Source organism: Aotus nancymaae, unplaced genomic scaffold, assembly GCF_030222135.1.
Source record: "Aotus nancymaae isolate 86718 unplaced genomic scaffold, 86718_ANA_hifiasm-v0.15.2.pri h1tg000064l_1, whole genome shotgun sequence".
In the NCBI taxonomy this organism is placed as follows: domain Eukaryota; kingdom Metazoa; phylum Chordata; class Mammalia; order Primates; family Aotidae; genus Aotus; species Aotus nancymaae.
This window is the reverse complement of record NW_026988479.1, coordinates 7271333-7327271: the sequence shown is the minus strand read 5'-3', so window position 1 is coordinate 7327271 and position 55939 is coordinate 7271333. Positions and strand designations below refer to the sequence as shown.

At 50.2% G+C, this 55939-nt stretch overlaps 2 protein-coding genes and 1 long non-coding RNA gene across 4 annotated transcripts; 1 reads left to right on the top strand and 2 right to left on the bottom strand.

Annotated features, from left to right (window-relative positions):
- Positions 1-13169: 13169 nt before the first annotated feature.
- Positions 13170-28335, bottom strand: PDLIM4 (PDZ and LIM domain 4). Of its 2 annotated transcripts, XM_012445846.3 has the most exons (7): positions 28243-28335; positions 22928-23079; positions 18906-18987; positions 14399-14577; positions 14026-14189; positions 13594-13711; positions 13170-13477 (listed from the first exon to the last, which is right to left on the bottom strand). In XM_012445846.3, exons 1-7 carry the CDS (start codon positions 28333-28335, stop codon positions 13273-13275), a joined length of 993 nt encoding a protein of 330 aa, XP_012301269.2. In that variant the 3' UTR covers positions 13170-13272. The 2 variants fall into 2 exon arrangements, with proteins under 2 accessions (XP_012301269.2, XP_064222371.1); XM_064366301.1 differs by lacking the exon at positions 13594-13711 and having other exon boundaries at positions 13307-13477.
- A 5588-nt stretch (positions 28336-33923) lies between these two features.
- Positions 33924-34753, bottom strand: LOC105712741 (small ribosomal subunit protein eS6). The gene has a single exon (XM_012445957.3). It carries the CDS (start codon positions 34710-34712, stop codon positions 33963-33965), a length of 750 nt encoding a protein of 249 aa, XP_012301380.2. The 5' UTR covers positions 34713-34753; the 3' UTR covers positions 33924-33962.
- Positions 34754-40061: 5308 nt separating this feature from the next.
- On the top strand, positions 40062-42014 carry LOC135270598 (uncharacterized). The gene is made up of 2 exons (XR_010338745.1): positions 40062-40636; positions 41128-42014. It is a non-coding gene; the product is annotated as an uncharacterized LOC135270598 (long non-coding RNA).
- Positions 42015-55939: the final 13925 nt, after the last annotated feature.

The following is a 55939-nucleotide window of genomic DNA, read 5'->3' as shown; positions in this document are numbered from 1 at the left end:
CATGTGTTTGACCTTAAGGCTCTTACTTATATGAACACCTGATATTCACAAGCTGTGAAAACAGTTAACAGGGAAATAACTTGAGACGATGATTAGCTTTGTTGAATGTCTTGGTTCTCACAAGTAATCTAGATAAACTGCTAAAAATGAATAAACTGACTAAATGTAAATGTGATAAATGTTTGTAAGTTAAACTTCTGTACAGTTTAAAATCTTAAAATTATTTTAGGTACTCATTGAATGTCTAGGTCATTTGTGATTTAAAAAGGGTTATGATATGAGGGAGGTATTGGTGAACCTTAATGAACTGGATAAAAACAAGGACCAAATCCAGAAAATAATCAAAGAACAAAAAGTAGTTGGGCCAACTGGATGCTTGTACACTTGCCCTGGTGTAGGCAGGTAATTAACATGAAACAATACCACCTGCCGGAGGATGCTTTGATCCACATGGTTCGGGGGGATGCTTTGAAATCACCCGAGCAATTCAACAATTACATAGGCACAAATAGGCCAGAGCACCTATAACAGCCCTATGTGGCCTGCCAAGAAGCCAGATGACACCTAGAAAATGACAGTATACTACCATGAGCTAAACAGAGTGACGCCCCCTGTACCTGCAGCTGTACGCAGTATTGCTCAACTGCTGGAGCAAATGGTCCTTAAGCTGGGAAATGTCCATGCTGTGACTGATTTGGCTAATGACTTTTAAAGTATTTCTTTAGCCGAAGAGTCACAGGAGCAGTTTCCCTTCACTTGGGAGGGTGAACAATGTATCTTCCAGATACAAGAGTATCTGTGCAACCCCACCAACTGTCATGATATGATTGCACAGGACCTGTCTAGACTCTTTTGCCTACCTCAGTCTTCCTGTTTCACTATACTGATAATATCATGTTAACCTCAGAATCTCTTAAAAATCTGGAGACTGCCCTGCACCCCATCTTAGACAGCCTAAAAGAAAGGGGATGGGAAGTAAATCCCCAAAAGATACAAGGGCCCAGCATAGCCATCAAATTCCTAGGAATTACCTGGCTGGGTAAGACATGAAACATACCAAGAGCTGTTATTGAAAAGATAGCACAACAGTCTATTATTTCAGGCAATAAGGAAACTTCATGTTTTCCTAGATTTATTAGGCTACTCAAAAATATTCATCCCTCGTTTGACACAAACCCTCCAGCCTTATATGCCCTAATAAAAAGGGATAAAAAAAAATGGGACTGGACACATATAGAGCAAGAGGCATTTGACAAAGCAAAACTGTTGGTAAAACAAGCCCAAGCATTAGGTGCTCCCCACAGCCACAGCTCCCTTTTGTATTAGAAGTCACTAGAGTTGCCACAGGAATGAAATGGTGTTTGCGGCAAAAGCAACCAACAGTAATGGTACTTGTAAGGTTTGGTCTTAATTATGGGACGGGGAAGAATCCCACTATATAGTCCTGGAGCAACAACTCTGGCTGTATACAGGACATTGCAATAAATGGAGGCCATTACCAGAAAGCAAACCATCACAATAAAAACTGCCTTTCCTATAAAAGGGTAGATGGAATGCCTTCTAGCCAAGCCCACCTCTGGGATAATATCATCACACACTCTGCTGAAGTGGCATTCCTATCTACAACAGAGGGGTGTCTTGTCCATGAGTTCTTTAAGTCAGGCACCACAGAACATGCTGAGACCACTTGTCCCAAGTGGAAAGGGCTAACATGGCAATGAATCTACCTACTAGGCCAACCACCATATATGAAGGGATCCCACTGATACCTACTGGGGCCTAATCCACTGATGGGTCTAGCAAAGGCACCCAACACCAATGGTTGGCAATTATGCTGAAAATGGATACTGACAACCTATGGATAGAATGGAAATTAGGACAAAGCAGTCAATGGGCCATGCTACAGGCAGTTTGGATTCTCATCACCCACGGTCCCTGGCCATTAGTCGTTTGCACAGATATTTAGGCTACATACAGAGGCCTTACTCTATGGATCAATTAGTGGGCCACAGACAACTGGCAAGTTTGGTGCAGGATCCTCTGGGGAATGTCCATGTGGCAAGAGATCCACATCAGATTACAGGAAAAGGATGCCCATCTTGTGATGAACCATATGGATGCACATAGTCCCAAACCACCTCCTGGAGATCAAAAGGTGAATGCCCTTACTCACGCGCGGCAATTTGCCCAAACCCATCCCAGGAAACTGCCGTATGTGTACATCATAAGAACCGCCACGAGGGGCAATCACAGAATGGCCTGTAGCAAAGGCAGCAGGTGTCCCCATCCAATATGCAAATGTTTTGGCAGCTGTTCAGAACACTGAGATCTACTTGCACCTGTGACTTAGAAAGGTTCCCTCCACACCAGGTTACATATATCGAGCTGTACAAACTATGTGAGACTGGCAAGTCAATTATATTGGCCTCTTGCCCCAGAATAGAAAGAAGAGTTATGACTTAACTTGCATGGATGCAACGGGGCTGCTACAGCCCTTCCCAATAAAATGTGCCACTCAACTGGAGATCATCAAATGTCTCACTGCTTTTTTTTTTTGAGACAGAGTCTTGCTCTGTACCCCAGGCTGGGGGTGCAGTGGTGCAATCTCAGCCCACCACAAACTCCACCTTTCAAGTAGCTGGGATTACAGGTGCCTGCCACCACACCTGGCTAATTTTTGTATTTTTAGTGGAGATGGGTTTTCATCATGTTGGCCAGGTTGGTCTTGAACTCCTGACCTCAAGTGATCCACCCACCTCGGCCTCCCAAAGTGCTGGGATTACAAGTGTGATCCTGGCCATCACTGCTCTTAATTTCATGTATGGCATACTAAAAAGGATAGATAATAATCAAGGCCCCCATTCACAGGCCATATTATCAAACACTGGGCATCAGGACAAAACATAGACTGAAAGTTTCACATACCATATAACCCAACAGGGGCAGGCCTTATATGGGGGGAAAAGAAAAAGAATGGTCTATTAAAGGCCCAATTACATGCATTGTCTTAGGACTGGACTAAGAATATCCCTGAAGCGATATAAATTTTAAATGTCACCCACTACCATGCATGGCATCACTTCCTGTGAATGGTCAGCAAGGTCTATAAAACAGCCTCCACAAACTCTTGGGGTTACCTCTGAGACTCAGAACTATTATCCTGAAACAAATGGCCAGACTATGCTCCTGAGCACATCAGTGGATCTGCCAAGTGGCAATGGCTACATGGACCCAAAGTTGAGCTGGAAAGTGCCCCCATGCTGGATTGATTTTATAGCCCTGGAGGACACCATGAAGACTGACAGAGGGAAAAAGGTCCCAGCTGTGCTCCTTGATGGAGATCCGAGAGACTGATGTTATCAACATGCGGCAACACTGACACCTACTAGATGCATTAGAATGCGGATGGTGCAGGCAAGGCCAGAAACTTACCAGTTGGCCTTATGCCCACCCCTGTGGAGGGAAACCCTACGTAGAACTGCAAGCCAGGCTCGAGGCCCAGGGCAGCTGCCCTAATAGGGCCAATGGGAAAAATAATTATGTTAGCAATAATTATGTTACAAGGAATGGATATACCTATGAGGGTTCCTACTAAATGCCTGTGTTTATGTCCAAAGGCTATGGCTTCTGCTACCAATGGAAGCTAGTAAAGTCTTCCTGGACTGGGCTGTGGCTGCAGCAACCGTCAACAGCCAGCCCAGTTACTGGGTATAGGAATACCTGCCCCTGTCAAATGATAATGGTATGCCTTGGAACATTCTGCCTTTCTCCCAGCAGAACTGGAATGACTGGTTCAAAAGCATCAATAAGGCAATCAGGCTCACTGGGAATTGCCTCTACCTGGAGGCCAAATTGCCAACATGCAGAGACCCAACAACGTGTGTCCTTATAGGCACTACCTGTTGTGTCTCTGATAAAGAGAATAATGTCACAGATGCTTTAAATCATTTGTCAACTCAGATCCATGATATAGCTCAATTAGGTTACTTTGACTCATTCTTAAATTAGTTATACACCTTACCTACTTACCTACTTGCTGGAATTATGTTTTGCTAATAGGCATCATAATTATAGTTAGCTTCTACTTTTTATGCTCTTATATATACCATGGATGTGACCCGTATGCACAAGCTGTGGCTATACGGTATAGACCGCTATAGCTCTTCCCCCCGTTCCCTGCTCGGGGACTCTCCAGCAAGACTGGTGGAAAGAATGTAAGAGTTAGGAATGGGATAAATTGAAGTATGACAGGTTCCCTGACCAGGTTACTTAAAGGTGTATGTCCGCTGCCTGAACTCTGAGTTGGGTGATAAGCCAAGGCCATGGTACCCAGCCAAGGAATGAATGACCCTGAGAACCCAAATGTCCCAGAGAATAGCTGAGAACCTACCAAGGGAAACAGTCCCATCACATACACAGAGGAGGCAAAGAGCCAGAAAATTAGCTTAAAAGCAGCTTAGGGATGGGAGGCAACACAGATCTCTAAAGGTGTCCCGCTGACATCCAGGAGTGCCTCGTGTGTAAGTCCTAATAAACTCATTTGCTTACCAAGCTGCACTTGTCCGAGGCACTTTTTGGTCTCTTGGCTCCCTGTCAGTTTGAGGGACGTATTTCTGTTTTGTTTTTTTTTTTAAATACAATTCTGGGTTTTTCTTGTTACGTTACCTTTATATTTTCGACATCCTTATCTCTTTCCAAATCTTCCCTTCAGCAGCTTGGGAGGTTCTAAGACTGGAATTATGTTGCTAGATTGTGAACATGACCTTTAATGACCCTTATTCTTTGAGAGTTTGACTACTTTTTCTCAGAAGAAAAATGGGTGAGTTTTGTATAGCTGATCAGATGCAAATAACGCTGATTTCACATTTTAGTAAAGGTGCTTGTTAACCATTTGGTAGTAAATTGTGTGGTTTCAAAGTAATTAAAATTAATATTTAGAAGCCTAAAAAGAAGAAGAAGAATGTAGCAGCAGGTGGTTTACAGATGTAAGAAATTGGGGGATGGGTCTCAGCAATGTCAATCTTTAAGGTTTTGTAAGTAGGGAATATTTAGATCTGGGCTGGAGATACCTATTTGGGAGTGGTCATAACTGCAGAGTTCCTGAGGCTCTTGCTGTGAAGCAGAGCATGCTCACATAATTGATGGGAAATCTGACATCCTGCTGAGATAAGCAGAAATCTGCTGTCGGAGATGGTATCTGCCTGGGAAGGAGACAGACCAGAGTGGAGCCCTAACAGGGCAGCCTGCTTAAGGCTGAGCCTGTAGGGGAGGAGCTGCTCCTTGACTGGGTCAGGATGGCCTCTGATCACTGTCCTCCCAGAACAAGTACAGTGGGGTTGGGGTGAGGGCACAAAAGTAGGGTAGGGACAGTTTAGAAGGGATGTGGTTACTAGACAGCACAAACAGCACAAACCACCCTAGAGAATGAGCATCTGGGGAGGAATGGAGGAGCTAGGATAGGGCCTTGAGGAGGCTGGTGCCTCAGGGGCAGGCAGGAGAGTGGACAGGAACACTGGCTGGGAAAGCACCTGGTGGCAGGACTGAGGAGTAAGAGACTGCTCCTGCCTAGAAATCTCTTTCTGGATGATGTGATAGTTTCCAGCAATTGGAGAGAGAGCCCTGGGGCCTGGGAAGGGGCCAGTCCAGGCTGTCTCTCAGCAACCTCCTGGAACCACAGAGGGTCGGTGAGTAGTGGGGATGACCCATTTAGCCAGGATCATGACCGGAGGAGTGAGTCAAGCAGGCGTGGCGGTGGATTGGTGCATAGCAGAGTTGGCGATCAGGTGCTGTGCCACCAGACTTGTCCACACTCAGATCCAAAGCTTCAGGGGTCACCTTTACTCTGCCCAGCTTCTGCCATTCCATGCCCCATGCAAGAAGTTGGTAAGTCTGAGCCTGCACTCTGGGCTGTTCTGGGGACCTTGCCAAGCAGAAACAGGTCAGCACCCTTCAGAAATGGCTTTGTCAGAGTCACTAGACCATTGGTAGGGCAGGCAACACTCTCCAGGGAAGACTGGTATGTGCCGTTGCTTTGGTTGCCCTTGCCATGGAGATTTGCTAGGGTGCGTGTGAACTTGGCAAGCCTCTTAACCTTTCTGAGCTCATCCATAAAATGGGGATAATAACCATACTTCCCTTCTGGTTGGTATGAGGACTAAAAACAATCATATCGGTTCACTAAGGGCTTAGAGATGAAGGCCTGGGAATTAGCTCCCATAGTAGTTATTATCCAACTCCTTTCTCTTCTTCTGAGACTGGCTGTGCTCCAGCTTCCCATGAAAATGCAACTGCAGACCAAGAACACCCTGGACAGCAGCTGAGGGTTCTTGCACTGCAGCCATTGTCAGTGAAGAAGCTGTGTGTGTGTGTGTGTGCGCATGCATGCGTGTTGGGTGTTACGGGCGGTGCATCAGCTTCTGAGCTTAGCTCACTGGGCCTGACAGACCCACTTAAGGGGTGGTTAATGGGGTTTCTGACACCACATGGCTGAGACCCACCCCAGACCCTGCAGGACCCAGTGAGGTCTCTAGCAGCCTCTCCTGTGATTTCTAGTCTCTACATTCCAGCCACAAATGGGTCCATGTTAGACCCTAGCAAAGACGAGGTTTGGTTTCTGTGGGGACCCAAATAGTTTCCCACTTGTGGTAGAAGGGACACAGGAGGACAGAGTGCTTGCTTATTACAGAGACCTCTTCATACCCTCAAACCTTTCTAGAGGTTTCACCTCCATTCAGAGGTGCTAAGGGAATCTTGTTAGAAAAACAGATGATTCTGTGAGAAAATGATAAACCAGGAAGTTACATGAAGAGTCAGGGGTCAGCCTGGGGTGCAAGACAAGAAGTTGGGTAGGAATGAGTTGTCCAGGATAGCACTGGGGTGGACATAGCTGGGCAGGGGCACCCAGAGGTAGAGGGGAGGTGGGGCACTCCCCAGCTGGGGCAGAGGGACTCAGGCCCACAGGCCAGGCTTCTGGGCATCATGGTGCCGTGCAGGTCGCAACACTCCCCCCACCCATCCAACTCAGCTGTTCAAGGGCTGTGAGCCCAGGGCCAGGCTAGCATACTCCCTAGAGGGGCTGGATCCTTGGCCACGAAGGGAGGGCTGGCTTGAAGCTGCATCCAGGCTCCGCCTACTCTCACCTCTTTCTTTGGTTCTCTGGGGGTAGGTAGCAAATAACAAAGCTTGTCACTCAAGAGAATCAGAAAGGACTCTATTTGTGTTTCAACCTCCTTGGAGGGTCAAGGAAGCCCGCAAGAATCTTGAGGAGAGCTTGATGAGGCTGGACTTACAGATCAGCACCACGAGAATTATGGGGCACGAGTCGTCAGCAGAAGCCAGCAGGGGTTGTGTACCTCATGCAGCCCTGTGAGCTGGGATTTGGAATTTAGACTCTGTCCTAAGAGCAGTGAGGAGCCATGGAAACTATAATAGACAAGATTGACAGGGAATTGCACTTGAAAAACCTCCTTTAGCTGTTATGTGGAGAAAGGATTGAGGGAGGGGCCAGGCAGGAGACAGGGAGGCCAGGCAGAGGCCATTACACTGTTCAGCATGAGATGGTGGTGTCTGGACTGGGGAGAGTGGGCTAGTTAGGAATTAATTAGGGATGAATGCAGTCATGCTTGCCAACTGGTCTCACTGTGTCAACCTTTGCCCCTTAGGGTCTATTATCCATACAGCAGACAATGTGATCCTAGTTAAAACATAATTCCAGGTCATGCCAATCTTCTGGCTTCCCATCTCAGGGTAAAAGTCAAAGTCCTTACTATGGCTGTAGGAGAACAGCTTGTTGCGTGCCAAGAATTATGCTTTTTTTTTTCTTTTGAGACAGGGTCTCACTCTGTTGCCTAGGCTCGAGTGCAGTGGCAAGACCATAGCTTCCTGCAGCCTCAAACTCCTGGGCTCAAGAGATCCTCCCACCTCAGCCTTCTGAGTAGTTTGGACTATAAGTGCATGCCACCACATCTGGCTTATTTATTTATTTTTTTTATTTTTTGTAGAGAGGGGTCTCGCTATGCTGTCCAGGCTAGTCTCGAACTCCTGGTCTCAAAAGATCCTCCTGCTTTGGCCTCCCAATGTGCTGGGATTACAGGTATGGGCCACTGTTCCAGGCCACGACACCATGTTGAAGCAAAATCACCCTGATGAACCCATACATGCCAAGATATTCATCAGCGAGGTCTTTAAACAATGCCTGTAGCATAGAAAACTTCATAAAATGCTTATGTAGCCTCCCCAGAGGTCACGAGTCTTGGCAAGAAAGTGTGAAGATGTGACCAGCTGCACATGTTTTACCTAAAAGTTTGCTATATAAAGGATACTTTCTGGATGGCTGGTGTGAGGAGGATCCAGTCTTGCAGCCACCTGAGACAGCACTTCTGTTCGTAAGTCCCTATCATATTATTTCTCTCTGAGAAACTGGATTTGTCAACCTCTTTGGCTTCTTAGCTCCCTCAACCTTTGGGTTTGCATAGCCCTGCTAGCCATGGAACAATGGCTTACAAGGGCCAACACAGGTAGCCTTCTCCCTCTCACATCTCTCTGATGACCTCATCTTCTACTACCAGCCACCTCGCTTACACCACCTCAGTCACTCCTTGCCCAGGGCCTTTGCATTTGCTGGGCTGTCTGCCAGATACCTGCACAGACGCTGTCTTACCACCTCAGTTCTCTGCCCCAATGCTACCGTATCTGTGAAGCCTTTCCAGATTCCATACATGAAGAGACTCCCTTATGCTCTACTGTAATGCCTTCTTTCTTTCCTTAATAGCACTGCTTATAGTCTGTGCTTATTTTATATGTTAGTTCAAAATGTTTTCCTAGTGTGCAACACAATGCCTGGCACATAGGAGGTTAATAGATATTTCTATTTTTTGAGACAGAGTCTTGCTCTGTCACCCCAGGCTGGAGTGAAGTGGTGTGATCTTGGCTCACTGCAACCTTCACTTTCTGGGTTCAAGCAATTCTCCTGCCTCAGCCTCCTAAGCAGCTGGGACTCCAGGTGAGTACCATCACACCGGGATAAGTTTTGTATTTTTAGCAGTGATGGGCTTTTGCCATGATGTTGAGGCTGGTATTGAACTCTTGGCCTGAAGTGATCCTCCCATCTTGGCCTCCCAAAGTGCTGGGATTATAGGTGTGAGCCACTGTGAGTGACCTTTTAATAAATATTTAGTTGACTGAGTGAGTTGAGGTTAAGGATGCAGGAGGGAGCAGCTGCCCTCCAAGACAGCAGTCCCCAACCTTTTTGGCCCCAGGGACTCGTTTTGTAGAAGACAATTTTTCCATGGATGGAGGGCGGGGATGGTTTCAGGATGATTCAAGTGCATTACACTTATTGTGCACTTTATTCCTATTATTACATTGTAATATATAATGAAATAATTATACAACTCACCATAATGTAGAATCAGTGGGAGCCCTGAGCTTGTTTTTCTGCAACTAGATGATCCCATCTGGGGGTGATGGGAGACAGTGACAGATCATCAGACATTAGATTCTCATAAGGAATGTACAGCCTAGATCCCTTGCTTACACAGCTCACAATAGGGTTTGTACTCCTAGGAGAAGCTAATGCTGCCGCTAATCTGACAGGAGGTGGAGCTTAGGCAGTAATGCAAGCAATGGTGAGTGGCTATAAATACAGATGAAGCTTTGCTGGCTTGGCCACCACTCACCTCCCGCTGTGCAACCTGATTCCTAACAGGCCATGGTCCATGGGCCCGGGATTGAGGACCCCTGCTCCAGGACTTACTTCCCCCGAGAGCTTAGGCAGAATGCCTGCAGAAACCTGATGTGGAAGGTGAAGTGGAAGGTGGTGGGAGGAAGGGAAGCCCAGTGTATATGTGAGTGTGTGTGTGTCCTCGTGTGCCTGAGGCTGGGTGCTTCTCCAGGACCCCTGTACCTCCCAGTTCCTGGCCTGGATGGAGCCTGGGCAGGACAGAGGTAAGTCTGAGACAGGGTCTAACCAAAGAGGTAAGAAGTTGTGCCGGAGGCACCAGGCAAAACTGGAAGGGATGGGACAGAGGGCATGTAAATGGGAACTATTAACTCTGCCTGGGGATGGGAGGGCCAAGGCTTTGCTCTAGAGAAGCAGGGGCAGTAGAGTTGGGCCTTGAAGAGTGAGTAGGAGTTTGCTGAGCTATGATAAAAGAAGAAAAGCATTTTGAGCTCGAGAGGTCTGAGGGCTATGAAAAGGTGGACTGGCTCAAAGGATGCTGAACTGTCAGCTGCAACAGAGGAGGTGAGACAAAGTCGTCAGCAGCCCAAGGTCAGAGAGGTTTTAAAGGCTAAGTGGAGGACCAGGAACTCCATCCTGAGGGCCCTGGGGCCATGGAAGAGTTGACTCAAGGGAATGAGAGATTCCTTCAACTGCCCTGAAATGGGTCTAAAAATGCTTGGGAGGCAAAATCCTAGGCACGGTGCTGGGTAGGATGTGATGGCTGGGGTAAGGGTGTAGACGATGATATCCATGTCTCTGGTTTGAAAGCCCCTGAGGTAAGGAACTGGGCCCTGGGGTTGGAGGGATATAGCAGGTTTGGGGACAATGATGAGAGTTGGTTCTGGCCAGGTAGGCTGGAGCCTGGAGCACTCTGAATTGGGGATCCTGGATCTGGCTCCCCATCCTGGAGAGAGACTCTGATGTCCCCTGTCTCAGTACTGGGACTGTGGGCCATACAGCCCTTGTCCCACGAGGACCCTGTCCCAAGCTTTTCATGGTCTACTACTCTCAGGGTCCCTGGGCAGAAGAGGTGGGCTGGGAGACCGGGTAGAGGCTGGGCCTTGAAGCCAGGGAAAGGACAAATCAGGCTGGCAGCTTTGAACACCACTCCCCTTAGCTGCCCTTCGAGCCACCCCCAACCAGGATGCCCAGGTAGGGGCTGCTGTAGTTGCTGCAATCTTGCAGAAGTGGAGCTGTGGATCTTGGGGTAGCCTACAGTGACAGGGAGGCTCTTGGGTGGGTAGTTCCTTTGGGGAGAAGGGGTTATTGCGTGTCCTGGGATTAAGGTGAGTACCAGTGGCTAGCGGATCTGTGGTGGCCAGTGGGAATGGAGAGTCAAGTTTCTGCAGGTGAGTGGGGACGAGAAGTGAGGGCTGGGGCCCATGGCTCCTGGTATTTTTCCACCCACTCCTGTGCCTAATAACGCTTCCCTGGCTGCCAGTCATCCTCTCCTCTACCACCTATGACTGGGTGGGGCTGGGATCAAGTCTGCCGAGGCAGGATGGGGAGGCAAGGGCCGACTCCTCCACTGCCTCACCCTATTTGGCTGTGGCTGCAGGGAATGTGAGTAAGAGCATGTGTGTGTACTGTGTGTGTGCATGCACCTGTGCAGCGCCACAGCGGGGCGCCCTTGGGGCCTCACCGCACACACTATCTGACCCCCTGGGGAGCAAAAGGAGACAAGGGCCCGACAAGGTCTGGGGTTACCTGCAGGACCAGGACCCCGCCTTGCCTCATTGCTCTATGAGCACCTGCCCACTGTGCTGAACTGTGCTCCTTCAGGGAAGGGAGAAGGAGGCAAAAGAAGCCTTTAGAAGAAATCTCTAGCACAAATTTAACCATGAACAGAAGATCTATGAGAAGAAAGGAAAATAAAAACTTAAGCGAAGACAGACACAACATCTGAATAAATGCACAGTAAGTGCATATCACAGTCCGCCCTGGAGGAAAAGACTAATGCCAGTTCTTCCCAAGTAAGTCTCTAGATTCAGGGCAACCCCATCACAGTTCAAAAAGGTTTGCTTTTCCAGAGCCTGAAGCATGCAGTCTCAACTTCTGACAACTGGAAATGTACAAGAATACTTTGACATGGTTGCAAATGACCAATAAGGAGGAGAGATTGGCTATTAAACTCAGTAGTAACTATACAGAAACAGGAAAAGTGTCAGATAACTAGAGTCCAGTAACAAAGATTAGTATAAAATTAGGAAAAGTTCCTACCAATCATTAAAAAGAAGTTAAATAAGCCTCAGAAAAAATGAGTGAAAGGTGGGTAACTTATACAAGAACCACTCTTTTGAGACTAAGGACCACTCTGTTCCCTTAGTGCTAGGCACCCAGCACACACCATAAATGCTCAATGACTGAATGCTCATCACTGGTAATCAGAGAAATGCAAATTAAAACTGCATAGGATATTTTACTTAACGGACTGGCAAAAAATGAAAAAAGAAACATAATATCGTGAGTTGGGAGGAGCACGAGGAAATGGGTACTATCTCATGATGGTGATGAATGTGAATTGGTAACAGTTTTTTGTGGTGTGCCATAGCACAAAATTGAAAACAGCACAAATGTGCATTACTCTGGGCTCACTAAATAGGCACTAAATACAACGAGTCAATTTCTTGTCCTGAGCAAGTAAACTAGAGGGTAGATCCACGCGACCTGGAGTCTAGGACACTACTCCAGTGTGAACAGCCACAATTCACCGACGATGTGTGCAGCCGGGGCGTGCAAGGCCGAAGGCAAGCCACCACGCGATAAATGCCGGGACTCCGAGAACGGGTGGAATTTATTTAGAGGAGGGAGCCTTTCGGAGGGCAAAGCAGCCCTTGGGCAAGTGTTTTTCTTTCTAAACCTTCCTTCTCGTCTCTGTCTAGAAAATTAAGCGCGCCCCCTGGTGGGGAAGAGAGGAAGGCGAAGAAAAGGGAGTCTTGGAGGAGAGTAAAGTGTGCGTGGGTGGAAGAAACCCAAAGAGAGAATGCCAGGAAATGTGGACGCCCCGCGGCGGCCCGGGTGATCTCCATGCTCAAGTCACGCTCTCCAGGGGAGTGACCGCTCCTGAGGCTGCCAGGGGCCGCCTCAGCTAGTGCTGATCATGGCCACCGAGGTCTTTCTCGAGCTCCCCCGCGCCACCGTGTAGAGTTCGCGCCTTCCTCATCTATTAGTTCTCAGCTAACACCTTCCCTGGCCCCACCCTGGTCAGACCTCCTGTTGCCGCGCCGCATGCAGGACCCCAGACCTCGCCTTCACCTTCGTATTACTAGAGCTGCCCCATTGTGATTCAGGTCTGCCTTCCACCCAGGCTGTGGCCCTCTTCAGGGCAGTACGGTGCCTGTCCTGCTCACCACGGCACCCAGAGCCCAGGACAGGCCTGGCATCTGAGCAGATGCTACTGCACTCGGAGCCATGGCCCGCGCAGGAGGGTGGCAGACTCGGCGACAGGTTCAAGGCCAAGCAGAGGAACTTTATTAGAGGGACAGGGTGAAACATATTTACATGGGCCGAGCAGGGACCTTAAGACGCAGGGGCGGGAGCAGAGTCCCAGCTCAGACGAGTTCCACCTTGGCGTTGGGGTACACCGCCACCACATCGTAGCCCTCGGGCGGCTTCACGCGCGCCTTGGCGTGACTCTCACAGTAGAGCCGCTCGTCTAGAAAGAAGTAACCACGCTGCTTGAGGTTCAGGCCGCAGTCGCTGCACATGAAGCACTCGGGATGGTAGAGCTTGTCCCGCGCCTTGACGATGGTGCCCCTGATGAGGGGAAGGAGAGAGGACAGCGTCGAGTGACTGCCGGGTTCGCGACGGCGCCCGCATCCAGGGCCCTGGAGGGCTGGGGTCCGGGAGGGGCAGCGGGGGAGGGTACTCACACGATGCCGTGGCCGCAGCGCGTGCACTCGGGCAGCCCCTGCAGGCCGCTCAGCGGAGCGCCCAGCTTGCCGGTCGTGGGCTTGAGGTTCCTGGGGCCGCCAGGCCCGTGCCGCTCTCCTGAAACCCGGAGCGTAGGTGGCATGAACGGGGTGAGGAGGTCGGAACTCCATGTCTGCGGGGTGTTTGGTTGGGCCCCGTTTCCGGGGCCATCGGCACCGATACTGGGGAACCAGTTTGACGGTCGTGGGGTGAGGGGCAACGACAGGGAGTGGAGTGGGAATCAGGAAGCGAAGGCGTAGCAAGGGTGTGGGACCCGGCCGCAGAGACCGAGGAGGGCGGGTGCTGGGAGGCGGGATGTGGCGTCGCTAGGGGGCAACCAGGGTACCGCAGGGAGGGGGAAGGCAGGTGGGGACACGTAGCAGGAGTCTTACCGCCCTCGCCGGCCTCCAGCATGCCCTGCAAGTAGCGGAAGGAGCCGGACTGCTTGGGCTCCGCGGCCACGGGCTCTGCTGGCTCCCGTAGCATCCTGTACACCTCGGAGCCCAGGTCGACTCTGCAATCCCGGCTCCGCTGGAGGCCCCTGGCTGGGTCAGCGCTGGGAGGGAGAAAAAGTTGGAGGAGGGACAGGGATGCAGTTCCAGCTTTCACTGTGCACTCAGGGTCTGGTGAGGCTTATGAGTCAGAATGCAACCAGCTGAGACCCAAGGATCAAGTGTCAGGGGTCAGGATGGGGCAGAGTGAGATTTGAGGGATCAGGGGTTAAGATGGGTTCTGGGCATGGCATCGAAGGCATCTCTGTGTTACCTGGGGGGTGGAGACACATGCAGTGTGCTCATCTGGGCTGGCAGGGTGGCCTCGCTGCTGCCATTGTGAGGGACTGGAAAGCGAGGGGGTTGTCCATATGGAGATCCCAGGCTTGGTCTGCCATCTTCTGGCCCAGTCCCGGTGCCTGAGGGCCGCCTGCTGGTTGTTGGACTGCCGTCCTATGAGACAGAGGCCTAAGGCACTGGGAGACCCTCTGACCTCTGGCCATTCCTTGTCCACCCCACCTCTACCCTGCTTTGCTGTGCCAGCTGGTGGATGTCAGCTGGCTACCTCTGCTCTGGCACCTCTGGCCTGTGGTGCTCAGCCAGAGAAGGGATTTCCAGGGAAGGGCAGGGCCTGGGGACTGGTTCTGCCCTTGAAGAAATGAGAAATGTCCTTAGAAAGTCAGACACAAAAACCTGAGCAGCTCAGACTCAGCCTGGGCTTGTGAGCCCTGCAGTGGTTCTGCCCGCCACCACTCATGAAGGGATAGTACTAGGGCAGGCCTAGCCCAAGAAGCCTTTGAAGGCCAGTGTGGCTACAGCAGGGTATGGGGCCTCCTGGCAGAGGTAGTCCTGGTACCAAGCTTTCTCACTTGCCTGAACTGTGGTGGGTACTGGGTGGGCCCACGGCTGGGAACTCAAAAAAGGTAACTCCTGTCCTGCAGCCAGGAAGGGCCCTTGATTGTTGTATGTCCAAGACCCTTTGGGCAGGCTGAGGCTCAAGAGTGCCATCGTGCAGTCAGCCCCTTCTGGGCCTGCACCTGTTCCCCATTTCCTGCTTTCCAGGCCACAACGAGAAGCCTTCTGCAGGCATAGCAGATGAGCGGCAGAGACCAGGCTAGGGCTCAAGGCTCTTTCCCTCACTACCCACAGCCAGCCTGGTGCTCATGGCTGAAACATTTTGGGGAGGAGTGCTCTGAACCTGCCCCCTCAGACATGAGGAGAGGGCAGTATCTCTGTGGGTATGGGTCTGAGTGGGGACTGGGGATCTCTGTCCCTGCAGAGTCCAGAGCTGTGCTGTTCCCAGCTTGCAAGTGCACACAAGCACACCCACAGCAATGTAAACAGAGGCATGCATATTCTCACAGCATGTTTTGAAGACACACACACACATGCATAAGGACAACACATATGCACCTGCCAGTCTATTTACACACTACTAACCACACGTACATGGTTACATAGACTTAGAGCCAGCACTGGTCACCCTGGGGATGGCCATGGTGGCCTCAATGGCTGAGACTGGGCTGGCAGGCAGAGCAGCCTGATTTTAGGGTAATGCCTGAGTCCAGGCCTTGGGGTAGGTCTTAGCCTCAGCCTGGGAAGGGACATGTAAACCTCCTCTCTGCTCTACAGTGTGGACAGAGAGCCCAGTGTGGACAGGAAAGGATGCCTATTGTAGCAGGAAGAGCCCTGGTTTGGACTTAGGCAGCTCTGAGGCATAGCTGAGCCTGTGGGGTTCTGCCCTGACTGTCTCCTGCTTTTTGCAGGGTGGGAACTTGGGGAATGGGCAGACCAGCAGTTGGGTGGGACCCCTCCATTTCTCCCACCCCAACAGACAAAGAGGAGGGTCTTTCTGCCCAGGTGGCCCCATCAATGCAGCAGCAACAGGAAGATCCCTATCCACATCAAGCCCAACAAAAGCCCCTGAGAAACCTGAGTGCTCTCATACATGTGACTGTGGAGCAGGCAGGCAGGCAGGGCTGGCCTCTAATGGGTACCAGATGGGCTGTGGCCAGTGGGGGTGGGGCTGGGCCTCCAGGCAGAAGCTTTGGTGGGAGGGAGGAGTTGTAGGGACTGGGGCTGGGAGGAAGGAGGCCCTCACTCACTCCTACCCAGCAGGGTGCAGGGGTCCACTGCAGGGCCATCAGAGCCATTGCCCCTCCCACGGCCACCCATGCAGCCGCCTCTTTAGGCCTGAACTCAGTGGCTAGGACACACATGGTTACCTCAGTTTTAGTTTGAGTCCCAGAGTTATCCCCTAACTGGGCAAGTCACTTCACCTCTCTGAACCTGTTTCTTTATCTATGAGCTAGTGAATATGATGGTCTCCACGTCAGGTTCCTTGTAGAGATGAAATAAGACAATTGCACAGTGCCTGGCACAAAGCACATACTCGTTGGATGAATGGCTTTCAGGGGAATTCCTGAGCCCCCAGTCCTGGATTTTCCCCCTCTGTGGGTGGTGCGCCTCATACCATATGCTCCTCTACTCTGAGTACCAGTCTGCTGCCTACTTGCTTGTTGAAGCCTTGGTGGATTTTTCAGCAGAATGGAGGTAACTACCTGCTTTGGGACACTCCACTTGGAGGCAGGCACTGAGTTCAGATGAGCAGGTGCCATCTCCTAGAGGCTCAGTTCTAGCTCTCTGCTGGTCTGGGGAGGACAGGCTGAATGTGCAAAGACTTGCCTGCTCCACCTGGCTTGCTTCTCCCCATCACCTGGTTCTGAGCATAACTGCCACTCCCTCCAGAAAACCCTGCGTTATTATTATCCTTCCTCCACCCTGGGCTGTGCCAAGTGCCTCCTGTGTTCCCACAAAAGGCCTGGGAGAAGGAGCTTCTCCTATGGCCCCACAGGGAAGGTGGTCCCGAAGCTCCAGCTAGCCCTGTCCCATCCCACTCAGGGATGTGTGCCAGGGCACCCTATGCTGGTCCTAGGGCCAACTGTGCTTTCCTCCTCCTCCGATGGCTCCAGCTCGCTCCACCCCCTCCCCGACACCCCGACTCAGGCAGAGGGTGGGAGCAGCATGGGGACAATGGGCCCTGTGTCTGTGTTAGCAAGGACTCAGCCCTGCAGGGCGGGGTGGGGTGTTTTTGTCACCACCCATGGAGCCCATGACCTTTTAAGTACAAAAGTGGGGCAGCAGCTGAGGGGCTGCCCTGGTGCTTGTGGAAACTCCCTCCTTCTCCACTCTGAGCCTCTGGCAGCCTGGTCTTCAAGGGAGTCGGTGAGAATAAGTGTGGGGGCAGGGGGAGCTGCTCTACAGTCACCAGCACCCCAGGCCCACCGGCCTTGAGCCTATCCTGGAAGACTAAACCCCCTCCCACCCCGTCCTGTCCATCCTGGGACTGCTGCCTCTGAGGGAGGCTGGGCATTACACATGAGCTTGGGGCCCACACCACGCTGCTCCCCTCTGCCTGGCCCGTGGCAAGCCTGGCTCATTTGTCTATGCTAACATCTACCGCTGCTCCTAAGGTCTGGGGTCCGTGGGGCCACAAGAGCAAGTTTCTGAGACACAGATATGGCCGTGAATCCCTGAGGTCCAGGATAGAGAAGCCCAAGAACCTCTCTGTAGCCCTGCCCCACCACCTCATCTCTTGCCTCTGTCCTCTCATTCCTCCCATCTTGCCCTCCCTTCCCCTGGACCTTTCTTTTCTTTGAACCTGAGGTACAAGACCTCACCTCTGGGCCACACTTCCTCTTCCTGTACCCATTTGCCTGCCTTGCCCTTCCTAGGCCTTCAGGTCTTGGCTTCAATACCCCTTCCTCCAGGAAGCCCTTTTTGACTCCTTGTCTGAGTCATGTGACTACTCTGGGCTTCTTTGGTCCCTGGCTTCCCCTAGCCCAGAACTTCTAAGTACCTTTCCCCTGCCAAAATGGGGACTGCCTGGCAGGTGGTAAGCCTCTGGCTTCAGGGATGCCAGCCAGGCAGGGTAGGGGATAGGGCAAGATGGGATTGTGGTAGAAGGTGAGGGAGAAGCCGGGGCACATCCTTCCCTCTGGTTCAGTGAAGCCTCTCCCTGCCTTGGCCCCTTTTCTTCCAGGTTGAGAGGGTGGACAAAAGTATGCCTGGAGGCCATGGTCTTACACGCTGGGACCTACGGTTCCGGCTCTATCACAGACCATCCCAGTCTCCTTGCCCAAACTCTGTGGCCCAGAGATGGCTCTAGATACCTCAGTCGTCCCCACTTGGCTACTCCTCATGCCATGGCAAAACAAGGCCCTAGACCAGCCTGGCCCCCTCACTCTTCTTGAGGACAGGGCCAGAGATATGACTTCTGTTACACACAGCAAGGTGACTGGGCAGACAGGCCTGCATCCTGAGTTCTGCTAGAAGCACCACAGGATGGCCAGCAGACAACCTCAGGCTTGGATAGGGCACCCAGAGGAGCCCTCAGCCTGAGGTCACTCCACAGCCTGAGACTGCCACTGACCTCCCCCCGCTGTAAGCACAGTGACTTCTTCCTGGTCTGGCATCACTGGGCACACACTGGGTGTGTGATAACCCCAACCAAGGCCTAGCCCAGCTCCTGGCCATCATAAGCACCTTGGTCCAGAATCCAGGATTGCCTGGAGTAGAGACAGAGCCCACGACAGGTGCTCATCTGAGGAACAGGGAATGGGGTATGGGCATGGTGCAGAGAAACCTTCTGCTTCAGTCTCTGTCTTGTGTATCTGAGAGCCCTGGTGAGGAGACTCATTGTAGGTGAACCTGCATGCTGTCCTCTCTGCCCTGGGCTCACTCAGCCAGGCCAGGCCAGGCCAGGCAGTGTCTGTACATACCTGGGCCTCAGGGTCGATGTGGATCCTGTGTGCCTGAGCCTTGCTGTCATCAAGGGCACTGGGCCAGCTCCTGCCCTCAGGCCTGCAACAGAAATTGTGATGGTCAGATATGTTTCCTACCATGCCCACCATGCCCGGGAGCCAGGATCAAGATGGGCTGGGCTCTGGGCTAGTGCTCTGCAAGTAGAAAGACACCACTCCAGTGCTTTCCACTGTACCACAGTGGTGACTGTTGTGGCAATGAACCACAACACTAGATCTGCCATCCTCCTGGAGCAGGGCTATATGCTTCCATCCCCAACAGCTCTGCGCAATCCCTCTCTGGTCTTGTTCCTGGAGATGTTGCAGCAGAGGCTCTGCAGCTTCTCCATGCTTCCACCCTCTTCGTGGCCTACAGAAGCTCAGCTCAAAGAGGCCCAGCTCACAGTACGACAAGCCAGGCCTCACACATTGACCAGCTAGGAGCCTATCCACTCATCCCCTGGGTATCTACAGCCTCTGGTGGGCTGTGGGGTCAGGCTTCCATCAGCTCTGGTGGAGGTGTAATGGAGGCTGTGAGGGGTGTGTCTTTCCTTCTGCTGCTGCCTCCGGCAGAGTCATCAACGAGTCTGCCCAGCCCAGATGGGAAACAGGCCATTAGGAAATTCCTGCTTCGCCATAGAAACCAAAAGCCAAACACCACTCAGGAGGGAGAAAAACATCGTAAACCTGCCATAAGCAGGGCAGGCAGGCCAAGAGGCTACATGCCTGGACCCCAGCCCTGTCACTCAGTAGCCCTGTGAGAAGGCAGGCTGGGAAGGGGCATGGACCCTGGACTGGCAGGTGGGTGTGAAGTGAGGCTGGTTAGACCAAAGGGGAATAATGTCCTCCAACTCACCCCAAGAGGCCTCCTGAGGCTTCTCGAGGTATCACTACTGATCTAGCAGCTTACCCCTGCCTCTCCGCCCCTTCAATAAAAGGTTTTAATAATCTGTCTACGCCTGTGGTCCATACTCACTCTGTACTTCCTCGCCTTTGCCCATTCTGTAGTCCTTTGCAGGCTACTTCTCTACTCCACAGCCTTCCAGGCCCTGGCTGTTAGAGCTCTGCTGCCTCAGTGCAACATCAGCCCCATGGTCTCTGTCTCTAGCCCCCTCAACCAGGCTCCCAAGTGGCTACTCTAACTCACAGCTCTAACTGTGGCCTCTACCTACTCAGAGCTCCTCTGGGATAAAGCTGAGACATCTTGTGTAGCTATTTGGCCTTATACTTCCCTGAAGTTCTGCTCAGAAGAGCAGTACAAGCCTGAGGTCTAAGGGTCAGAGGGTACAAAGTACCCAGAGCCATTAACGTGGCTCAGTGCATCAGATCAGAATGAAGGGCTTAATCAAGTGTCAACCCCCATCCCAGGCTGGGCTCTTAAAACAAAATGACAGCCAAAGGGTAGGCTGTGCAAAGGTTACCTCGGACCACATGTGATGGACAACAGGGACTCTATTGGTGGCCTCACTGTTGGAGTTGATGTCAGGAAGGTCCTGGACCAATAGAACACGCCTAGGAAGTATAGTTTTGCTTGGATTGTTGGATGCCTGGCTTTGGGCTCAAAGCAAAATAAGCTCAGTGGGGAAGCTGGGCCTTTGATACACTTTTCATTCTGTGGGGAAGTCTGTGGAGGATTAGAGCTCTCTGTACACAAGAGGGCAGATAGGGAAGCTGGTTTCAGTAGAACCCTGGGAGTGAGAGCACAGAGTAGCTCACTCCAGCCAGCTCACCAGGCTGATTCCCTGCAGAGCCCTTGCTGTGTGGGTGTGTGTTGCGGGGACGGGGAGGAGTGTCTTTGGGGCCCAGGTGTAGGTCCTGGCATAGCAGGCAAGATAGGGAGCAGAGTCAGAAAGCTTACAAGTGGGAAAGTGTCCAGGAGAAGAAATGTTGGCTCAGAGGGTCAAGGTGGCCCTCATATCTTGATCCCCCAGAGTCTGCATGTGTGAGGGCTGGAGATGGAGGCTGCAGGGCAGGACTCAGATTTTCACTCTGACTGAGCAGGCCTGGTACATCATTGTCACTCAATGTCCAGTTCACAAGATAGTCCCTAATTTTGATTGAGGATATTATGGGCTCAAGAGATTAAATCACTTGCTGGAACATAGCATAGTTCTCTCTCCCTCTCTCTCTTTTATGGGTAATTTTATGTGTCAACACAGCATAATTCTCAGTCCAGCTCTGTGATAGTAGAGAATGAGAATGTGCTCTTATCTGCTCCGTGGCCAGTGACATTTTGGGGCTAAATGCCCAGAGTGGAACAGGTCAGTGAACCTCTGGCTCCATCCATGGTTGGTTTGGAACAAAGGACAGGGGAAGGAAGGAAGGAAAGAAAGAGGGGGATCTCCACCCCACAACCCTCCACTGACATCATACGCTCTGGGAAGCTCCTGACTCAGTCCCCCTCTCAGGCACTCCTCCCCACTACTCCACTACCACTAGGGCTGCCCTTGTTCAGCCACACAGAGTCAAGGCTGGAGGTGAGTCAGGGGCCAGGATCCCAGCCAAGTGGAGAGGCTTCAGAGGCCACTCGTGGGCAGAGCAGTGCTGACATTTCCCCCATCCAGCCTGTATCTCAGTGTGGAGGAGGGTGATGAATGTGATCCATTTATGGGAAAGGAAACCCGGGATCATAGAGGTCATCTGGGCACCTAAGGCTCCAGAGGCTGGATGAGGACCAGCTTTGCTGAACTCCAAAGCTGGGGCATCCTCACCATGTGCCAGGTAGAGCATATAAGGTCCTGGACTTGCAGCTGGGCCCACTCAGTGCCAAGGGCACAGTCAGGGGTCCTGACCCCAACCCAGACCTGGCCATGGGCCAAGCACAAACAGAGGCTCCCTCACAGGCCTTTCCACTATGTTTAATGGCTCCGAGCCAGTGGCTCACCTCCCGCCCTGCCAGCTCAGAGGCATGGTTAGCTGTGTTGTGGTTTGGGGAGGCTTTGCCCACACCCTTCCATAGGGGGTTGTGAAAGTCCCTGTCAGCAGTGAACATGGCAGAGCTGATAAGTTATGCCTGATTTCTGTGGATCGAGGTGGGGCTGGGGAGCGGGGAGATCCCACTCAGCCAGGCTTAGGCCAACTGCTTCTCAGAGCTGAGTAAAGACCCAGGACTTGAGCAAGGCTAGGTCCCCTTACCCAGTCCCCTGCTGAACCTTCCATCCCAGAACCATTTATGGGGCACAGATGGGGCTTGGCAACCCACTGTCCTCCCCTTTTTGATAGGCTGCACAGCATTACACAGTCCATAGCAGGAACTTTTCCCAAATCCAGATTTAACCAGGGCAGAGGTGTGGGCCATGGTGGGGACAGCTGTGGGGCTGGTAGGAGTGGTCAGCAGCCAAGTGAAGGGTCTGTAGTCTTAGGAGAAAGCACTGAGGTCAAATTTTGCTACCCCACTCCCTCTCTGTGTGACTTTCAGCACCTTCTAACCTTTCTGAGCCTCACTTGTCTCATCTGTGAAGTGGGGACTATAGTAAGTTTTACCTTTTTTAAGTTGGTAAATGAGGGTTAAGTGAGGTGTTGCACAAGAAACTACTTTGAAATGGTCATCAAGCTGGTCACTCAGGGGAGGGGAAAGGACTGAAACAAATGCCCTAGAGGCTTTTCTTTTTTTTTTCTTTTTTTTTTTTTTTTTGAGATGGAGTTTCTCTCTTGTTACCCAGGCTGGAGGGCAATGGCACGATCTTGGCTCACCGTAACCTCCGCCCCCAGAGGCTTTTCAAGGTGTTATTACAGTCGCCTGCAGCACTTGCCATAAGTGCCCCAACACACTTCTAGCCTAAATTAAAAGAGTATTTCTTCCCTTCTTAAGCTACCTGCAGCTTTAAACAGTGTCTGCCAGGACCTCATGAAAGTGCTATTCCTTGGGACTGTGTCTGGATGGAGCACCCAGAAGCCGAGGCAGAGAGGCTGTGTGAAGCTGGGCTCACCCAACAAGCTAGCTGCCCGTAACTGCTCACCTGGTCCCTCCATCCTCCCAGTCCAGCTCACCCTGCGCATACCTGCTCACAGAGAGTGTGAGGTGATCGTGGCAGCCCTTGATGCGGTTCTGTGCCTCCAGGTGTGTCATGAGCTCGGTGCTCTCACCATTGATGGCCTGGATCAGGTCTCCTGGGCACAGGGCAGCCAATGCAGCCTTGCTGCCAGCATGGACCTGCGGGCAGACAGGCCAGATGGCTGGGCACAGTCGTGATGTAGCCTTACTGTGGTCTCTGCTCTAGACCTCCTCCAACCTCAGAACCTAGCCAGGGTGGCCTGCTACCAGCATGGTCTGTGGATAGGCAAGCCGAGAGGCTGGCTGAGGTCCCCATGTAGCCTGGCTGCAGCCTTGCTGGAAATACCTCCAACTCCAGCACCTGGAGGCCTGGCAGGGCATGGAGGTATATGAGAAGGGCTTCCTCTGGGCTCTTGTGCCTAGATATGTGCCCAAGGACATGCAGGAGACACAGAGACACATGGAGACATATGTGCTCACAGATACATACAGAGCATGGACATATCACAGATACCCGACACAGACAAGGTCCCACCCAGACAGACTATACTCCTTGACCTAACATTCAAACCCTTAGTGACCTTGCCTTCCTACTTACTTGATCTCACCTCTCATCCCCACCACCACACCCACATTTTGTCCAGACCATCTAAATGTCTATGGGTGGCTTACAGGTATCATATGTCACTCACCTCCACACTTCTGCAAAAGCTGATCTCTCTACCTGGAATACTCTTCCTTTGACTCCCACACCCTCATCCTTCAGGTCTCAGCATAGAAGCCACTTCCTCCGGGAGCCTTCTGGGATCTCACTACCCTGTGTGCTCCCACCTTTCCCCCTTAAACTGTTCATGTTAATACTACATTATAATTAAAATGGAAAGGTCTGCTGGGCGCAGTGGCTCATGCCTGTAATCCCAGCACTTTGGGAGGCTGAGGTGGGCAGATCACGAGGTCAGGAGATCAAGACCATCCTGGCCAACATGGTGAAACCCCATCTCTACTAAAAAGAGAAAAATTAGCTGGTCATGGTGGCAGACGCCTGTAGTCCCAGCTATTCAGGAGGCTGAGGCAGAAGAATTGCTTGAACCAGGCAGTCAGAGGTTACACTGAGCCAAGATTGTGCCACTGCACTCCTGCCTGGTGACAGAGCAAGACTCCATTTCTAAATAAATAAATAAAGGGGAGGTCTGAACATCACCTCCCTGGGCAAGTCCAGGGCTATCCAGTTCCAGTTGCCAGCCTGGACTTGGGGGTCAGAGTTCTACCTCTACTTTTCCTGCAGGACAGGAACTCAGGCTACCTCGGTGCCACTACTGACCCCTCAGGGTCAAGCAGTGTTCACATTTGGAAACTCTTACAATGCTGGTCAACTAAAGAAGGGTAGGACAGGGGGTGGAGTTAGACTCACAGAGAGACCTACATAAGCAAACCAGGGGAATCTAGGCAATAGAGCACCCCTCACCCTGCCCTGGTCCCAACATAACCTTTAGAAATAGATTCCTACCCAGCCTCTCCAGCTAGCGCCCAGCTGGTTCAAGAGCTGCTAGTGACCCTGTTCTTTTGGATGGGAGCTCCTACTGGTGGGAACTCCTGGAAGCCGCAGGCTCAGTTCAGCCAGGTCTCAGTAGTGAGTAGACAAACCTGACATGCTGGCAGCTCCTTGGCTGGAGGCCTGGTGTTGGCACTGCCCAAGGTGACCTGCCCTGAAGTAGGCTGCCTCAAGGAAATGTTCTGAAGCATGACACCTTTAGCCAACCATCCCATCATTAATGTTTACTTGTAGGGCCTGGGTACCTGTGCAAGACTGTCATCCTGGGGGAGACACCCACTTCGTACCATCCCACCCTCCCCTCAAGGCCCTCCTCTGGCCTCCTCCCCTTCATGGATACTTGCCTTGTGCCAGGGCCTGGGCTCCATGCTTTACCCATAACTAGTTCACAGCAACCCCTCAACCACCTGGTATGGTAGAGGCTGTTCTCATCTCTATTTTACAGATGAAGAAAGAGAAGCTTGGGGGAGGGGTGCCATGCCCTAGTCCCCACACCAGAGAGGAGTTTTTCTTCAGGGGGCGGCTAACTGCGGCAGGATGACTCAGCCAGCACAAGGGGTACATTCAGGCTTCTGTGGGCGGAGGAAGTTTCTTGAAAGCAGGGGTGGCTGGGATGCTGCCAGTACTATTGAGCTAGGGGAGTACCGGTCAGAGAGGGCATGAGACCAGGAAATTGTGACTGTCTCAGCCACCTTTACATGCATTATCTCATTAATCCTGAAAGCAAGCCCATTTCCTAGATGAGGAAACCGAGGTCCCGAGAAGCACAGAAGGACAGTTAATTGATAAAAGACTGAATCAGGATTTCAATCCAGGCCACCTGGTTCCAAATTTAAAACTATGCTCTTAACACCTGTACTTTTCTTCCAAAAAGGGTGAGGGAAGAGAAAGTGTCCCAGGGAGAGACTGTTCCAGGCAGAAGGACCAGCACGTATAATGGCATATCTGGAGAGAAAGCAGAAGGAGGGTTGTATGGCCCAAGCATCATTAGTGAGGGGAGAGTGGAAGAGATGAAGTCAGAAGAGGCAGGGACCAGATCTTGCACAGTCTTGTACACCTGGGTGGGAAGCTGGCATTTCTCCTGGGTGGCTGGAAACCATGGAGGGCTCTAAGCAGGGAAGTCACAGGACAGAGTGGAGTTCAGGCTGATCCCTCTAGCACCTAAGTACAAGATAAACAGAAAGAAGGAACAGAGAGAGGAACAGTGAAGTGAGGTGGGTGGCAAGGGCATGAATCAGCCCTTCACCGGTAGTGGCTGCATTCCCAGCCCCTGCTCCACCCAGCCTAGATGTTGTGGGCTGGGAGTCCAAGTCAGAACCAGGTGCCACATTGTCCCGCACAGTCACAGCAAACTCCAGACTGCCTAGATTCCTCCTGTCTCCACTCTGCTTCTCTGGGTCTATTACATTAGCCTCTCTGTGCCTGCATCTCCATCTGTGTAAGACCAGAGGGAGTCCTTACTTCTAAAGGCTGTTGTAAGGACTACTTGAGAAAATCAGGGCATGTAAAGCCCCCACAGGAGGCTGGGCATAAGGTGGTGCTCATTCCAGGGACTGGTTCCTGGGAGGGAGCTGTTACCAACACCCATTAGGGTGGGGCCTGGCACGCCCTGGATGCTTGGCCGAGGCCAGCCATCATTATAGCCCTCACTGCCAGGTCCCTGGGGCCGAGTGAGGTGGGCCTTGAACACATCCTGGAGCCTTTCATCTCCCACTGAGGGGAAGGAGCCCTGGATGATGTTCTTGGGGCTCCCCAAGGCTTCATGGGCTGAGACTGAAAGCCCCCAGCCCTGCTGGGCCTATAGCCTCCTCCCTGTCTGTGTGAGGCTGGCCTTCCCTACCAGGTCCAGGATAGGAGAGGCCCTGGAAACAAGAGAGGGGCTGGATCTTGAGCCCCCTTGGTGAAGACACTCCCACATATCTTCAGTCCCTGTAGACCTGCCCTGGAGGTACCTGCTAGGCAAGCTGCAGCCCGTGCCTCTCCAGTGCTGTAAATCTCCCCAGATCCCACCCAAACCCAATCTCAGCCATCCTGGCTCCTTGGGCCTGAGCTGCTGCCGTGTGACTTTGGGGGACAAGGGAGGCTCTTCTTGGCAAACCCTCTCCCAGACTGCCTGCCTGCCTGAGGCCTGCATCCCCAGTCAGCTCCAAACAAGGCCGTTGCTGCTGCTGCTGCTGCTGCCGTAGCTGGGGCTGTGACGTGTGGAGGCCTATCCTCCGCGGGCAGGCAGCCGCGTGGGCAACAGATGTCTCAGCTCCCCGCCGCCTGCAGCCGTCAGCCACCGCCACTGAGCCTGTCAGCGGCCTCACGCCCAGGGTGCCTGGCCAGCCGGCCTAGTGTCCCCACCAGCCCCCTCAGTGGACACACAGCATGACACACAAAAGCAGACACAGAGGATGGCGCACGCGCGCGCGCACACGCACGCACACACACACACACACACACACACACACACACACACACACACAGAGCAGGGATCCCATAAGCGGGAGATGAAAGGCTCCGGGATGTGTTGAAGGCCCACCTCACTCCGTCCCAGAGACCTGGCAGTGAGGGCAGATGTGGGAAGCCTCCTAGGACAGCTGGGCCTGCCTGTCACCCTGGCCCCCAGAAATGGGATTCCATGATTCCATGCTCCACCCGGTGCCCACCCTCTCCCAAGAACTGGAGAGAAGTCTCTGAAAGCCCAGCCAGCTCAGCCCAGCCCCCATTGCAAGAGGAAGCAGTAGGGTGGGGTAAGGTGCTTCTCTGTGACTCAAACATAGCCCCCAAAGACAAGATCAGCCTGTGTGGGAGCAAGGGATGGCCCTCAGATCGTCCCAGGTCATCTCCTCCGCTCCTTCCAGACTGAGAGCCGCCAAGGGCAAGGCCTGGGTTCTCTCCTCTTCTGTCCCTTAGTCTGGGACTCCCAAGGACAGGGTCTGAGTCCTCTCTTCTGCCCCTCCAGATGGGCCAGGATCCTGTCTCCCCTAGACAGGCACCCCCTCAAGCAGGGCCTGAGTCACCTCTTCCACTCCTTTATCCTCAGAGCAGCCACCCTCCAGGGCTGTGCCCACTCCTTTTCCTCCTCTGACCCAAGCTTGGGGCAAGGCAGGGCCCTGGGAGACTTGAAGAACTGGCCTGAGGCTATCTCAGCCCCTGGCTTTGTGTTGTCTTGCGGGGAGGGGTCTCACAACCTCACAATTAAGGCTCCCTTTCCCCTGGAAGCCAAAAATTCCTCCTGGTCACTTCTCCTTAGGGTGACTGAGGTCATGAATGAGAGACTGACTCACACCCAAAGTGGGAAGTGGATGGACCTTTCACTTCTCAGATTCAGCGAGGACCCCAGACCTCCCAGGGTCACCCAGCTCTGCAGGCAGCGACCCTTGATAGGGGAGGGGGGGTGCTCTAAATCATTTTGCCCCAAATCTTCAGGCAGGGATGAGTCTGAAAAGTTTCTAGGCCTCTGTAGGGCTGTCTAGACCCCCGGCCCAACTCTGCCGGTCCTTCCCGGGTCCACAGCGGCTCCCTGCAGATGAGGCCAGCGCGGAGGCCGGTGCGTGAACTCTTGGGAGACTTTCCGCGGGATCTGGCAGGCAGGCCCAGCGCGGGAGGAGGGCGGCTGGGGCTGCCTGCCCTGCCTGGAAGCCGCTTCTACAGCATGCCGGACACCCAGGCCAACCCTCCGCCTTCTAGCCTCGGATACCTAGGGGATCTGGGTCCCGGGCGGACAGCGAGGACCCGGTCTCAGACCCGGGACCGCCCTGCCGCCCCGCAGCCGCCAGACTCACCCGCGAGATGGTGAGGGGCGCGCTGAAGTCCCGGCCGCCCACCAGGCGGAAGCCCCAGGGCGAAGGCCCCCGCAGGGTCACGGAATGGGGCATCGCGGGCCGGAGCCGCAGCCGGAGCCTGAGCCGGACTCTGAGGAGCCGCCGCCGCCGCCGCCTGGACGCCGCGCCCCGCCCCCGGCCCGCCCGTCCCCGTTCCCCTCGGCCCGGCCCCCGCCCCCGCTCCCGGCGCGCCCGGATTGGCCCCGCGGCCTGCCCGACCCTCCCACTTCGGGGGGCTCTGAGGACCCGCCCTCAATCCCAGCTGCCTGCAACCCGGCACCCCCAGCCAGCTCTCAAGAGACCCCCGGGTTTGGACGGCCCCGACGGCCTGGATCCTGCTCAGGCCTCAGATCTGCAGGCGGCAGACCCAAACCCGGCTATCGACACCGGCGCTTTGAAGTCCCTTCTAGGGGCGGTGCTCCAGCCCTAGGAGGTATTGGGGGGCCCACTTGAGGGATGGGGCTGCGCCCAGCTCAGATTCTCCTCAGGGGTCCTACTTGGAAACCTGCGGCCCATCCTGTCGTGTGAGGAGCCCTCTGAACCAAGAGCCCTCTGAACCAAGGGCCTGCGCAGCACTGGGTCAGAGACGCAGACCCAAGACGACAGCAGGTAGCGCCGAGCATGGGAGTGGACACAGAAAGGTCCTCAGGGTAGTTTGTGGAGGCCAGTAAGGCTTCCTGGAAGAGAGGGCCCCAGACTTGCATCTGACTTGCTTCCTGCGGAAGCAGAGACACTCAGGCCTTCACTTGCTGCTCACAGGCTCCTTGCAGGCCACCTCCCTGTCTGCACAGCCCTCTCCCCTCGTCCTTTGCCAGGAGCTTTGTTTCCCCAGGTGTCCGGAGAAAGGAGCAGCTGGAGCGGCTGGGGTTGTGGCTGTGCATTGTGAAGGGAAGAAATATGTGCAGCTCTTCACTTTGGGCCTTTCTCTCTTCAAGGTCTCTCCATTCCCAGCCATTATCCTCTGGGATGTCCTTGAACAGCCACTGCAGGCACCATGGCACCACCACCCACCCTCTGGCTCTCCCGGCACTTCTGTCTGGCTACATCGGGGAGACACCATTTCTTCTCCAGACCCTGTGGGGGCCTCTAATTTAGCCCACATCCATAACGAACCTCTGTTGCCTTTTAGCCAAGCTGTGATAAGGGCCCTGTTCTTGGGCTCCTCACATGTGGTGGGGTGAGATGTGTCCACTGGGTCTCTGCAACCCCCAAAGAGGCGGCCTACTTGAGAGGCACAAACCTAGGGCAGTCCAAGGAAGGGAGGGGCCCTTCAGGGTAGAATGTGGGTGCCTCTGTGGGAGGCAAGATGCTACTATCTGTTCAGCTGGGAGAGAAACAAGTGGTGTGGTAGTGGTGTCTACATGGGAGTGTGGTGCGTTTGGGGTGCCTGAATCCATTAGCACACCAGCCATTGGGCTGTTCTCCATCACTCTGTGGTGTAGGAGGTTTCTGCTCAGCCCTATGCAGACTTGGACCCCAAGTAGACAAAGGTGGAAGGGCCAGCAGGAGAACTGGTCCCTGTGTTGTCTCTCTGAGGTCTGTAAGCCAGAAGCTCCCCAGGACTTATACCCTACTAAATGGGGTAGAAAGTGGGAGGCAGCCATCCCTTTCACTGGCTGTCCTGAGAGCTGGGTGTACAGCACGGCCTGTGGTCAGAGGTCCCTCAACTGGACTCCAAGAGTCCTAGTGAATGTAAACAGTGCAGAGCTTTGCTGAGAGGAAGCGATCCTCCAGGGTCTGCATAAGCTTCCACCCAATGCATCCCACAGTGGACTCCTGAAACTCCTCTTTCGACACTACTTACTTCCCCCAGTTTTATACCCTCAAAACTGCCCACACTTGCCTCCATCCTGAAATTCCCTCATTACCCATTTACTTCTGTTGGGGGGAATGTGAAGTGGTCCTCCTGAATATGACCTTTCTGGCCCCTCAGTCTCTGGGTAGTGTAATCCATTTCCAAAGGCTTCTGTTACAGGGTTGGGGGTGAAGGCAGGGTGGGGACTCTGGAGGACATTTTTTAGAATCTGGTCCATTAACTCCCCCATTTCATTGTGCAGTGTCTGGACAGATTGGAATGATACAGGATCCAGGTCCAGGCCAGTCATCCCTCACATGGGCTCGTGATGACATCCTTGACTTAAGAAAACATCAGGTTTACTTCTGACTGTGCCTTCACACAGGGAAGATGCCAGGGTCAGGCTGTGTACCTGGAGTTTGGGGATGGCCCTTGTTAGGGGCCATAGTATGAACCCACTCCTAAGGTACCCTGAATTCTAGGCAGCAGGTCAGACAAGCCGCAGATTCTGTGGCTTCTCCAACTCTCCCAAAACTCCTTTATGGAAGCCCTCAGATTTCCTTTTCCCCTGTAATGGCCTTAGTCTTGGGAGATTGCTGTATTGCTGAGACCCTATCATGCTGGAGTACCAAGTCCTAGGGCAGCCACAGGGTCTGGAAGCCTTCTTCAAGGTGGGGATGTGTTGTGGCCAGGTCACACCTTACCTCTGACCTGGTGGCCTTCATGTATTTACTGTACACCCATCAGGCGTCTGTGCTGCTGGGAATAACCAGACTGCTTATTTCATGCATTCTTCTTCTGTGCATAAATACATATTGAGTGCTTTCCATATGCCAAGTCCTGCTCAGGGCTGGGTCAAGGCATCCATAAGGGCAGGGGCTGTGTCTCTCTTATTTATTTATGTTGCTCCAGCACCCCACAGAGAACTTGGCACACAGAAGGCATTAGAAAACATTTGCTATTAACAACACCACTGTTAATAGGAATCATTATCTTAGCTTACCTCTTGGACATGACCCAAAGGGAGGCAGGGCGGGCATAAGGGGTTTAGGAAGGTGAAGAATTCTGCTCCTGCTGCCTTCGAGGCCACACCCAGTGGCTCAGGGCATGATGCCCAGGCCTTCTTTGTGCAGCCAGGTCTGTCCAAGGCCAGGGGAGGTCACAGTGCTTTTTCCTCAATGGGTAGGCAGGGCTGGCAGGCTCCAGCAGAAGCAGACACCCTTGGGAATACTGTTGGGCCTGAGCCTAGAATGAGAGGGAAGGATTGGGATAGGAACAAGGGCAAGGTCAACCTGGAGGACAGTCCAGGAGAGTGCCCAGAGTTGATGTAGCCCTGAGTGGGGAGGTGGGGTGGAGCTAATGCGGCAGCCCATATTTGAGGATACCTTCCCATGGGGCCGCTGGGGCTAGCCGGAGAGCTCAGCTGCTGACCTAGCTCAGACCTGGCCTAGTGGCCTCAGGTCTCCAGGTAGAGTCTGCTCCATTCAGACTCAGCTCCTTGAGGCCAAGACATCGATCCTTCAAGGCTCAGAGCCCTTTCCCCAACCAAAAGCCTGGATTCCAAGGGAATCTAAAGCCTTGCTTGAGAGACCCTTCTTCCTGGAATGCCCAGTCCACAATACTGAGCACTCCAGGGCCTTAGCAAGCAGCCAGAGAGAACTTTAGATGCCCCTGTTTCAGTGTGACTTGTCTGGCCCAGCTCTACCCTGGGGTCTGCTCTCCTAGAAGCCTATTGGTCAAGGCCGGGAGCCCTAGTGGTGGAGAGGAAGCAGTCGATAGTAGGGCAGAGCTGGATAGTGGGGGCTGTGTGGGCTTCCTGCAGGGCTAGAACTGGGCCTTAGAGTGATAGGGAGTTAAGGCAGGCCCACCCTAGGCAGGGGTCAGGGCCCTGGAAGGAGTAGAGGCAGCCAGGGGCATGGGCACTAGGCAACATCCAAAAGGAAGGTCTGAGACAGTACAGCCTGTAAGGTGGGCTGGGGGCTGATGCCTAGCATATCTTGGAAGGACAGGACTCAGTCAAACAGGCAACAAAACTGGTCTTGAAGCTGTGGTTGGTTCAGCAGAACACACAGGAGGACATGCCTGTGGCAAAGGGCGTTTCCCAGCTCTAGTTTTGTGCCATTTAATCCCTCAACAAACACTTATTGAGTGCCTGCTATGTGTCCAGCCCAGACCTCATCAACTAACCTGGGGGCGTGGTGGGGATTCTCCAAGCTGCCACACCTCTCTGGGAGCTGAGTTGCTGGAGGCTCCGGAGGGGGCCAGTCTCCAAGGATCCAAACAGGGACAAAGCTGACTTTGCCAACTGGCCAGTAACTCTGCCCAGTTACTGGCCCTGAACCGGATTCCAGGGCAGACACAAAAGCAGAACCAACTCTTTTAAGGAAACTGAGCCTGGGGAGGGTGTGTGACCACCACATGCTCACAGTTTCAAGTGGTAGGTCTGGGGTTTTAGACCCTGTGTTGGTGCCTTTGTGCCATGCCCTTTACCCCAGGGTCAGATGTGTCTCAGCCACACCTGCAGTCCCCATCGGCACCCCTGTCAGACCTGCTCTGTCTCTGTTTTCACGGAGAAAACCAGTCTGCTCTGGGACCCAACAAAGGGGCTGCCAGGAAGCAGGGCAGGGACAGGTTTACCTAGCTGGGCCCAGAGAGGCCCCAGCCCTGAGGCCTGGGAGTAGAAGGGTGTTGGGAGGAGTGGCATCTCACACAGGGGGAAGGCAGCCGACAGGTGGGAGAGCCAGAGGAGGCTCAGCCCAGCCCCAGCTAGGAAGTGACAGAACAGGCTGCCCACGGTGGCAGTGAGGCCCATGTGATGGAGCCTTTCACAACTGGGGCCTCAGAAAGGCAGCTTGGAAAAACACCACAGCCTCGCCCCTGCCTCAAGGAGACCCCAATCCTTTCACCCCTCCCACTTCTCATTCAAGCCAAGAGGTGCAGGCAGCCTGCCTGCCATCCCCTAGTCTCCCCCAGCATCAGATGTCCCAAGTCTACCTGTAGTCCATAAATAGAGGCCCAACCCAGGTGTCTTCAGGTTTCCAGTTTCTCCTGACAGCTGGAGGCTTCCCTTAGCTTTGCCTCCTGGTGTCTGTGAGGAGAAGGTACCTCCATTTACAAATCAGCTCCTCCAGGCAGAGCAGCAGAGGGATCCGGAGCAACTGCATTGTGCACTCATTCTATCCCCTGGATATAGAATGTCTTGGCCATGGCCTGACCATCACTATGTCTGGACGAAAACAGGGATATAAAACCCTTTCCTTCTCAGCCAGAGAGAGAGAGAGCGAGAGACGCCGCTGTGAGGTACAGGTAAGGCTCAAGCAAAAATTCAGGGATGACAAGGAGACAGGCATGGATGCAGCCCAGAAATCCAGTTAACTGGGGCTCCCCAGACATACACTGTCACTCATCTGTCAGCTGGGCCCTGGACTCATGGCCCAGCTTTAGCACATCCACAACCCACACATCCACAGAAACTCAAACTTAACAGTGGCCTGGCCAGGACAGTCCAGTCTCAGGCCTGAGGCCCTTCCTTCTACAGCTGACATCCAGGGCTACTCAGAGGGCAGGAGGGGCCCAGGCTGCTTCCATATTGCTTCTTCCCTTTCTCCTTTCCTTTCTTCCTTTTTTTTTTCTAAATACCAGCTAGAATGAGCTTGTAGCACTTTCATATTTCTAAGTTTCCAGTAAAATAAAAATGGAAGAAATGTGAAAATAGTGTTTCCAGAATTACGGCATTTGCTACTTATGCTTTGTTCATTTATTCATCAGACATTTTTGAGAGCCTCCTGTGTGTCAGGCACTGTTTTAGGCCTGAGTGTTGAACTATTAAGTCTTATGTATTTTTTTTTTTTGAGTCTGATCTTATTTATTTGTTACTCAAAAAATCTTATTTCTGACTGGATTCAGACTTAGAAGTAGAAGCTCTCAGAGACGAAAGTCTGTGTCTCTTCGCAATTTGTTCCTGGCGCTTCTCTTTAGCCTCCTTCATTCTCTTGGCCAAAAGTTTAGCATATTCTGCACCCTCTTCCTTGTTTTTCTTAGTACGCTGCTTCTTCAGAGCAATACGCCGCCGTTTGTGCTGCAGGACACGTGGAGTAACAAGACGCTGAATCTTGGGTGCTTTGGTCCTAGGTTTCTTACCTTCTTTGTTTAAGGGCTTTCTTACAGCATACTGGTGGACATCATCTTCTTTAGAGAGATTGAAAAGTTTGCGGATTCTGCTAGCTCTTTTGGGCCCCAGGCGACGAGGCACGGTGGTATCAGTTAGTCCAGGAATATCCTTCTCTCCTTTTTTTACGATAACCAAGTTGAGAACGCTCAGATTAGCATCCACAATGCAACCACGAACTGATTTTCTCTTTCTTTCTCCAGTTCTCCTTGGTCTGTAACAGGAATGCCCCTTACTCAGTAGCAGGCAGACACGGCCGTGGGTCAAGACACCCTGCTTCATGCGGAAACCTTGTTTGTCGTTCCCACCACTGATTCGGACCACATAACCCTTCCATTCTTCACCCAGAGCGTCAGCAGCAACTTCTGTCACCATACGCTTCTCATAAAGAGTACGAAGTTTGCGTTCATCGTCCACTTCAATGAGTTTCTGGCACCCAGTGGCCGGGAAGGAGATGTTCAGCTTCATCTTGAAGCAGCTATACGCCTTCCAGGCGCCACGGAAAAGAGGCGAGTCTTATGTATTTTTTTATTTATTGTTACCATCTTTTAAAAAGAGATGGGGTCTTACTATGTTGCCCAGGCTGGTCTTGAACTCCTGGGCACAAGCAATCCGGCTACTTCGGCCTCCCAAAATGCTGGGATTACAGGTGTGAACCACTGTGCCAGGCCTTAAGTCTTTATAATACACATTTAAAATGGATAGCCTCATTTGGAAATAACTTCGAAGATTTAAATTGCAGTCTTCCTGGTTCTTCTTCTCAGGAGGACCCCCATAACCCCTGATGCCCATGATTTTCTCACTGGTATAGATTAGGCCTCTGTCTCTTGATCCTGAGGGGTCATGGGGGCTGTGATTCAGGTTGGCAGAGGTGGTAAAGCTCTCCTCAGGAGTCCAGCTAGCATAGGCCTGTCGCTAGTCTATCCTCCTCGCCCCATCCTTTCTATCTCTTACGATTGCCCTCTCCCCTGCAGTGCCAACTCCTTTAGTCACTGATTGGTCTTGGTGAAGTGCACTGCCCAGTGGTGACTGAGTCACAGGTTGGCAGGGACTGTTCAGGCTGACCTCACCTCCGGGCCTGGCCATAGGACACCAGCTGTGGCCACCTGGTGTGAGCCTGGCTGCCCGTGTTGCTGGGAGAGTTGGGCAGAGCCATGTCGCCGAGTCCAGTAGCTGCCAGCTGGCCCAGAGGTCTGGGAATCCAGGTGCAGGGGGCCACAGGGATTAAAGTCGGAAAAGCCAGATCCGGGCCTGTGAGGTTGCTGGAGGCTCTTGAGAGAATGGATTGGAGCAGGGCCCATGAGTCAGCCTCATGTCCTGGGTGGCTATTTTCTTGGCTCCTAAAAAAATCAAAATTCTTTCTCACTTCCCCTCCCAAGGCTAGGTCCATAGCTGTGTAGATCCAGGACCAGCAGTGGGGAGTTGGAGGCAGAGCTTTCAGTGGGAATGGAGCTGAAATCCTCACACCTTGCATCTCTCTTACCCACCCACAATGGTAAGAACCTTTACAGGACTTGACAGGACTTGAGCTTCCACCAAGAGGATGCCTGATCACAGTGTTTGCGGCCTGTGAGATCACCATATTAATGGGAAGGTAGGCTTGCTTAGGAACAGTGGAGGCTCTGCCTCTCCTGCAGGAGAAACCAGGAACTCTAACAGAATGTATAAGAGAACTTCTATGCATGGAGAGTTAAATAAGAAGCTGTCTCATCCCAGGAAAGACGAAGAAAAAATGGTGGATCTGGGCTTGAAGTGCACACAGTGTTGGAAATGGCCCCGCCTAACGCTTTAGGACCAGCAGTCCCTGAGAAGTAGCTGTATCTAGGATTAAGTCAAGCTGACCACACGGAGCTGTGACATTGGGCATTCAAGCATGAAGCATTGTTGGCCCAGAGAAGGTGCACAAGCATTCTCCCTCAGAGAACCATGGTGTTCCAGAGCCAGAGAGAGATGGGGCGCTTCCACAGTCCTTGTGAAGATCTGTTAGCCTAACACCAATAATCTTTATTTTTGCTTTAAGCAGTCAATTGCCTTTTAAGTAATTTAAAAAAAAAGGGAAACCTATTTTCTATTTACTTGTTAGATTTACTGGTAGTACTTGTTCTTTCGTTTAGAGATGAATTTCCAACAGGTATCAATGAGCCATCTCAGCAGAGATATGGCTTATTTCCCTTCAGCCTTAAGAACTTCCTTTAACATTTCCGGTAGTACAGACTGACTGGTAATGAATTCTGTCAGCATTTTTTTAAATCCTAAAGTATCTTTATTTCTCATTCCCCACCCCCTCCTCTTTTTTTTTTGGAGGCAGATCTCTTGCTCTATCCCCCAGGCTGAAGTGCAGTGGGGCGATCTCAGCTCACTGCAACCTCCGACTACTGGGTTCAAGTGATTTTTATGCCTTAGCCTCGTGAGTAGCTAGGATTATAGGCGCCTGCCACCATGCCCAGCTAATTTTTGTATTTTTAGTAGAGACGGGGTTTCACCATGTTGGCCAGGCTGGTCTCGATCTCCTGACCTCAAATGATCCACCTGCCTCGGCCTCCATAAGTGCTGGGATTACAGGTGTGAGCCACCATGCCTGGCTTCTCATTCCCCTTTTAAAGATAACTTCTAGGGATATAGAATACTAGGTTGCTTTTTTCTCATTGATTATTTAATATTTAATATATAATTCTTATAATTCTATTGTTTTCTGTCTTGTATTACTCTTGGTAAGAAATAAATGGTGATTCTTATCATTGTTTCCCTTATGTAATGTGTCTACATTCTTTTTTTTTTGAGATGGAGTCTCTCTCTGTCACCCAGACTGGAGTGCAGTGGCACAATCTTGGCTCACTGCAACCTCCACCTCCCAGGTTCAAGAGATTCTCCTGTCTCAGCCTCCCAAGTAGCTGGGACTACAGGTGCAAGCCACCATTCCCGGCAAATTTTTTTGTATTTTTAGTAGAGATGGGGTTTCACCATGTTAGCCAGGATGGTCTTGATCTCCTGACCTCGTGATCTACCCACCTCGACCTCCCAAAATGCTGGGATTACAGGTGTGAGCCACCACACCTGGCCGAGTGTCTGTATTCTTTTATAGCTTCTAAAATGTTCTATTTGGTTTTAAGATTTTGACTGTGATGTTCCTAGATGTAGTTTCCTTGTTTTTATCTTGTTTAGATTTTAAAACCTCAGCTTCTTGGGATGGTGTATTAATAATTTTTTAGATCAAATACAGAATTTCAGTTACTATTTAAAATAATTTTTTTTTTTTGCCCCAATCTCTTTCTGTCCTTTCCTTCTGGGCCTCCAAGTTTATGTATATATCAGATTGCATGATACTGTTTCAAGGTCACTTTATTGAGGCTGTGTTTGTATTTTTCAGTCCTTTTTCTTTTAGATAGTTTCCATTGTCTTGACTTTAAGTTCATTGATTTTTTCTTCTGTCACATCCAGTCTGCTCAGAAGTTTATCTAGTAAATTTTTCATTTTGTATATTGTATTTTTCAGTTCTAGAATTTTCATTTAGCTATTTTTATAGTTTTCATTTCCCTGCTGAGATAGATCCTCTGTTCATTTATTATGTCCATCTTGTAATTTAAAATTATTTAACATATTTATAATACCTGTTTAAAGTCCTCATCTGCTAATTCCAATATCTGTGTTACCTCTGGATCTATTTCTGTTGATTATTTTTTGTCCTGATTATGCATCATATTTTCCTGCTTCTTCATATGTTTGGTAATGTTTGTACATTGGGAATTGTGAATACTTCATTGTTTAGAGTTTGGATCATGTTTAAGGAGTGTTGAGTTTGTTTTATTAGAAGGTAAATTCACTAGAGGCTCAATGTGAGCCTATGAGGCTTGGTTTTAGGCTTTACTAGGGCAAGTCTAAAATAATGCATATTGTAGGCATAGAGTAGCCCTATTCCTAAGATGTGGAATTTCTAGGCTTTTAACTGAGTGCTCAGGGTGTTCAACAAAGTATTTTCACTTTGCTTGATCAGAACAGATCTCAGAATCATGAGCCCTCTGGAATCCCCACTTAGTTCTTAGACCCAGAGAGGTTTTTATGTGTTTGTTCGTTTGTTGTTTTTAATCCACTAGGCCTTATGGAATCTTGCTCTACATGTGAGGCTTAGACAGACTTCTTCTTTGATACCTTGTTCCACAAATTTTATCCACCTCAGCATCTGCTACCTATGATCTTTGTTTCCTTCACTTGGTGAGACCACTGCTCACTCGCTCTCTCGCTCTCTCTCTCTCTCTCTCTTCTTGGAGACAGGATCTCACTCGCTGGAAGGCACAATTATGGCTCACTGCAGCCTCGACCTCCAGGCCTCAAGTGATCCTTCTGCCTAAGCCTCTGGAGTAGCTGGGACTACAAGTATGCACCACAATACCTGGCTAATTTTTTAATTTTTGTAGAGACAGAGTCTTGCTATGTTGCCCAAGCTGGTCTCAAACTCCTGGCCTCAAGGGATCCTCCCACCTCAGCCTCCCAAAATGCTGGGATTACAGACATGAGCCACTGTGCCTGGTGCTATTGTTTCCTGGGCAACACTTCCCTGTGCCATGGTTTGGAAAGTATCCCAGGCAAAGCACTTTGGTAAATATGAAGTTCACTTTGTGTTTCCCTTCCCTCAAGGACAAAAGCTATTTGATGTTCAATGCCTGTGATCACTGGCTATAAATATTTCATCGAGTTTTATGGTTGTTTACAGTGGGGAGGGAAGTCTATTACCAATTTATCAGTCACAGTTGGAACCTAAGGAAAGTTTGAAAATTAAAAGAATAAAGAAATGGAAAAGAAAATAGGGAGCCCTAATTCAAGATGTGGATCTGATGTCATAAATGTCTAAGAGTCTGCGCTTCATCTCAAAGCAGCTGGGCCAGTTGGGCCTACTGTAGTTCTTTCTAATCTGGTATCAGAATTGGACTGAATAAAACTTACACCTCTGGCCACTATAGCAGATTGTGTCAGACTAATCCTTCTGCCAAAAACAACTATCAAAGTTGGACAAAATGTATTAAACAACTATTTGAAGGCCTTTGAGAACAACCAATACAGCTTAGAATTGAGGAGGTATGATCCTGGAGAAAAGGGAATAATGTATAGTGAGTTCCACATTTACCTTTGCTTTTTCCCTAGGGACATTTCACACATTGTTACTTGAGGGAATAGGGATCAAGCAGAAAGCATCAGTCTTACCAGACTGAGAATACAAAGGTCAGCTGGAAATTAAGAAGGAAAATTCCAGGAGGTAGGAAACAAGACAGAAGGAGCCTGACAATTGCATATAAATTCCTCTGACTTTGTTGATTTTTTTTTTTTTTTTTGAGACAGGGTCTTGCTTGTTGCCCAGGCTGGAGTGCAGTGCTGTGATCTTGGCTCACTGCAGCCTCCCTCAACCTCCTGGATTCAAGCCATCCTTCCACATCAACCTCCCAAGTAGCTGGGACTATGGGCACTTGCCACCATGCCTGGCTAACATTGCTTATATTTTGTAGAGATGAGGTCTCACTATGTTTTCCTGACTGGGCTTGAAGTCCTGGGCTCAAGCAATCCTCCAGCCTTGGCCTCCTAAAGTGTTGGGGTTACAGGTATGAGTCACCTCGCCCAGCCTATGGCCTACTTTTAGCCTATCAAGCTAAAGAACTATGCAAATTTTAGTAGACTTAAAGTGTTGGGGAGACAAATTAGAATTCACGTTCTATCAAGGTAGAGAGACCTTGGTAAATGTGTAGGTGTTCTGCTGAGTCCCAGAAGGGTCATACTCTAGGAGAGAGGGTCATATCCTAGGAATAAGAGATATGTGCTAGGATAAAAATGAACCACACCAGCCAAAACATGGCATAAACCCAAACCTTGACAGGAGTAAGGTTTGGTACCCTGTCTTCCAAAAGACAACTTAATCCTCTCTTTCTGGATGAATACAACATCACCCAGAGACTTTCCAAGTTTTCATCCAAAATGTATGTCATCTATAGAGAAGTATGAGACATGCTAAAAACAAAACAAAACACAAACAAAAAAATGGGCCAAATGACTAAAAATCAAGAGAAAAGGCAGACAATGGAAATAGACCCACAGGTGTTTCAGAAATGAGAGACTTCCATTAATTATAATGAAAATGTCCAAGAAAATGGAGGAAAGGTAAAAAAAAAGATAAAAAGCTAGAGAATTTAAAAATAGAATTGCAAGAATACTGAGATAAAGATAGCAGATAGGAGGCAGGACTAGCTTGCAGCTTCTGCTCAGATTAACAGAGCAGTGTGTGGAGACTCACATCCTCAACTTTTGCCCCAAGAGCTACTGCAGGAACATACCAGAAAAGCCGAGAGAATCCACAGACCCTTTGAAGGAACTGGATCACTCCTGCAGGCTCCTTGAGATGCAAAATAACTGTGAGTCTGCTTGTTTTCTCAGCAGGGAGGTTCATGGTCTAGGGCAAGTTCTCAGCCCTGGGCACTGGCCTGGAAATAGACTCAGTACTGTTGTGGGGGCACGATGGGAGTGAGACTGGCCTTTAGAACCGCAGGCTGCATGGGAGCAGGGTGAGACCTGTGACTGCTAGCTTTCCCCCACTTCCACGGCAACCTGTATGACTCAGCAGAGGCAGCCATAATTCCCCTGGGAGTATAACTTCATTGGACTAGGAAGCACACCCCCACCCCCCACAGCAGCTGCAGCAAGCCCTGCCCAAGGACAGGCTGAGCTCAGAAATGCATATTCCTCCTGTCGCCCCCTCAACCTTGTGGTCTTGTCTTCGTCTTTAGCTACCGGGGCTACCCACCCTGGTAGCCAAAGACAAAGGTCATAATCTCTTGGGAGCTCTCTGGCCCTGTCCACCATCTTAACCAGGTGTCCCTAAGGTAAATTTGCATTCTCTTTGTAGGACTGAAGCTGATGTCCTCTTGAAAGCACCACCTCCTGGCTGGAGGCCAACCAACACAAAACCAAGGACCCTCACAGAGTCCACTTCACTCCCCTACTACCTCCATAGGAGCAGGTGCTGGTATCCATGGCTGCAATACCTGAAGATGGATCACATCACAGGACTCTACAGACACTCCCTAGTACCAGCCCACAGCCCGGTATCTCCACTGGGTGTCTAGACCCAGAAGAACAGAAACAATCACTACAGTTCCACTCTCAGGAAGCCCCATTCCTAGGGGAAGGGGGAGAATACCACATCAAGGGAGCACCCCATGGGAAAAAAGAAGCTGAACAGCAGCCCTTGAATTCCAGAGCTTCCCTCTGAAATAGTCTACCTAAATGACAAAGAACCAGAAAAACAATTTTGGTAATACGACAAAACAAGGTTCTTTAACACCCCCAAAAGATCATACCAGCTTACCAGCAATGGATCCAAACAAGATGAAATCTCTGAATTGCCAGAAAAAGAATTCAGAAGGTTGATTATTAAATTAATCAAGGAGGCATCAGAGAAAAGTGAAGTCCTACTTAAAGAAATCAAAAACATGATACAGAATTTGAAAGGAATAGTGTCAATAGGGTTGCTACCAGTTCTTCTTTGAATAACTGATAGAATTCAACTGTGAATCCATCTGGTTCTGGACTTTTTTTGGTTGGCAATTTTTTTTAAATTACCATTTCAATCTTGCTGCTTGTTGTTGGTCTGTTGAGAGATTCTATATCTTCCTAGTTTAATCTAGGAGTGTTGTATATTTCCAGGAACTTAACCATCTCCTCTAGGTTTTCTAGTTTATGCATGTAAGGTGTTTATAGCAGCCTTGAATAATCTTTTGTATTTCTGTGGTATTGCAGTGGCTTCCTTGTCTGAGTAAATACCCTAGGTTCATCTCTCACTGTGAAGAGTAACAATACAGACACGCACACATAGAGTAGATTAAGGAGCAGAAAGTTTAATAGACAAAAAAAGGAAGAGAGAGAGTGCCCAAGAGGGTTTCTGGGTTGGGGGTGGGATTCGATCCATTTTATAGAGAGGCTTGAGGAGGTGCTGTTTGATTTACATAGGGTGCAAGGGATTAGTTTGACCAGGTGTGCCATTTACATAGCTGGAGAAGAAACTGGCCATCCCACCTTAATCTTTTATTATGTAAATGTGACCTCTACCTGGCCGATGACATTTGAACCTTGATTCCTCATTGTGCCACACATAAAACTAATTTAAGATGGATCATAGACCTAACTGTGAAACAATCAAGCTTCTAAAAGAAACCATGGAAGCACAGTTTCACAACCTCTGGGTAGGGAAACATTTCCTTAAATGGGACATAGAAAGCACTAACCTAAATATAGAAGATTAATATGCTGGATTTGTAAGAATTAAGAACTTTTATTTATCAAAAGATCCTATTAAGAGAATGAAAAGTCAAAACACAGATTGAGAGGGAATATTTGCAATACGTATATCCAACAACAAACTCACATGCAGAAAATATATAGACTTTTACAATTCAGTGAGGAAAATACAGAAACACCAATAGAAAAATGGACAAGGACTTGAACAATCATGTCACAAGAATTAGCTAATAAACACAGAGAAAGGTGCTCAATATCACCAGGGAAATGTTCTTTTAAATTACAATGAGATATTGCTACACCCCCTCCAGAATGACTGAAATTGGAAAAGTTAACAATAGCAAATGTTGGCAAAGATATGAAGCAACTGGAACTCTCATTCATTGCCCTTGGGAATGTAATTTTGTTCATCCGTTTAGAAAAATGGTAATATCTACTATAGCTCAATATATGCATATCTTTTGACCTAGCAATTTCACTCCTGGATTTTTATTATATTTAAATGAATGCTTGTGCCCACCAAAAAACATGTGCAAACATATACAAAACAGTTTCATTTAAAATGACTAAAAACTAAAAGCAACCCAATGTTCATCAACAAAAATGGACAAATCGTGGTATATTCAAACAATGGAATACCACATAACAATGACAAAAATGAGGAACTATTACAAACAAGATAAATGGATATCACAACCATAATGTGGAGTATAAGAAACAGACCTGAAAGAATATATATTGTATAACTTCACTTTTACACAGTTCAAAAGCTGACAAAACTAATCAAAAGTGCAAGAAGAAAGAATAGTGGTTAACTTTGGGAGAGTGTATTGACTATGAAAGGGCACATGGAAGCCCTCTGGTATTCTGAAAATAGTCTATATTTTGATGTGGGAGGTAATGATGTGAATTTATATGTAAGCAAAACACATTGAGGTGAGTATTCAGAAATGTTTAGTTTACTGTATGTTAACTATATCTTAATAAGTAAGTTTTTAAACAAAAGCACAGTGGCTGCCCATGCCCCTCTACCCCGCTAGTGGAGAGTTGTGAAGCCTGAAGGGGCAGATACTATTAATAGCTTTCTAGTGTATGGGAGATGGGCTCATATTCACACCCCTCGTTTATGGAGCAGGGCACACCAATTACAGGTCACACATGGAACCCATTCATGCGTATGTTCTTGCTCTCTCTGCATACCACTATTTGTTCCTCAAATCAAAGAGGGCTACCAGGGTGACCTGTGTGTTTGGCCTTTGAGGCTTGTGACAATAAATTGGGGAGATGTATGCTAAGGCTTCCATAACAAAATACCACAGCCTGGGTGTCTTAAACGATAGAAATTCATTGTCTCATAGTTCTGGAGACCGAAAGTCTAAGATTAAGGTGTCATCAGGGCTGGTTCCTGGTGAGGCCTCTCTTCCTGGCTGTAGATGGCCACCTTCTTGCTGTGTCCCCACATGGCCTCATCTTTGTGCAAATGTGGAGAGACACAACTCTCTTGTCTCTTCTTCTTTTTTTTTTTTTTTTGAGATGGAGTCTTGCTCTGTTGCCCAGGCTGTAGTGCAGTGGCATGGTCTTGGCTCACGGCATCCTCTGCTGCCCAGGTTCAAGCTATTCTCCTGCCTCAGCCTCCTGAGTAGCTGGGACTACAGGCACATGCCACCATGCCTGGCTAATTTTTTTGTATTTTAGTAGAGATGGGGTTTCACCATGTTGGCCAGGATGGTCTCGATCTCCTGACCTTGTGATCCACCTGCCTCAGCCTCCCAAAGTGCTGGGATTACAGGCGTGAGCCACCATGCCCGGCCTCTTCTTCTTATAAGGATACCAGTCCTGTTCAAATAAGTCTTCACTCCATGACCTCGCTTAGTCTTTATTAGCTTTATTAACCTCCTTATAGGTCTTATCTCCAAATGCAGTCACATTGATGGTAAGGCCTTCAACATAAGAGTTTTGAGGGTATGCAATTAAATCCACAAAAGGAGGTGATTTATTTTTTCACCCATGTTATTATGGCCCCCTTCACTCCACTGATCTCAGAGCATTTTCTGGGGGTCACCTCAGTGTGTTCTGCAACAATCCCCTGCGTCTGAGCCAGACTGACAGCTCTGCCCTGCCACTTATAGCTACTTCTGCTGTCCGTGGCTCTGGGAGGCCTCTGCTCTGCTGGAAGTAGCATCTACTCTGGTCACCACTGGGGAGAGGTGCTGTTTACTGCTGATACCCCCTGCCCAGTCCCAGTGGTGGTAAGGGGTATACTCTCTCACTAGGCACTTCCCTCTACTTCTTAAACACAGCAAGGACCAGAGAGGAATGAGGCCCTGCCTGACCACCACAGGTCTCCATAGGAATAAGCCATCCCCTCCCCCAGGCTTTGCTCATTCTATCTCCTCTGCCGGAATACCATTCTCCCAGACTCCCAACACTTCCCCTGGCTGACTATGCCGGAGACCTATGTCTCATTCTCCTACCTGACCACTCAGAAAGTGAGCCTCCCCTTCTGTAGTCTCCTTCAGCCTCTGCAATTCACTGCCAGTTTCTTCATCTGTGCCTCCTCTCCCCTCATACAACAAAACAAACAAACAAACAAACCACATGAGCTCCATGCACGCAGGGTGTTTGTCTGACTCATCTCTGTGTCCCTGGGTAACCACAACTGGACACAAGGGAGGTGTCAGTGGATGTTTGTTGACTGACTGAATGTGAATGAGGATGTAGAGGGTTCCTGAGGCCCTAGGCTGAGTGACTGAGTATGGAAACCCTGCCTGCCTGCCGCCCTTCAGCATGGCCAAGGCAGCTGGTCTTCTGCTTCAAAGGCAGTCCTGAGGCTTGACAGGTTGTAGAGCCAGGCCTTCAGGTCTAGGCTGCAGACAGCTTCCTCCAAGTCCATCTCCTCTTCCCTACTGATCTTTTCGTGCTATTTCCTATTGGTTGAATCCAACCAGAAGTTGCAGAGCGGGAGAACCTGTTGATGCTAATCATACAGGTCAGCAGCCAGGGCACAGAGCAGGGGGAAGAGGAGACAGGAGAGATCTGGAGGGGTAAGCAGATGACATCTGTCAAGCGTTAGGTAACACTTGGTACAGGGAAAGTGCTCCACAAATTAGTTGTCCAATCACAGAAGCATCCCAGAGCCTTATAGAACCCCAGATGAGGACTACCTATCCTGCTCCTCTAGCTCTTCTCCTCCAGGAGCTCCTCTCAACAGAGCCAGGATATTATGAATATGTCCAGAGTTCTCTCGAGGCCTCCCCATCTCCTTTCCTAACTTGACTGTATTACTAGTCCTTAGTGTTTTGTTAGGGTTACTGGCTCCTACGGCCTGAGGCTTCCACAGCCTGATGCTTTCCAAGGCTGCAAGTCAACTTAGCTGACCATGAAGGGCCCTGATCACTATGGGCTGAGGAAAGGATTTCAGGTCTTCCCAATATCCTTCCCTGCCTCCCCAACCAGTGGAGGTTACAGCATTGGAGTCACTTCCCCAGAGCCTGGAAAACATCTCTCTCTTCCCAGATGCTCATGCTTATGCAGCCCTAGGCACAGGTTTCAGCTAAACCTTGGTAGGTTGGAGGGGTGGGGCACCAAGTAGAGCACCAACTCGGGCCTGGAGGGGCTTTTTGAGCAAGACTGGGGCTGCTCCTTTGACAGTCCCCTGTGGGCTCCATGCACCCTCTGGTGGCCAATCTCATTTTTGCAGCTACAGCTCTGGACAAGAAGGAAGTAGCTTCCTCAAAGGATTCTCCCAGAAGGCCTCATACACCTTTGCCCTGGGACAAAAATAGCTGTTGGTGCCCTGGGAAAGAGTGCAGATTAAATCCCAGATCTTGAAGAGGGCAGGGTGTCAGCCTTGCTTATAGCTGTTGGGTGACGACTGGGATGAGAGGGCAGTACTTGCCCCCAAAACTGCAGCCTTCAATGACAGCATCTAATGGCCCAGCCAGTTTGAGAAAGCCATCTTTCCACCTTCACTACCTTGACCATTCATTCTTCAGCCAGGAAGATGTACTATCCAAGCCATCTTTTCTCCCTTGGGCTCTGATTTCTACAGATGATAGAGGCAGACATCTTCCTGATTCTAAGCCTCCAACTTAGCTGGTTCAGGGTGTGGAATAAGGCCAGAGTCTGGTTCAAAGTCAATTTCAGGTTCTGGTTCAGAATTAAGGTTAAGGGCAGAGCCAGAAGACAAAGGACAGAACCTCCTCCTTCTCATGTGATAGGCCAGCTCCACATGCTTGTATATTCATGTGAATCCCTCTGTGAGTGAGCATACGTGTGTGTGTGTGTGTGTGTGTGTGTGTGTGTGGTGTGTGTACCCTCTTACTGGAGGCTATAGCCAAGTTGTTCTGTTTTTCATGCACTAGAGGGTCGGGGATTATCAAGCTTCTCACAGGTTTATGCAAATGTTTGAAATAAGAATAAAATACAGAAAACATTAAAAATATAAATACTAAATATAGTAAATGTTAACAGTATGTCATAGTCATAGTCAACTGAAGCTCAGCCATGTTCTTGCATGGTTAAGTTCAAAATGTATTTTTGTGGGATGTGGGTGTATGGAATAGGTTTGATGTGGTATGAGGTAGTCAGGGCCTTTGAAGGAATGAGTGCCCTGCCCTCCTTGTGGTGGGTAAGAGCCCCAGGGCAGTGTCCTGCAGGGGCACAAGGCAGGGCTGACTAGCAAGTTCAAATGGTGGTGTTTACTGAAGGGAAGGGGAGCTCAGAGATGCAACTGGAGCTGATACTAGCAGGGCAGATGAGGGCAGGAAGAGGCCACAAGAGGGTTTAGAGTCCTTGAGGCAGGGGTGAGCAAGCCTCAGCCACACCAGTGACTCAGGCTTTTGTGATTATGTGGTGGCAGATTGGGATTAGAGCTAGCCAATGATAGCTCATGTGGTGATTTTTTTTTAATTAGCAAAAGATACCCCTTTTCAATTCACTTTATTTCCTTCTCTTCCTTTCCTTTCCTTTCTCTTCCTCCTTCCCTCTTCCTTCCTTCTTTCCCTTCCTCCCTCCCTCCTTCCTTCCCTCCTTCCTTCCTTTCTTACTTTCTTCCTTTCTTGACAGAGTCTTGCTCTGTTGCCCAGGCTGGAGTGCAGTGGTGCGATCTTGGCTGACTGCAGCCTCCGCCTCCCGGTTCAAGCAATTCTCCTGCCCTAGTCTCCTGAGTAGCTAGGATTTCAGGCGTGTGCCACCATGCCCAGTTAATTTTTGTATTTTTTTTTTTTTTTTTTTTTTTTTTAGTAGAGACAGGGTTTCACCATGTTGCTCAGGCTGGTCTTGAACTCCTGACCTTGTGATCCATCCGCCTCAGCCTCCCAAAGTGCTCGGATTACAGATTTGAGCCCAGCCACTTTATTTCCATCTACTGAAAACTTGTTGTAATGACCACGTACATCTATATAATGTCTGCGATGTAAATGGAGCTCCAGGCTTCATTGTGCAGTGCACAATTTGAGCAATGTTTGATTGGGCTAGGATCACTCTTGGATAGATTCGCGGACACCAGTCTTACTCCCAAAAGGATATAAGGTGCCTTACTAACATGTTTCATTATAGGAAGGTGAAGTACATTCATTTAAAACTAGAGAAAATTTTGTTGCCTGGGCAACAACAACAAAAAATTTTGTAGGCAGCCTGTCTCCACACAAAAAAAGAAAAATCAGCAATGTGTGGCAGCATGCACCTGTGGTCCCACCAGAGAGGTTGAGGTAGAAAGATCGCTAAAGCCTGAGAGATTGAGGCTGCAGTGAGTCTCTGAACTCCAGCCTGTGTTCGTGCACTGCACTTCAGCCTGGGCCAGAGTGAGACCCTGTCTCAATTAAATTAAAAAAAAAAAAAAGAAGAGGAAGGGTGGCACCAGGAGAGTTTGTGCTAAAACAGTCAATAAATGGGTGGTTACCTTGCAATGAAAGGAGTCTCGAATTTGAGGAAGCCAGACACTGTGATTAAGATTCCATGTCAGCCTGAAACCCAGAAGAGTGCTGGCGTGTTCTCTGAAGGCAGCCAATTTCCACTCTCCGTTCTTGTACTGTCTGTGGATTGCCACTAATTTCCTTTAGCAAGAGCTGCTCTAGGGTAACAGGGCTGAGAGGGCCTGGATGACAAGTAGGACCTTGTCCCTAAAAGGGAGCTCAGAATGGGGGGCAGAGTGTTCAACAAATATTTCTTGAATAAATGAAACAGCGAAGGAACATAGCACTTCTTACTTTACTTCATCAATTCTTAACTCTATCCACTTCTCTCTCTATTCATTGCCAGTTCCTAGTTCAGGTCATTATCAGCTGTCACCTAGATGGCGCCAGACCCTGCCTCAGCCAAACTCTGCTCCTCCTTTTCCCCCTCACCCACAGTAGAAAAGGTGTTCTTCCTAAATCCCAAATCTGATCCTGCTTCTCCCCTGCCTCTGCTCTGAGGTGTCTGCTCCTTGTCTTCAACCTCACATCCAAATCCTTTTTTGTGGCCCATGAGGCCTCAGATGATCTGTCCCTGGGATCTCTGCAGCTTTACCTCTTATTACTCCCCTACTGTCTGCACACCCACTAGTTGTTCCCCAAATCAAAGAGGGCTTTCCAGGGTGACCTGGTGTTTGGCCTTTGAGGCTTGTGACAATAAATTGGGGAGATGTATTAGTGTGCTAAGGATGCCATAACAAAATACCACAGCATGGGTGTCTTAAACAATAGAAATTCATTTTCTCATAGTTCTGGAGGCTGGAAGTCCAAGATGAAGGTGTTATCAGGGCTGGTTCCTGGTGAGGCCTCTCTTCCTGGCTTGTAGATGGCCATCTTTTTGCTGTGTCCTCACATGGGCTTGTCTTTGTGCAAATGTGGAGAGATACAACTCTCATGTCTCTTCCTCTTCTTATAGGAAACCAGACCTATTCAAGTAAGGCTTCACCCCTACGACCTCACTTAGCCTTTATTAGCTTTAGTAAGCTCTTTATACAACTTATCTCTACTGGCCTCCTGACATTTTAACAAGGCCTAAAAAAATATTAAAACACTGAAATTTCAGACTTTTAGGTAATAGCTACATCAGATGCCCAACAGCTATCCTCAACCCTCACCTCATCTTCACCTATCCCTAATCCCCACTCAGCCCCAATATAGGCTCAGAGTTGAAGGAGGAAGGATGGGAGGCTGCTGGAATGTAATAATAATTTTTAAAAGTATACTTTACAGTATATGCAACAAAATATCAGATTTCAAGCACCACACCTAGCTAACTCCTGCCCTCTGGGCATTTGTGCTAGTCCCGAGCCTCTTCCCCAGGATGGTGGGGTGTAGTGAGGAGGAATGCTGTAGTGTAAGCTCACTCTTTATACCATGGGGAGCCTGCCCTGGACTCACTGAGTGATTGCAGTTCCAGAAGGTCTTGGTGCCTGTAACAACAGTTCAGCCTGAGGCTGGCTCTGCTTATCTTGGGTTGCAGGGGTCCATAGGGGAGGCAACTGGTAGGAGAGTTGTAGCCTGCTTTGGTTTTTGCACCCATCAAATAGGCTCAGGGATTAGGAGGGCACTCTCTAGGGACCCGCTTGATCTTGCCCAGCCTGTTCCCACGGGCTTCTGGGGATTCTGTCAGATTCTCTTTCCCCTTTCCAGGGTTCCCCACCAGGCTATAAGGCCAGATTACTGGATAGGCTCTATTTCAGAAGCAGTAGGGCTGCCGCTAGGTAGCCCCACTCAAGCCGCCCCTCTTGCTGTCTGTGTTTGGCCTTGAGTCAAAGTGTCAGTCAACTGACACCCCCACCTGGTCTTTCCTCAGTCTCTAAGGGGAGAAACCTAGGGTGGGTTAAGGATTGTTTCCAGGCTCCAGCGGACAGCTGCATGCCGAATGTGCCGAAGAATACAGATGTGTATCCACATATACAATGCCTTCCGTGAGGCATTGGTTGATCCTGAGGGCCTTGTTCTTGGAACTTCCATGGAAGGAAGGCCAGATAGTCATAAACCCTGACTAGACCTCCAGCTGCTGCAGTGGTTCCAGGGTCTGTAAGAGTCATCAGCATTCAGGGAGGCTTCAGTGCCAAGCAATGGAGCTTGCCCCACTTCCCTTCCCCAAAACAGGGATTACAGGTGAGTGGGAGGCGGCTGGGGCAGGGCAGGCTGAGGAGGCCCCTGTTTAGAGTTAAGGGCTATGCTCCACCCACCCTCCTATTCATCCAATTTCCTGTCTGCCCTGCACAGATGTTTTTACTATCCGTTCTGGGGAAACACCAGGTTCTTCCTCTGGGGTGGGGATGGCAGGCAAACAAGTCCAGACTACTTAAAGGAGCCATTGGCCAGGGATATTGCCTAGGGACGGCACAGAGGTAGAGCCTCATTTGGCAATGCCCTGGCCACACTGGCGTCAAAGGTCATAGGCCATGCCTGATCTTGAGCCTGGGGAGGGTCTCTAAGACTGGGTCTAGGTAGGCACTACCTTCTGCTAGTAGTCTTTTCCAGCTGGAAAGGCTTGGGCTTTTCCCTCCCTAGACAAAGTTGCTGGGTGAGTCTCTACTTACCTACTAGTTAATTATACTAGACAGAGCCCCTTTGACATGTGTGGTCCCTGAATCCCCAGCCTCGGCCTCAACTGGTGATCAACAAATGTTTGTTGAGCGAATGCATAAATGAACACCACAGAGCTGTTCCAGAAGGGAGGTATGGCTTTGTTCATACAATGGATTTGGGGAGAAGGGATGTGAATCTCTTTAACATGCTGTGATGTGTGGCTATTCAAGATGGTTGTGGATTCCTTAAGTGACACACACTGGGTGTGCTCAGTGAGGTCTGCTAGAGACCACAATAGTGGGAATGTCCACTCATTCATTCATGTATTTTTGTTCACCACTTCCTGTCTAGGCTCTGGGTGCCAGACCCTATGCTAGAGCTGGAGACACAGTGATGAATAAGATAGAGGCAGTCCCCAGGAGGGCCAAATGGTAAATGAAGTAGACATTGAATGAGGTCAGGTAGCATGTATGAAACTCGTCCATGAGGAGCTTCGGAGCCTATAGCAGGATCTGGCTCAGGCTAGGCCCAGAAAGGCTTTTGAAAGAAACAACCTTTTGGGGAGAGTGTTCTAGGCAGGAGGAATAACACATTCAAAGGCCAGGGAACTGAAAAGTGCCTGGAGTGGCTGGAGCATCAAGTTTGAGGCTGCACGTAAGAAGAGAGACCATCAGGGCTGGATAAAAGGGGATTGGCAGCCTTGGCGAGATTTGTGTCTATCCTTGGGTCCATGGAATACCTTTGAGATGTTCTAAATGGAAATAATATGATGGGAATCACATGGTTACAATGTCATTCTGCCTGTGGAATGGAGAAAGGATAGAGGGAGCCGAGTAGAAGAGTGGGCTAGGATGGATTGTCCAGGTGAGAGAGATGTTGATATCCTGAATTTGGTCTGCAACAGCAGGGTTGGGAGAAGTAAGTGAACTGAGAGATGTCCACCGGGTAAGATCTCCAGTGGGGCTTGCAGTGGGAAAGAAAAGGGAAGTGACTGGGAGATGTTGACATTTGCCGAGATCTAGGAAATGCTGGAGCAGAAGCAGTTCGGGTGGTGTGGGGTATGGTATGGGGGGAGATGTTTTATCCTGGCTGAACCTGCAGCTGGAGATGCCCCGAAAGCAGTGTCAGGGGAGTCCCCACACAGGACTACCCCAAACCATCCTGACAAGTTTGGGATTCCAAAGAAAGTAACACTAAATGCCAGGGTGGTCAGTGCGAAGCATTTATTAGGGAAATCTCTCCGTCTCTGAGGGGGCTGCAGTACATCCCTCAGGCAGACAGTGAGACAGGGATGTTCTATCTAGGTATGTCTGCTGCAAGGGGTCTGGGTATGGAATTTATATGAGATTTTAAGGAATATGGCTCAGGGTCGGGGCTAGTTTCTTTCAATGTTTTGGGCAGCAATCTAAACACCTTTATCAGTGCCTGGGAATGTTTAAGGCCCCAGCTGGGGCTCAAGCCTGCAAGAAAAAACCTTCAGCCATCTGGGTCATAGAGTGGTCAAGGCATTTGGTATTTGTCAGGAGACAGAAAAAAGTTGGGGAACCTGGGGTGTCCTAAATGAGATAATGAGTTAACTTATCAAGTGGCCACAAAGAAAAGGCTGTGATGATGTGGGCTTGGAGTGGACCCAGGCTGGAAATTCAAAACTGAGTGATAGATTTACATGGGTCCAGAAGCCTTTGAGGGCATAGGCAAATGTCAAGTGTAATGGATTAAATGGTGCCTCCCCATCCCCCACCACCAAATTGCATTCATATCCTACTACCTGGATCTTGTGAATGTGACCTTATTTGGAAAAAGGGACCTTACAGATATCATTAAGTTACAGGTTATGAGGGGAGCTGCTGCAGTGATTTCCAGGGCCTGCAAGAGTCATCAGCATTCAGGGAGGCTTCAGTGCCAAGCCTTCCTGGATTACCTGGTTAGACCTCCCAGGATATCCTGGATTACCTGGGTAGACCCTACAGCCAATGACAGGTATTTTTATAAGAAACAGAAGGGGAGAAGATGCAGACACCGAGGCGGAGGGCAGGTGAAGACAGAGGCAGAGATTCATGTGATGTTGCCACAAGCCAAGGAACTCCTGAGTCACAAAGATCAGGAAGAGACAAGAAAGGGTTGGCCTCTAGAGCCTTCAGAGGGAGCATGCCCTGGTAACATTTTGATTTTGGACTTCTGGCCTCCAGAACTTTGAGAGAATAAACTTCTGTTGACTTAAGCCACCGAGTTTGTGGTAATTTGTTGTGGCAGCCCCAGGAAATGAATAGATCAGGAGCCCACATGGAGTCTGAGAGCCTTAGGCTAAGGGCTGGATGGAGGAAGTGAAGCCACAAAGGCAGAGGTATCTTCTGGGTGGTGGCAGGTAGAGGAAAAGGAATATAAAAACAAATGAATGGCCACTTCCCGCAAGGCAGGAAGACCAAAGAGACATGATCCTCAGAAGTTCTACCCCTTCTCAAGCCCTCAGAGTTTTAGGAAGATATCTAACCAATGCTGTGGTCCTGAGCTGCCAAGACTCCAAGATCCTGTGGAGGTCTTACTTAGGCCTTTGGAGACTAACTCCTACAGTGTGGAGCAAGGTATTGAGGAAGTATCTGTCCATTCAAGTAGTTAGCAAATATTTATTGAGCCCAGTTCTGTGGTGGGTGCTGAGAACAGGGTGATGGACAAAGGCAGGTGTAGTTTATGTACTCCTAGACCTTCCAGGTCAGTGGGGGAAGACATTTACCCAAGCGATCATGCAATTTTATCAACTGTGGCAAGTGTTATGAAGCACATAGGGACATGAGAAGCTGTTATGGGAGGTTTTTGTTGTTGTTTTTGAAACAGAGTCTCACTGTTGTTGCCCAGGCTGGAGTGCAATGGCACAATCTTGGCTCACTGCAACCTCTGCCTCCCAGGTTCAAGCAATTCTCCCACCTCAGCCTCCCAAGTAGCTGGGATTACAGACACTAGTCATCATGCCCGGATAATTTTTGTATTGTTGTAGAGACAGGGTTTCACCATGTTGGCCAACTCCTGACCTCCGGTGATCCGTCTGCCTCGAAGTGCTGGGATTACAGTCATTAGCCACTGTGTTTGGTCTGTTATGAGAGGTTTTGACTTACTCAGGGAAGTGAGGAAAATCTCTGCCTCTGAGGGGATCTGAAGGTTTTAATCAGGGAGGGAGAAATTTTTTTTTCTAGACAGAAAGAACAGCATGTATAAAGGTCTGTGGTGGGGAGAAGCAATGGCCAGTTAGAGGAACTGGAGGAAGTTCGATGTGGCTACAGAAGTGAGCAGAGGCAAAACCATGTAGAGCCTTATAAACCACTTTTCGATGTTTCAAGAGCAGTACAATTTCCTAGCTTCAAGTAATGGTCTCAAATCTGCATTTTGAGATCATCATGGTTGTAGGGGAGAGATGAAAGGGAACAAAAATGGAGGGGCAGCCAGTCAGGAAAGTGTTGCCATCACTCATGTGAAAAAGGATGGAGAGAAATGGGTGGATTAGAGGAGATTTAGTGGTAAAATTGAACAGACTTAGGATATAGATGAGTAGGGTCTGGGGGTGAGGGAGAGGGAGCTGCCAAGTATGACTCCCAGGCTTCTGGTTAGGTAATTCATGGCAAGTATCTCCTTCAGTATAGCAAGGAAGACAGCATGTGTGGAGTGAGGAGATGTGGGGAAGAACAAGAACTCTGGTTTGCACATGTTGTCATTAAGGTGCCTATGGACACTCAAGTGGGGATGTAGACTGAATGGTGAGTTATATGAATCTGGAGTTCAGCAGTAAGGATAAGGGTAAAGAGAGAAATTTGTGTCACCTGTGTGTATAGGAAAACAATAAAGACAAAAGGGAAATAGAAAGCCTAGACCTGAGCCTTGAGGAACCCCCAACTAATGGGGAGAGGAGGATGCTAAAGAAGCTTGAGCAGAGGTGGCCAGAGAGAATGAGGGGAAACCAAGGGAAATGAGTGATCCAGGGGGGCAGTGGTCATGACTGGGTGTCAAACACTGGGTGTCAAACACTGGCAGATGAGGTCTGAAGAACAGTCATTGAATTTAGAGATTAGAGGCTATAGTTTATTGAGACCTGGTTTGTTGCTGTTAGGGGAGTAGAAGGCTGGCTGCAGGGCCTGAAGAATGGGAGAGACGTGAGCATGAGGAGACAGCTCTTTCAAGGAATTTTGCCGTGGTTGAGGACAGAGACACTCACTGGGGTCGAATGAGGGTTTTTGTTCCCATAGTAGAGGCTCAAACATATTTATAGGCCAATGGGAAAGAACCAGCTGAGAGCAGTGGTTGAGCCTTCAGGAGAGAAAAGGGATGACCCATGAGGCAAGCTCCTGAGAAGGGAGAGATGGAAGGAAGCTTCTGTGGATGTAGCAGATGCAGGAGGGTTTCTGTGTGGTTTTAGCCCGGCTCGGGCCAGCGGCTGACAGAGGCCGGAACGGAGGCTTATCCGTGTTTTATGTGGAAATAGTGTGTGCTCCTTTCCCCAGGTCTGGGCCGCCTGCCTGGCCCGTGTGCCATAGGGAATATCCAAACTGGGCCTGGGGGGAGGCTGGGCATCTCACGCTCTGGGCTTGCTCCCTGATGAGATTCTCAGACCTTGTTTCCCCTCATTCATGAGAGGAAGGTTCACAGAGCAGGCGTGGGAACCTGCCTGGCCGCCAGGGCCTCCTCCCGTTCAAGCTGTTTGCTGCATCTCTGTTCTTATTCCCTTCCAGACTGGACTGGCTGAACCAGGTGTCCACTCTTTTTGACCCATGGCATAAAGAAAGGTTTGGGCAATCCAGTGCCCCCCAGATTGTTACCGCCCCCCTCCACCCCTACTCAGCCTTTGATGGGCCCCCTTATCAATCCATCATCTCTGCACATTATACCAGGACGACCTGAACCGGATCCCGGGACTCTGAACCCTTCTGGGAGCTCGGCCCT

Bases quoted from the DNA above. Each gene is read 5' to 3' on its own strand.
- PDLIM4 (XM_012445846.3), bottom strand. From the start codon at position 28,335: ATGCCCCATTCCGTGACCCTGCGGGGGCCTTCGCCCTGGGGCTTCCGC. The intron at 18,988-22,927 runs GTATGCGCAGGG...TTTCTGTTGCAG, and splicing joins CTCACACTCTCTGTGAGCAG to GCCTGAGGGCAGGAGCTGGC. The intron at 13,712-14,025 runs GTAAGACTCCTG...TCCGGGTTTCAG, and splicing joins GCTGGAGGCCGGCGAGGGCG to GAGAGCGGCACGGGCCTGGC.
- LOC105712741 (XM_012445957.3), bottom strand. From the start codon at position 34,712: ATGAAGCTGAACATCTCCTTCCCGGCCACTGGGTGCCAGAAACTCATT.